Source organism: Gorilla gorilla, chromosome 3 (assembly GCF_029281585.2).
Source record: "Gorilla gorilla gorilla isolate KB3781 chromosome 3, NHGRI_mGorGor1-v2.1_pri, whole genome shotgun sequence".
NCBI classification, from domain to species: Eukaryota; Metazoa; Chordata; class Mammalia; order Primates; family Hominidae; genus Gorilla; species Gorilla gorilla.
This window is the reverse complement of record NC_073227.2, coordinates 17,643,669-17,715,562: the sequence shown is the minus strand read 5'-3', so window position 1 is coordinate 17,715,562 and position 71,894 is coordinate 17,643,669. Positions and strand designations below refer to the sequence as shown.

At 42.6% G+C, this 71,894-nt stretch overlaps 4 protein-coding genes and 1 pseudogene across 4 annotated transcripts; 1 reads left to right on the top strand and 4 right to left on the bottom strand.

Moving 5' to 3' along the window:
- Nucleotides 1–15,145: 15,145 nt before the first annotated feature.
- Nucleotides 15,146–19,526, bottom strand: LOC101143900 (beta-defensin 108B). The gene is made up of 2 exons (XM_004051715.3): nt 19,439–19,526; nt 15,146–15,306 (listed from the first exon to the last, which is right to left on the bottom strand). The coding sequence occupies exons 1-2, from the start codon at nt 19,524–19,526 to the stop codon at nt 15,146–15,148; spliced, it is 249 nt and encodes an 82-aa protein (XP_004051763.3).
- A 10,147-nt stretch (nt 19,527–29,673) lies between these two features.
- Nucleotides 29,674–34,626, top strand: LOC134758237 (zinc finger protein 705A-like; annotated as a pseudogene).
- Nucleotides 34,627–53,652: 19,026 nt separating this feature from the next.
- On the bottom strand, nt 53,653–55,553 carry LOC129524399 (ubiquitin carboxyl-terminal hydrolase 17-like protein 22). Its single transcript, XM_055349795.2, has one exon. It carries the CDS (start codon nt 55,536–55,538, stop codon nt 53,946–53,948), a length of 1,593 nt encoding a protein of 530 aa, XP_055205770.2. The 5' UTR covers nt 55,539–55,553; the 3' UTR covers nt 53,653–53,945.
- Nucleotides 55,554–58,620: 3,067 nt separating this feature from the next.
- LOC129524400 (ubiquitin carboxyl-terminal hydrolase 17-like protein 22) lies at nt 58,621–60,276 on the bottom strand. Its single transcript, XM_055349796.2, has one exon. It carries the CDS (start codon nt 60,259–60,261, stop codon nt 58,669–58,671), a length of 1,593 nt encoding a protein of 530 aa, XP_055205771.2. The 5' UTR covers nt 60,262–60,276; the 3' UTR covers nt 58,621–58,668.
- A 2,876-nt stretch (nt 60,277–63,152) lies between these two features.
- On the bottom strand, nt 63,153–65,358 carry LOC134758236 (ubiquitin carboxyl-terminal hydrolase 17-like protein 22). The gene has a single exon (XM_063705097.1). It carries the CDS (start codon nt 64,992–64,994, stop codon nt 63,402–63,404), a length of 1,593 nt encoding a protein of 530 aa, XP_063561167.1. The 5' UTR covers nt 64,995–65,358; the 3' UTR covers nt 63,153–63,401.
- Between the last annotated feature and the right edge of the window lie 6,536 nt (nt 65,359–71,894).

Below are 71,894 nucleotides of genomic sequence, written 5' to 3'. Positions count from 1 at the left end.
ATGATATTGATTTTTCATACATTGATTTTGCATCCTGAAACTTTACTGAGTATCAGGTCTATGGCCTTTGGGCAGAGACTATGGAATTTTCTCATTATAGAGTCATATCATCTGTGAAGAGAGATAGTTTGACTTCCTCTCTTTCTAGTTGGATGCCTTTTATTTCTTTCTCTTACCTGATTGCTCTGGCTAAGATTTCCAGTCTTTCAACTAGTGGTTCTGGAGAGGGAGGTACAAACAGAAGTCATATAACCTTTTATTATGTAGCCAGAGAAGTCAGAAAGCATCGTCTGCACTGTATTTATTACTTAAGGCAGTTACAAAGGTTTGCCTCAGATCAAGCAGAGGGAACATAGACTTCACCTCTCAGTGGAGGAGTATCAATGTTACATTATGAAAAGATCTTGTGGGATGGAATATATATTTTTAGAAAACTACAATTTTTGGAAACGCATTTTTGAAAAATACAATGTGCCACTGTAGCTATAATTTTTTTTCAGTTTCAAAAATGTCAATTTTACGTGGTTCAATCCATTATGCTCTTGACTAAAATTGCCAGAATTTTACTGTCCCTCATTTTCAATATTGGGAATTGTTGTGACTAATAAGTAATAATAATAGTATAATGAATAAATTATATGTTACAAATAGTATAATAAAAAGGTTGTGGTATAGTGACATCAGCAAAAATGGAATAAAAATGTTCAAAATTTTATCTCTTTATAAAATATACTAAAAAACTGGCAACAACTGTCAAAATAAAGCTTTTTAGAACTCTGAAAACTAACCTAAGATTTTCAGCAATCTAGGGAGTGCTAATTCTAGCAAAATATCTGGTCTCAGTAAGAACATCGATTTCTGGTTTTTAACTTACCCTGTTTCCATTCTTCACAGAGAAGCAGCAGGCTTGAAAATAATGCCCAGATTCTTAATACCAATGCCAGAAGAAACAGAATGGACCTCATTCATGAAAAATTGATCTGCCTGTTGACTCCCTGGAATATATTCTCAAAAGCCTTGTTTTTTCACCTAATCTGGACCTCACGCAGTGGTAAAGCTGTTACTTGGTGTGGGGTGACGTTAGAAAACATTTACAGAAAAACATTATAAATACTGCTGCCTGAACACTGGGGAAAACAATAGACTAAACAAAAATCTTGAGAGAAAGTACTGGGAATGAGATGCTTTGGGGAATATGGGCTTTGAAAAGCTTCAACATATTTCTGAGAATTTGCAAAACTGTGTATGTCAAGGCTGTGTGCATGTTCAGTAAAAACCTGGGAAATTTCTACCTTCCCTGCACAAGCAGAAAGTGTAGGCCAAGGCAGAGTTGTAAACTGTCTGGCTGAGTGTTGAAAGCAGGGCCCAACACATACACAAAGCCCCTCTGCAATTTCCAAACACATATGGAAATCTTTGTCAAATTATTAGCTGACCTCTAAGCTAATGGAAAAAATATTTTAATCGACATAGGTGACAAAAAATAGAGATCACAAAGTTTATTCAGAAAAGATACTAAACTAACAAATAACTACAATGAGGAGTACAACGTACGGAGGAGGGAGAATCTTATTTCTAGAGTGGCCACATTATCATGTTTAAAATGTCTGGTATTCAAAAAAGTATGAGACATACAAAAAGAAAAAACTGAAGAAAGTATGGCACATGGAAAAGAAAAAATGCAGTTAATAAAAACTACCCCTGATGAGATCCAGACATTGGCCTTAATAGAAACAGACTTTAAGTCAACTATTTTAGATGTGTTCAAAGGGCTAAAGGAAACGACATCTAAGGAACTAAAGAGAAACATGAGAATGATATCTCACAAAAATAGAGAATATCAACGAGACAATTTTTTAAAAAAAACATGAGAATGATATCTCACAAAAATAGAGAATATCAATGAGACAATTTTTTTAGAAAAACATGAGAATGATATCTCACAAAATACAGACTATCAATTTTTTTTAAAAAAACATCTATTTTATAATGTTCTTTTAAAAAGAAATCAAATAGAAATTCTGGAGTTGAAAAATAAAATAATGGAAATAAAAAATGCTCTAGAGGGCTAAACAGCAGATTTGAGGAGATACAAAAAATTAGTGAACATGAAAATAGGTCAATTGAGATTATCCAGTTAGAGAAAATCTCAGTTAGAGAAAAGAATGAAGAATAATCAATGGAGCCTAATAGACCTGTGGAACACCCTCAAGACATCAACATATGCATAATGGAAGTTCCAAAAAGAAAAGAGAGAGAGAAAGGTACAGAAAATATATTTGAAGATATAATTGTCTAATACCAAATTTTAGGAAAAATTTAATCTACATGTACAATAAGCTCAATGTACTCTAGATGGATAAACCCAAAGAGACCACCCAAAGACATGTCATAACCAAATGGCTCAAATCCAAAGCCAAAGAGTAAATCTTGAAAACAGTAGGAGAGAAGAGACTTATCATTTATAGTAGTTCCTTCTTATCCATGAGGGATACATTTCAAAACTCCTAGTGAATGCCTGAAGCCATGGATAGTATTGAATCATACACATATTATGTTTTTTGATACATACTTACAATAACATTTAATCAAAGTTTAAAATTTGATAATTTTAATATATAAATTAGGGGGAGTACTCTTGCATTTTGGGGCCATTATTAAGTAAAATTAGGGTTACTTGAATACAGGACTGTGATAGTGTGACAGTCAATCTGATAACCAGGGCAGGTGCTAATTGACTAATGGGTCAGTGGCATGTACAGGATGAATATTCCGGACAAAGGAATGGTTCACATCCCAAGTGGGATGAAGCCAGATAGCATGAGATTTCATCATGCTACTCGTATAGCATGCAACTGAAAATTGTTTATTTCTGAAATTTTCCATTTAATATTTTCAGGTGAAAGTTGACCATAGGTAACTGAAGCCATGGAAAGTAAAGTTGCAGATAAGGGAAGATCAGTTATTAGTGATTCACAGTAAATTTACAGCTGACCTCTTTTAAGAACGCAGTGGGATGATAAAAAATTCTATGAGGAGTTATTTGGGCTGAAATGAAAGAATATTATATAGTAATTTCAAACACATAAAGGAGTAAAAATGCTGGTGTGTGTGTGTATCTTTAATAAAGGTAACTTTAGTATATATAAGCAATATCCTCTTTTCTTCTGATTTAAAAAAAACTGCACATCACATTGCAGCATTACTCACAATACCCAAGCTATTGAAAAAACCTAAGTGTTTATGAACAGATGGATAAAGGAATTATATACATAATAAAATATCACTCAGTTTTGTAAAGATGTTTCTTTCATTTGCATCAACATGGATGAACCTATAAGACATTATGCTAATAATAAATCAGGCACAGAAAGAAAAATACTGCATTATCTCATTTATAGGTAGACCCTAAACAAAAAAACCCCACAAAAGCCCTAAGAAATAGAAAGGTTAGAAAGAGGTGGGAGGTGTGTGGAAGATGGAAGATGAAAGCCAAAGGGTACAAGTTTCAGCTACATAAAATAAATAACCCTAGAGATCTCATGTACAACACAAGAGCTGTAGTTAATAATGTATCATACTCCAGAAATTTGCCCAGAGTAGATTTTAGATACTTTTACCACAAAAAAGTAACTATGTGAGATGATGGATATGTTAATTTGCTTGATTATGGCAATCATTGCCCTAAGTATATATGTATATTTATATATACACAAACATAATATTGTATATCTTAAATACAATAAAAAGAAAGTCAATGCATAAAGCAATAAATATAAACCTATGTTGGTGATCATACAGTGTATAAAGATGAGATGTGATTTAGGTTGGGCCCAGTTGCTCACCTGTAATCCCAGCACTTTGGGAGGCCCGTAATCCCAGCACTTTGGGAGGCCGAGGCGGGCGGATCACCTGAGGTCAGGAGTTCCAGAGCAGCCTGACCAACATGGAGAAATCCCGTGTGTACCAAAAATAGAAAATTAGCTGGGCATGGTGGCCGATGCCTGTAACCCCAGCAAAAAAAAGCAGGGGTTGCAATTCTAGTCCCTGACAAAACAGAGTTTAAACCAATAAAGATAAACAAAGACAAAGAAGAGCATTACATAATGATAAAGGGATCAATTCAACAAGAAGAACTAACTATCCTAAATATATATGCACCCAATACAGGAACACCTAGATTCATAAAATAAATTCTTAGACACCTACAAAGAGGCTTAGACTCCTGCAAAATAATAATGGGAGACTTTAACACCCCACTGTCAATATTAAATCAACAAGACAGAAAATTTACAAAGATATGCAGGACTTGAACTCAGCTCTGGATCAAGTGGACTTAATAGACAACTACAGAACTCTCCAACCCAAATCAACATAATATATATTCTAATCAGTGCCACATGACACATATTCTAAAATCGACTGCATAGTTGGAAGTAAAACACTCGTCAGAAAATGCAAAAGAACTGAAAATATAACAAACGGTCTCTCAGACCACAGTGCAATCAAATTAGAACTCAGGATGAAGAAACTCACTCAAAACCACACAACTACATGGAAATTGAATAACCTGCTCCTGAATGACTCCTGCGTAAATAATGAAATTAAGGCAGAAATCAAGAAGTTATTTGAAACCAATGAGAACAAAGACAACGTACCAGAATCTCTACGACACAGCTAAAGCAGTGTTAAGAGGGAAATTTATAGCACTAAATGCCCACATCAGAAAGCTAGAAAGATTTCAAAAATGACACCCTAACATCACAATTAGAAGAGCTAGAGAAGCAACAGCAAACAAATCCAAAAGCTAGCAGAAGGCAAGAAATAACTAAGATCAGAGCAGAACTGAAGGAGATAGAGATACAAAAAACACTTCAAGAAATCAATAAATCCACAATTTGATCTCTTGAAGAAATTGACAAAATAGAGCACTAGCTAGACTAATAAAGAAGAAAAGAGAGGAGAATCAAATAAACACAATAAAAATGATAAAGGGGATATCACCACTGACCCTATAGAAATACAAACTATCACTAGAGAATACTATAAATATCTCTATGCAAATAAACTAGAAAACCTAGAAGAAATGGATAAATTCCTGGACATATACACCCTCTCAAGACTAAACCAGGAAGAAGGTGAATCCCTGAATAGACCAATAAGAAGCTGTGAAATTGAGACAGTAATTAATAGTCTACCACCCAATAAAAGTCCAGGACCAGACTGATTCAGAGCTGAATTCTACCAGAGATGTAAAACCAGCACAAGACAAGGATGCCCTCTCTCACCGCTCCTATTCAACATAGTATTGGAATTTCTGGCCAGGGCACTCAGGCAAGAGAAAGAAATAAAAGTATTCAAATAGGAAGAGAGGAAGTCATATTGTCTCTGTTTGCAGACGATGTGATTCCCTATTTAATAAATGGTGATGGGAAAACTGGCTAGCCATATTCAGAAAATTAACACTGGACCCCTTCCTTACACCTCATACAAAATTTAACTCAAGAGATGGATTAAAGACTTAAATGTAAAACCCAAAACCATAAAATTCTAGGAGAAAACCTAGGCAGTACCATTCAGGACATAGGCATGGGCAAAGACTTCACGAAGAAAATGCCAAAAGCATTTGCAACAAAAGTCAAAATTGACAAATGAGATCTAATTAAGCTAAAGAGCTTCTGCACAGCAAAAGAAACTATCATCAGAGTGAACAGGAAACCTACAGAATGGGAGAAAATTTTTGCAATCCACCCATCTGACAAAGGTCTAATATCCAGAATCTACAAGGAGCTTAAACAAATTTACAAGAAAAAACAACCCCATTAAAAAGTGGGCAAAGAATATGAACAGACGCTTCTCAAAAGAAGACATTTATGCGGCCAGCAAACATATATATAAAAAAAGCTCAACATCACTGATTATTAAAGAAATGCAAATCAAAACCACAATGAGATACTATTTCACGCCAGTCAGAATGGTGATTATTAAAAAGTCAAGAAGCAATAGATGCTGGTGATGCTCTGGAGAAATAGGAATGCTTTTACACTGTTGGTGGGAATGTAAATCAGATCAACCGTTGTAGAAGACAGTGTGGCGATTCTTCAATGATCTAGAACTAGAAATACCATTTGTTCCAGCAATCCCATTAGTGGGCATATACCCAAAGGAATCATAAGCCATTCTACTGTAAGGACACAAGCACATGTATGTTTATTACAGCACTATTTACAATAGCAAAGACATGTAACCAACACAAATGCCTATCAGTGATAGACTGGTAAAGAAAATGTGGTAAATATACACAATGGAATACTATGCAGCCATAAAAAGGAATGACATTATGTCCTTTGCAGGGACATGGATGAAGCTAGAAGACATCATCCTCAGCAAACTAACACAGGAACAGAAAAACTAACACCACAAGTTCTCACTTATAAGTGGGATTTGAACAATGAGAACACACGGACACAGGAAGGGGAATAACACACACCAGGGCCAGTCGGGATGGGGAGGAGGGGAGGGAGAGCATTAGGATAAATAGCTCATGCATGTGGAGCTTAAAACCTAAATGAGGTGTTGGTAGGAGCAGCAAACCACCAGGGCACAGGTAAACCTTGCAACAAACCTACACGTTTTGGACTTGTATCCCAGAACTTAAAGCAGAATGAAAAAATAAAAAAAAAAAGTAGTACAAGAAACTACTTGTACTACTTGATGGTGGTCATCAAAACACCACCATCATTCTTCAGAGTTAGAAAAAACAATTCTAAAATTCATATGGAACCAAAAAAGAGCCCACATATCCAAAGCAAGACTAAGCAAAAAACAAATCTGGAGGCATCACACTATCTGATTTCAAACTGTACTATAAGATCATAGTCACCAAAAGAGTGTGGTACCAGGAAAACATATACACCGAAATATGTGCACTTAAATAACATAGCATCAAATTTATAAAACAAAAATTGAGCAACCTACAAGGAAAAATGAAAAAATTCCGAACTATAGAGGGAGATTATAACTTATTTTTCTTAGTCATTCAAAGAAAAAGAAGACTTTAAACATCAATAATACATTGGATGTTAATAAAAATTTACTATTTTTATGAAGTGAATAATTACAAAGAACTTCAACAACTACAGAATACAATTTTAATAGGACATATTGAATATGCACAAATATTGGCCATATAACGATTTGTTCTACATGCCAAATCTTAACAAAAGTCAAATAACTGACACTCTACAGAAAGTCTTCATTTATCACACTGATATGAAATTATAAGAAATGGTTCTAAAACCCAGTTAATTAAAGAAAAAAATCTTAGTGAATAAAATATATCGAAATTAAAATATTACTTATTAAAACTTTTTGGATTCCATTAGTACAATATTCAAGAGGAAATTCAGAGTCATAAATGCTGATATTAGAAAATAATAATGGTGAGTCTTTGGCAATACCATCATGAACACTCCTGATCTCATCTGATCTCAGAAGAAAATAATAATAGAAAACTGAAACATCTCAGTCTTTGCAGTATGAATTACAAAGAAAATAAAATGCACAAATAAAAATAACAGGAAAAAAGGAAGTACCTTTAAATATGCAAAACCATTAAAGAAACTTGACAAAATTAACTCAAGATGAAACAGAAAATAAGAATGTTTTCCTGAATTAATAAAGCAAATAATTCTGTAATCAATAAAGCAACTAATTCTGTAATCAATAACCTCCCAAAAAACAGGACACTTAACTTATATTTTCAACAACATTTCAGAAATTTAAAAAATTGTAATTATATCCAACCTCTTCTAAGAAAGCAAATAAAGAGGGAAACTCCAAAACATCATATTTATCAAAACAATTTTTTAAGATAATGTTCACATAACAAAATATTCACTATTTCAACCATTTTGATTTGTTTAATTTAATAGATGTTAGTATATTTACAATGTTGTGCAGCCATCACCACTATTTAATTCCAAAACCTTTCTATCACCCCAAAAAGAAACTCCTTGTCTAATCCCCAGAAACTACTAATTTGTTTTCTATCCCTATAGATTTGACTATTCTGGACATTACATAACTGGAATTATAAAATATATACCCATTTGTGTCTGCCTTCCATAACTTAGCATAATTTTTCAAGGTCATCCAAGTTGTAGGATATATAGCTATTTCATTCCTTCTATCAATAAATAATAGTGTATTATATAAATATACCATATTGAGTTTATATATTTATCAGCTGATGGGCATTTGTGTTATTTCAGCTTTTTTGCTATTATGAATAATGCTGCTATGAGAATTCACTGAGAATTTTTCAACTTTTAGGTACAAACTATTTTCTTAAGTATATACCTAAGAGTGGAATTGCTGGGTTATATGGTATCTCTATTTTTAATTATTTAAGAACTGCCAACCTGTTTTTCAAACTGCCTCCACCATTTTGGTGTTTTAAGGCTCTATTTTTTGTGCTGATGGGCCTCCTGCTGGGAGGTGGCGCTTTCCAGAAAGCATCCACTGTAGTAGTGTTGAGAGATGACAACATGCTAGCAGCCCTCGCTGGCTCTCAGCGCCTCCTTGGCCTCGGCGTCCACTCTGGTTGCACTCAAGGAGCAATTCAGCCCACCGCTGCACTGTGGGGGCCCCTCTCTGGGGCTGGTCAAGGCCGGAGCCGGCTCCCTCTGCTTGCATGGTGTGGAGGGAGAGGCCCTGGTGGGAGCTGGGGCTGTGTGTGGCCCTTGTGAGCTGGTGCAGGTTCAGGGTGGGTGCGGGCTCAGCGGGCCCCATACTTGGGGTGGCTGGCCGGTGCCTGCTGGGCTTGACCAGGGGATGAGCTCTCTCTAGGCTGCTGGAGTGCCAGGGCTGGGTGCTGCAAAGTCCTGTCTGGCGAGTGCCATCAAGAGGTGAAGCCAGCTGGGCTTCTGGGCCGGCTGGGGACTTGGAGAACTTTTCTGTCTAGCTAAAGGACTGTAAATGCACCAATCAGCACTCTGTGTCTAGCTAAAAGTTTGTAAACGCACCAATCAGTGCTCTGGGTCTAGCTAATCTGGTGGGGGACTTGAAGAACTTTTGTGTCCAGCTAAAGGATTTTAAATGCACCAATCAGCACTCTGTGTCTAGCTAAAGGTTTGTAAATGCACCAGTCAGCACTCTGTCAAAACGGACCAATCAGCTCTCTGTAAAATGGACCAATCAGCAGGATGTGGGTGGGGCCAGACAAGGGAATAAAAGCAGGCCACCGGAGCCCACAGCTCAACAGGGTTGGGTCCCCTTCCATGATGTGGGAATTTTGTTCTTTCGCTTTTTGCAGTATAGCTTGCTGCTGCTCACTCTTTGGGTCCGCACCACCTTTAAGAGCTGTAACACTCACTGCAAAGGTCTGCAACTTCACTTCTGAGGCCAGCCAGACCATGAACTCACTGGAAGGAATGAGCAACTCTGGACACACCATCTTTAAGAACTGTTAACACTCACCAGGAGGGTCTGCGGCTTCATTCTTAAACTCAGAGAGACCAAGAACCCACCAATTCTGGCCACTGTGGAGAGAGACCAGTAGTGGGCAGGGCTCCAGAACGCCAAAGATCATATGTTCTTTGTCTTCTGCTACCAGGGTGGATATGGAAGGACCATCAGGTGGGGGCAGGGCTAGGCGTGCCCGAGCTCAGACTCTCCTTGGGGGGGTCTTGCTTTGGCTGCTCTGGGTGATGGAGGTGAGATTCCCAGGTCGCTGGAGTTGTGTACCTAGAAGGATTATAGCTGCCTCTGCTGAGTCATGCAGGTTGTCAGAGAAGTGGGGGAAAGCTAGATTCCACGCACACTGAAAGGCTGGTCTCACTCCCACAATGCCCCTTGCAATAGCCCGGAGTCTGTTTCCAGGCCGAAGGCGAATCTGGCTTGAAAACTTACCTGAGGCTTTCTGCCTCCCGACTGACAAAGAAATGGGCTTCAGTTCTTACCCTGCCTGTGAAGCCTGCAAGCCGGATTCACACCCTCCCCTGAGTTCTGGCCAGGAGGCTTCTCGCCGCGTTCAATTTTTTATAAAGTTCAGCTAGAGAAGTCCTTCTCCCTGTGAAGTCTTACCCCCTGCTCCTCTGGCCACCCTCCTGATGGATGTCTGTGGTGCCAGGCAGGAATGGGCTACTTGGGGATCCAGCGGCCTTCCAGTGCCTTTGTGCTACTTCCTCTACTCCTGTATGTTGCTCAGCTCGGCTCTCTAACTTGACTCAGCTCCAGGTAAAGTCAGGAACTTCTCCCACAAACAGACTTTCAGCTTCTCCAGTGGGGGTGTGTGTTCAGGAGACGAGGGTCTCCCTTTCCCATTTCCGTGGTTAGGGGACTTCAAGTATTTGGGGTGTCTCCCAGGTCCTGCAAGAGCAGTCTGCTTCCTTCGGAGGGTCTGTGGGTCCTGTCAGGATTGCTGGTCTACTCTTGCAGTCCATCTGGGGCTAAAATTCACAATGCAAGCCTCCGCATGCTGCTCTGTCCAGAGCTGCCATCTAGTTCTGCCTCCTGTCTGTCATAATCCCTCATGACCCTTGAGCTTTTTTTTTCATATGATTGTTGGCAGCATGTATGTCTTCTTTTGAGAAGTGTCTGTTCATGTCTTTGCCTATTTTTAAAGGTTTTATTTTTTTGTAAATTTGTTTAAGTTCCTTGTAGATGCTGTATATTGGATCTTTGTCGAATGCATAGCTTGCAAAAATTTTCTCCCATTCTGCAGGTTGTCTTTTTACTCTGTTAATAGTTTCTTTTGCTGCCCAGAAGCTCTTCACTTTAATTACATGCCATTCGTCAATTTTTGCTTTTGTCACAATTGCTTTTGGTGTCATTGTTATAAAATCTTTGCCCGTGCCTATGTCCTGAATGGTATTGCCTAGGTTGTCTTCCAGGGTTTTTATAGTTTTGTGTTTCACATTTAAGTCTTTAATCCATTTAATCCTGTATATGAAGACCGATCTTTATGTTTAGAAATTCTTTCATCTTCTTAGTCTATAGTTGAGGTTCTGAAATTGTATTATTTATTTTATTTATTGAGTTATTCAATTTCAGCTGTTAAATTCCTTTTCACTCATTTCATGGATTTGCTTGATTGAAATCTGTTGCTGGAGAATTATTGTTTTTCCTTCAGAGATGCTATATTTCCTTGCTCTTTAATGTTTCTTATATCCTTACATTGATATTTGAATATCTGGTAAAACAGTTGCTTCTTCTAATTTTATAGATTGGCTTTGGTAGTAAAAGACTGACTTCTGTAGCTGTATCTATACTGTTGAATCAGTAAGACACTTTGCCTTTAGTTCTGGATTGGTTCAGTAGTTTAGACTTCTATGATTTCTTCAGCTATAGTCAGCATCACTGATGTCTGTGAGCTCCTCAGTGTCTTAGCCTTCATTGTTGATGGAGGCTGTGGTGAGATTTTGCTGGGGAAAGACAGGCCAGGCAATTTGGTCCTTGGGCACCAGTTGCGTTGGTCTTTGAACTTGTGGGTGATTTACGTGGGCACTAGTGGTTGAAGTTTCAGGCAGGCCATCCTTGGGCCTTCAGGTGGCTTTTTTTTTTTTTTTTTTGAGAAGGAGTTTTGCTCTTGTTGCCCAGGCTAGAGTGCAGTGGCGTGATCTCAGCTCACTGCAACCTCTGCCTCCCGGGTTCAAGCAATTCTCCTGCCTCAGCCTCCTGAGTAGCTGGGATTACAGGCATGTGCCTCCATGCCCGGCTAATTTTGTGGTTTTTGTTTTGTTTTGTTTTGTTTTGTTTTAGTAGAGATGGAGTTTCTCCATGTTGGTCAGGCTGGTCTCGAACTCCCAACCTCGGGATATCTGCCCCCCTCAGCTTTCCAAAGTGCTAGGATTACAGGCGTGAGTCAGGTGGCTTTCTCAAGTGCCAGCAGTGACAGTGGTGAGCTAGGCAGATAGGCATGCCCTCAAGACCCTGGGAGGCATGTGTAGCATCAGCAATTGCAGTATTCATAGCAGGTGAACCCTTGGGACCCCAGATGGCATGTACAGACACCAACAGCCATGGCAACATGATGGACAGTGTAGTCCTCAGGCTTTAACCTGGTGCAAATATGTGGGCACTGGTGGCAGCGGTGGTGGCAGGCTGGGAAGTCCTATCCTTACGCTCTCAGGAGACACACAGGCACTTGATGGTGATAGGCATGGTGGATTAATCCCCAGGCTCCCAGAAAATGTGCACTGGCACCACCAGGCTGGGTGGGCTCATACTCAGGTCACAAGAAGGCATGCACAGGTGCCAATGACAGAGACCAGTGTGGGTTGATCCCCAGCCTCCTGGACAACGAGCTTGGGTAGTGGTAGTGACAGCAATGAGTGGGATGGGCATGTGTTCTGGCCCTGGAATAGTGCCCAGGCAGGCGAGTCGCCAGATGCCTGAGGATGCCTGCAGGTGTGCAGTGGCCCTGCTCCTGGGGATCAGGATTGCTGTCAGTGTCAGTGGCCCTGGGAAGGTGACACTCCACTTGTGAAGAGTGCCTGCTTCAGTTCCCTTTGTTCTGGAGGCAGCCTCCCTAGTGAATGGCACTGCCAGTTTCCTGGAGTGTAGGACACTTTGTAGGCTAGAGTGATGGGGACCAGCCTACACTGGTGAGTTCAGCTGGTATTGTGACTCTGCAGGCCTCTGTATGGACATGAGGGAATGTCACTGAGGGTCCAGAGATGTGGAGATGCAGGGGCTGTTGGGCCCCAGGGCAGGATGTGGTCTGTTGGGGGCTGGGCTTTCAAAATGGCACTGTGCCACAGCTGCCTGTGTCTGGGGGTGGGTGCAAATGATCCAGTGCCAACTCCTTCTCTGGGACAATGACCATCACATAGACTCCAGGCAGCTCCCTATAGTAGTCTCAGGGCCTGTGAGGGCTGAGAGACCGTCCCTTGGCTAGGATTGCAGTGTGCACAGTGGGAATATGGACCACTGGGGCTCTCTTTTTCACCTTTTCACCACACTGGAGAGCCTGTCCTGGCTTTAAGCTGATTCTGGCTGGGCTGCTGCTTCATTTTCCTTTCCTTCCATACCTCAGAGATTCCTTGTCACTTTGCTGCGGAATTCTAGTGCCCTCTTTCATGCCCTCTTCAAGGTATGATTATCTACTTGCTGTTTTGGTCTTTCTTTGGGAGGACACAGTGCCTGGTACCTCTAGTCAGCCATCTTGAAGGCCACCTCCTAGCAATGAGAGGATAATATTCCATGTGATGGCTTTCATATACGTGTCCAAACTGCTTCTTTTCTAGGGAAGCACTTACTCTAAGAAATAAATGTTATATAGTGCAAAAACATATTAAAGGGTCAGTTGGGGATGTAGTTTCAAGGGTGGCACTGAGGAAAACTTGGCACTTCCACAGGGTTGAGTTGGTTGGAATACATCTCAGTCTCTGAGATTTTGAACCCAATGTTTTGAACTTTTTGAGATTTCAAGTAGCCCATGTGACATAACTTAACATTCTCTCTTGGCCAAATCAGGCATGGTGAAAAATAAAATCCAGCTAATATACTTTTAAATATCTTGATTCTATACTCTTTCAATAACCAAGGGGAGGCCCCCCACTACTTTACACAAAAAAGAAAACTCTATGAATGAGAATCTCTTCACACAAAGCAACTAAAGTTGTGTCTAAATGGAGCAAAATGGTGACAGGTGGTAAAAGCACTCAGTGGCTGTTGTAGGTAGAATAATGTTCCCTCTGTCTCCCGCCAAAGCTATCCACATTCTAACTCCTGGTTCCTGTGAATATGCCACCTTGTAAGGCAAAGGGGAATTGAGGTTTCATGTGAAATTAAGGCTGTTAATCAGCTGACCTTAAAATAGGGAGATTATCTTAGATCGTCCAGGTGGGCCCAATGTAATCATGAGTCCTAAAAAATGGAACAGTGGGGAGAAGATGAATTCAGAATGATGGAATATGAGGACTCAACGCTCCTTTGCTGGCTTTGCAAATGGATGAAGGAAGCTATTGTGCACAGGAGTAACCTGCCATTGCTGGGATAAAGGTGCAGGAAGAAAACTGCAGAGCTTCCAGAAGAAAGCTCAGCCCTGCTGACACCTTGATGTTGGCCCACTGAGATCCATCTGAAACCTGCAGCCTATAGAGCTGTCAGATAATGCATTTGCATTGCTTTAAGACACTAAGTTTGTTGTAATTTGTGATAGCAGCTGTAGGAAGCCAATGCAGTGTTTTAAAAGATGGAAGAAAACTCTGAATGATTATGCCCAGAAAAAGCTGGAGACTAAAGGAATTCCCTGAATCTTGGCCAGGCATACATGTACAGACCCAGGGAATTGCCTTTGAAAAGGGTGCTGAAGAAATTGCCTTTAATCTGAGTGCACTTCTTTTTATAATTTAGATTTCTGGTGAAGTCTGGTTGACGTGATTGTGCAATTTTCCCATGTGCTGCACCTTTATCAGGGAGAGACAGACCCCTGCAAGGCTGCATGGAATAGGATGGTGCATTTTCCCAGTAAAAAAGGGGAGTGGTCTTCCCACACTCAGGGTGAAGGGTTACAGTGCGAGACAAAAGCAATAGGTATGGTGAAAGTTCCCCCACCCTGCCGTAGGTCATTTTCAACTAAGAGCTCATCTAGATGGGATAGAAAGATACTGGAAACCAAACAGTAATCAAGTCATAACATGTATTATAAACATTTCTTTCTTTCTTTCTTTCTTTTTTTTTTTTTTTTGAGACAGTGTCTTGCTCTGTCGCCCAGGCTGGAGTGCAGTGTCAGGATCTCGGCTCATTGCAGCCTCCACCTCATGGGTTCAAGCGATTCTGCTTCAGCCTCCTGAGTAGCTGGGTTTACAGGTGCCTGCCACCATGCCTGGCTAAATTTTTGTATTTTTAAAAGAGACAGGGTTTCACCATGTTGGCCAGAATGGTCTTGATCTCCTGACCTCATGATCCACCCACCTTGGCCTCCCAAAGTGCTAGGATTACAGGCATGAGTCACCGCACCCAGCCAGTAATATAAACTTTTAAAAGAGGTTTTGTGCTGGTTGGTTTTGGTTTATTCTTTTTTGAGGATTCAGTAAAAATCCCTGTGAGAAAAATGGAGAGAGGGAAAGGGAGACAGGGAGACAGAGAGAGGGAGAGAGAAAAAAGAGAACATAAAACCTCCAGAAAACAACAGGCTTCAGTCCTTTTTGGGTGTAGTGCTCTCAATTCTTGGTTGATGCCCCAGAGGCAGGCAGCAGGGTCGGCTATTTAAACATCTCCCAAAATGGATTTCTGTTTCAAGGCAAAAGTCCTGACAGGAGCCATTTGGACGTTCACAGATCTTGAATTTGCCCCTGGCTACATGCAGAAGAGCGTTATTGTAACCATTCACCAGTCTTTCTTTACTTTGTGTTGAATTACATGGACGTAGGGGGCAGTGCCTGAAAATAATCTTGTGTGGATTTGTGTGTGTGTGTGTGTGTGTGTGATTTGATTTCTTAAACACTTAAAAATCTGCTGTCACACAAAAATTTGGATTTTTTGGTGTTCTTGAAAAATCTGAGAATATTGGGTGCACCTACATGACAAAACGCTGGAGGTGAGTAGCCCGCTCCCCTTTACAAGTTCTAGAGCATGCAAGTTTCAGTTTATTTCTTCCTTATTATCTTCTAACACTGATGGGAGATTTCAGCCTTTTAAAAAAAATTAATGTCTTGAACTATGGATTTTCCTGGAGCGAAAGAGAAGAAAATCTCTTTTGGTTCATCTCTTTTTATTTCTACACACACACACACACACACATACACACATACACTCTATATGATAGATTATAATAGATGTATCTTTCAAAAGTAGAACTGAAATATAGACCTAAAAGACAATATACTTTAATTGTTAGAGAGGATATTTTTCCTGTGGAAGGGAACTATATTCCTATGTGTTTAATACACAAATATATCTGTGCCAGTACTTGTTACACCCTGAGACTTCACTCACTACTTATATCTCTGGCACGGGTATTTGAGGTTGCAATTTTTCTCTAGAAACCATTGCATATATTAAGAGTGAAACATTCAAGGTCTTCTTAAAGGCTCAAAAACTATACTTGTTGAAAACATTGTATAGTATTTCATTTATGTCCTAAGATATCACTGCTCTGGGGATAGGCCACACACACTGAGGTATTTAGTTTGAAAAGTGTTTTAATTCTGAGCAGCCTTTGTATGTAACACAGAGCACCTTTTCCATGACAACTTCTTGGCAATAAGAGAGGTATAAAAACCAGCACTTTTTTTTTCTATTCTGGAACACAAAAGCCAATTCTAGAATAGCTTTCAATCAGTGCAGCAATTTTAATAAACATTCAATAAATGCCTATTTAACTGAACTGAAATCCAAATGCATTACGTTCCATTTAACTTTTCAGTGGTCACAAAGCATTTAGTGGCTTGATGTGAAGACCAAATATATGCAATATCATATTTATATCTATAATGCAAATTGAGAAATAAAGGTCATGCTTTTTTGAAGACAATGATAATTCTAAATGTTGACCATTTAGTAGAAACAAGCTGAAGTCTGAGTTTTTTGATCCCTGAGCTTTCCATCTCTTCCTTTTATCTGTAAGTAGTCAGCTACTACGTATAGTAGTACCCAAGCCCACTGGCCTTGTGCTAAAATTGGCTCTTTGCAGCTGGAAGAGTCATAAGAGATTAGTATAGTGTAGAGGATGAACCACTGACCTGTCTTGTGATATGTGATAAATCACTCTTGAACATCCCTCTGTGGTAGTACTTCTTGCATTCTACTACAGCTGGTGTTTTCTCATCTGACCTCTATTCTTGATAATGAATTTCTTGAGGGCAGGAATCATATCTTATTCTCCTCTGTATGTATATTCCACAATCTGATTAAAGTCTTGGCTTATAATAACTATTCAGTAAATGATTGTGGAATAATTGATTAAAATACAGCTATTTTCTAACTTGCAATATGTTTGTGCGGAAATTTGTTGTTACTCTCGGTTCACAGGTCTTTGAATCATGTGTACTATTTTACTATACCTGATTCTATTGAGCATTATATTTTCAAACCACTTTTCAAGAAACTTAATACAGAACTACCATTTGACCCAGTAATCTCACTACTGGGTGTATATCCAAAGGAAAATAAATCAGTCTTGTAAAATGACCTAAATTTGTATGTTCATCACAGTGGTGTTCACAGTAGCAAAGGTATGGTATCAAAGTAGGTGTTCATCAACAGTGGATTGAATAAAGAAAATGTAGTACATATATGTCAGGGAATACTATGCGGCCATAAAAAGAACAAAATTGTGTCCTTTTCAGCAACATGGATGCAGCTGGAGGACTTTATTCTAAGCAAATTAGCTCAGGAACAGGAAGCCAAATACCACATATTCTCAGTTATAAGTGGGAGCCGAGCAACGAGTGCACATGGACATAAAAATAGGAACAAGAGAGATTGGGTCTTACCAGGAGGGGAGGGAGAGGGAGTAAAGTCTGAAAAGCTACCCTTTGGGTACACCCTACCTCATGACAGAGTTATTCATACCCCAAACCTCAATATCACACAATATACCCATGTAACAGATCTGCACATGCACTCCCTGAATCTAAAATAAAGGTTGAAATCATTTTTAAAAATTGAAATTATAAAAGGCTTTTTAAAATTATGATGTACCATTGTTCATTTGTAAGAATTCAAGTAACATTAGGGATTTTAAAAATCTTTTGTTTTCACTTGTTCTTTGCTTGTAAACCTTGTGTATTGCATATTGTGGACACTATGTCTTTTCCAGCCATTTGCTTTAGGAACAAAAGCTAGAGTTACAATGAACATAGGCTGTCTTGTCTAGTCACTTACCTTAAAGATGAGGAAATAAGCTGATGGAAAGGAAGAAACTTGCCCAAGATTACCCAGTGATCGAGTGAGGCAGATGATAGGGACAGCACTAAGGCTTGGTATTCTGAGCCTCATTCTATTTTCCACTCTTGCCCTCTCTCTGTGTCCTCCTCTCCTCTCTAGCCTTCTACAAAAAGTTGGCAGTTCTGCTTCAATGTCTACCTAAGGACATCCAGAGGAGGTGCCACCTTTCATTAGGCTGCATTCTTTGGCACCATCCTGTGTTTTCTTCTCCAGTCTTGTTGCATCCCATTTTTGACTGTGAGTAATGCTTCTGCCTGTGCTGTTCTATCCAATTAGTTGCTTCTATTTTGATTGAGTGACAGTGAAAACAAACAAACAAAAAATTTGTTTATCCAAATTTGGAATTTTTAAGCCTTGATTAAAAGCATTGATTTTCTGGGGTTATATATGTAAGACACATATTTTAAAATATTTTTAACTGATTAAAAAATCAAACCCATGTATTTAGCCAGGGTGACTATTTAACAAGTACTAGTGAGACAGGACTTCAGTAATGCCACAGGGATAATAACCTTATGTCAGTCCCCGATGTTGTGTGCTACCGAGTTAATATAATTGGATATGGTATCACCTTTTTTCAGGCTTTAGAAAGTCAAACAAAGGAACAGCACAACAGAACTCTAGGGTGGGATGTATAGGGAAAGCCAGGATATTAAAGTGTTGACTCTGACATTTACCACACTGCTGAGAAAAGCACTTCAGTTTCCAGGGACTTATATTTTTTCTCTATAAAACAGCAAAAATGGAGGCAATAAGTTGCTTATTCATCCTTGAATACACATGTTCAGGAGTTCCAGAAAATTTTCGAATCTACTTTGGGTGTCTGGTAACCACCTTGGGCAAATCCAAGAAGTCCTATACACACTTCTCCAAAGCATGTCTGTGCAAGGGGCCTTATACCTGTGATTAATGTTTGCATGCTGAATGCAGTAGGCTATGCTCTGGTGTGGGGTCATCCCTGCTTCCTGTGTTTAAATTCTACATTACAAGACTAGATGCTGAGAAGGAAGAGGGAAAGCCAGGGATGGAGATGGAGCCTTAAGGGGAAAAGTCAAGCCCCAGGGACCAACAGTATTGGGGAGCAATAGGTTAAAGATTTTTTAGATTATAATAATATTAGCAAAGAGACTTCTTCCACCAATCCCTTCTTTCTGAGCCTACCACAGCTTTGGCATAGCTCTTATGCCAGTTCTTAGGATAACTAACTTTTGCCGAAAGAAACTAGAGGAGCTTTGGAGACAAAAATTTAGTAGAATAATTCCTGATTTTTAATTTTTGAGGTCTAGTAACTGCTAGTAAACTTGCCTAATTTGGAGATGGAATAAGAGGGTTTCAAAGACTTGAAACACCATTGACTTCATTTAACTGAGTTGCTATGGAGAATTAATGAATTAGATGGCTGCAGGCCTCTCAGCCAATGTGTCTTCCAGATTTACTATGAGGCCCCCTTTTCTGGTCATAGGTGATGGTGATTTCTCTTTGAGTATTGAATCCCTGTAAGGTGTTAGGCACTCTATTCTTACCAAGTTTATTTTGTTACCTGGTAGAACTTGACTCATAAAGAAGAAAATGGTGAAGAGGAGGACAGCAATCCTCACGGCTGAAGAAAGAAGAAAGTTTGTCTTCATTTCCAGGAGGCAGAGAAAACTTCCATCTGTGGCTGTCTAGCACCAGTGGAATGTCTCTGTTTGGATAACAAGAGTCTTTCTGTACCTCATTAGGGATATTCATAGATAGAGGTGTTCTATGCATGCAAAATTGCTTTTATGGGAAGACTGAGAGTCCTTATTTTATTAGACAGCCAGTTCATTAGAATGATGTGGGTGCACAGTTTTGGCCAGAAAACCTTGTTAAATGGGGACATAAGCTACAAACATTTTGGCAAAAGATGAAAGTTTATGAACAAACAACCATTTATATTGTTACAATAAATTAGACTGTGTTGAGAAACCAGTTGGTTTCATTAATGACCAGACATTTTGTTAGTGAACACTTCCCAGACTTTACTAGCCCTGCTAAGAATTAATCACCCCACTTGCTCCTGGTCTGAAAGTCCAAAGTGCTTTGTTTATGTTCCAGTACTTACTGCCTTGTATGTTAGATTAATGAATGTATATTTGCCTCATCCACTACTGTATGAACTTCTTGCTTGCTAGGACAAGGCTATATTCCTCAGAACTGAGGAGGGAGTTGAATCATGTGGCTCTTTATTCTCAAATCCTCTTCACCAAGTGGAACAAAACAACAGCGAAAGACCACTGCACATGGAGACAGGAGGTCTGGATTTGGGTCCTAGATCTCTAGATCTATTACTAACTGGAGGTATGGATATAGTCAGGAAAATTGTCTTCCTTAGAGGCTTCCTTGATAGCACCTATAAAGGTCGAGATCTGTCGGATCTAGATCAGGAGATTCTCAATCACTACTATGCAGAAAATCAACTGGGAGAGTTACTTTGCAATACAGATGCTTAGTTCCATCTCATGATATTTTTATTTATTTTAAAAAATCAGTCAAGTATTTTTCATTAAATAATGTAAACTTTCTTATCTGCATCTAACAAAACTCCCACCAGCATGCAAATACGTTGAATGATATTAACAGCAGAATCTTTAAATAAAGTAACCATACACAACTATGAGGCCACCTTTTTTTCATTGCTTATTATTTCATGCTATTTGTCACCATTGTCATCATAATCAGCCTCATCCTACATTGCTGAACACCCATCATGGACCATATGGCATAAACATTTTTCCTACTCATAAAGAAGCATATGTTCTCTATATGGATATAAAATTAATGTCTGAACAAAGTGGCTTAAACAAGGCAGAAGTTTGTTTCTCCCTCACTTAAATCTATAGTTCTACCTACCATGGCTAGTACAGATACCTGCCAAATTCAACAGGGACACAGGCCCCTTCCAGCTCTCTGTTCTGCTATACTTTAGAAGAGGCTCTAGTTTGGCTGCTAAATACCCACCTATCATTTTTGAATTCAGGCAGCAGGAAGGAAAAAAGCCAAGAGAGAAAAACAAGGGAACATCTACCCCTCCTTTTAAGTTTTTTAACCAACCCCCTCTTGTTTTTTTTTAACCGACTTTGTTGAGCTATGATTACATTTAAAAAGCTGTACATATTTAAGGTGTACATCTCAGTGAGCTTGGGGATAAATATACACCATGAACACATCACTACCATCAAGATTATAAATGTATCCTTCAACTCCCTAAGTCCCCCACTTTATTATTTTTTTTTTTGGTAAGAAATATTGGTAAGAATACAAAATCTACCCTTTTAGCAAATTTTAAGTATGCAATACAGTATTCTTAGCTGTAAGCACTATGCTGTAAACGAGACTTCCAGAACTTACGTACGTGGTATATCTGAAACTTTGTGCTGTAACCACATCTACCCATTTCCCCAGCACCACGGCCGCTGGCAACCACCATTCTACTCTCTGCTTTTGTGAGTTTGTCTATTTTAGATTTCAAATACAAGTGAAATCATATAGTAATTGTCATTCTGTGGTTGGCCTATTTCATATAACGTAATGCCCTCCAAGTCCATCCACGTTGTCACAAATGACAGGGTTTCGTTATTATGTAACACTGAACAATATTCCATTGCATATATGTATTAGCCATTTATCCTGATACTCTCCCTCCACCTCCCTCCCAACAGGCCCCAGTGTGTGTTGTTCCCCTCCTAATATCCATGTGTTCTCACCGTTCTGCTCCCACTTGTAAGTTAGAACGTGCAGTGTCTGGTTTTCTGTTCGTGGGTTAGTTTGCTGAGAATAGTGGCTTCCAGCTCCATTCATGTTCCTGCAAAGAACATGATCTCATTCATTTTTATGGCTGCATAGTATTCCATGGTGTATACATACCACATTTTCTTTATCCAGTCTGTCACTGATGGACATTTGGGTTGATTCCATGTCTTTGCTATTGTGAATAGTGCCTCAATGAACATATATGTGCATGTATCTTTATAATAGAATGATTTATATTCCTTTGGGTATATACCCAGTAATGGGATTGCTGGGTCAAGTGGTATTTCTGGTTGTAGGTCTTTGAGGAATCACCATACTGTCTTTGACAATAGTTGAACTAATTTACATTCCCACCAACAGTGTAAAAGTGTTCTTATATCTCAACAGCCTCAGCAGCAGGTAGTTTTATTTTAAGAATTTTTGAGAAACCTTCATACTATTATCTGAAATGGACATAGTAATTTGTATTTCCACCACAAGTATACAAGGGTTATCTTTTCTCCGCATCCTCACTAATACTTGTTATACATCTTTTTGATAATAGCTATTATAAGAGGTATCAGGTGATATTTCACGGTGGTTTTTATTTGCATTCCCCTGATGATCAGAGATGGTAAGAATTTTTTCATATATTTGTTGGCCATTTGTATCTGTTCTTCTGGGAAATGCCTATTCAGATCTTTGTCCTTTTTTCTTTTTTTTTTTTTTGAGATGGAGTCTTGCTCTGTCACCCAGTCTGGAGTGCAGTGGCATGATCTCGGCTCACTACAATCTCCACCTCCCAGGTTCACGCCATTCTCCTGCCTCAGCCTCCCAAGTAGCTGGGACTACAGGCACCCACCACCATGCTCAGCTAATTTTTTGTAATTTTTTTTTTTTTTTTTTTTTAGTGGAGACAGGGTTTCACCATGTTAGCCAGATCTTTGTCCATTTAAAAAAAACATCCAACTTTTATTTTAGATTCAGGGTATGCATGTGCAGGTTTTTATATTGGCACATTGCGTGATGCTGAGGCTTGGAGTATGAATGATCTTGTAACACAGATAGAAAACATAATACCCAATAGATAGTTTTTCAGGCCTTTGTCCCCACCTTCCCTTCCCCCTGTAGCAGTCCCCAGTGTCTGTTGTTCCGATCTTTACATCCATGTGCAACCAATGCTTTTTTCTCACTTATAACTAAGAACATACGGTATTTGGTTTTCTCTTCCTGCATTATTTTAGAATAATGGCCTCCAGCTGCATCCATGTTGGTGCGAAGGACGTAATTTTTTTATGGTTGCATAGTATTCCATGGTGTACATATACTGTATTTTCTCTATCCACTCTAACATTGATGGGCATCTAGGTTGATTCCATGTCTTTGCTATTGCAAATAATGCTATAATAAATATATGACTGCACATGTCTTTATGGTAGAACAATTTGTTTTCTTTTGGATACAAGGGTCAGTCCCCGTGGCTGCTGTCAAGGGCCAGTGTAGAGTGCCTGCAGCTTTTCCAGGCTCAGGGTGCAAGCTGTCAGTGGATCTACCATTCTAGGGTCTGGAGGATGGTGGCTGTCTTCTCAGAGCTCCACTAGGCAGTGCCCCAGTGTGGACTCTGTGGGGGCTCCAACCCCACATTTTGCATCTGCACTGCTGTAGTAGACATTCGCCATGAAATCTCCACCCAGCAGACTTCTACTGGACATACAGGCTTTTCCATACATCTTTAGAAATCCAGGCGAAGGCTTCTGATATGGTTTGTCTCTGTCCCCGCCCAAATCTCACCTCAAATTGTACTCCCATAATTCCCACATGTTGTGGGGGGACCCAGTGGTGATAACTGAATCATGGGGGCAGTTTCTCCCATGCTGTTCTCGTGGTAGTGAAGAAGTCTCACGAGTTCTGATGGTTTGATAAGGGGAAACCAGTTTTGCTTGGCTGTCATTCTCTCACTTGCCTGCTGTGATGTAAGACACGCCTTTTGCCTTCTGCCTCCCCCCAGCCATGTGGAACTGTAAGTCCAATTAAACCTCTTTCTTTTGTAAATTGCCCAGTCTCAGTTATATCTTTATCAGCAGTGTACTCCTGTACTTTGTGCACCTGCAGGTTTAATACCCCATTGAAATTGCCAAGGCTTATGGCTTGCACCCTCTAAAGCGGTGTCCCAAACTATGTCTGGGACCCTTTTAGCCATGGCTGGAGCTGGAGTGGCTGAGACCTAGAATGCTGTGAGCACTGTCCTGCGCTTGCGCTGGGCCCAGCCCACAAAACCATTCTTCCCTCCTAGGCCTCCAGGCCTTTGAGGGGAGGGGCTTCCACCCGCCAAGGTCTCTGAAATGTCTTTGAGGCCCTGTCTTCATTGTCTTCTATTAGCATCTGCTTTCCTTTTAGTTACCCAAATTTCTGCAGCCTGCTTGAATTTCAGACAATACCAGTGGTCTTACAAGTACTACATGACCCCTATAACACTTCCTGACTTCATTTCTGCAATATATTTTATTTTTTTACATCATCATGAACATTGAAACTTTTTATATCTATTCACCTTCCATTTGTTTTCAAGTCCAGTTTACCTCCAAAGAATTTTAGAATATAGAGTCTCCATAAGACTCTAGTTTGTCTGGTTTCTTGCTGTATCCCTTGACTGTGAATGCTTTCTAGTACATATAATACACTCAAAAGTACTTATGAATAAAAAAGGAATTAATGTTCATATTTTTCCTTCAAAATAGCCTTAGCTCTTTGGTTTCCAACTTTATGTGAGGGTTTTTAGTAGTAGTCTGAAAAATCCAATCAAATTGAACAGGGAGTGTCTCCAGAATGAAGTTTTTGATTCGATTCAGTGTCTGTGCAATCAGGGCATGTCTCTTGGAATGTAGTGGTGATTAGGTTTATTAATTATTTTTTTCATATATAAGGGGAAGCCAATCAGAGGATGCATTTTCCCAGAGAAGGAGCATCTGAAGAGTTTAAGACCTTGGGGAAAGATAGTCTTGCTGCTTGCTTGTGGGACTTGCCTTGGAAGGTAGTTAAGTTCACTGCATCCTCCAACTTTTTATTTCTGGTGAGTTCTCTAAGCACTGAGATGTGAACTGGCCTCATTCCCTTACAATGATACTGTTACAAGTAGAAGAGATTCCAGTTACTGGCAGCATATCTGCATAGGTCCATAAGCAACTTTATTTCTTGCCTCCTCAGAAGAAAGAATTCGACTGAAGGGCATACAGTGGAAAAAGAGACTGAGCGGTAAGTTTCAGAACAGGAGTGGAAGTTTATTTAAAAAGGCTTTAGAACAGGAAAGAGAGGAAAATTCTCTTGGAAGAGACCCGAGCAGATGCCTGAAGATCCAAGAAAGAAAAGAGAAGAGGCTTTAACCTTGATCCTGCGATGGTTTTGCCTCTTTCCCATGATTCTTCCTTTAGGGAGAGTTTCCGGCATGCGCAGTGCTTTCCTTACCCTTTGAAATTGAGCATGCACGGTGTGTTTAGGGAGTTATATGCATGTCCATCTGAAGCTTTCTTTCCTTTTCCGGTGGAGTGTGCCCCCGGAAGATTATGCTTTGCCATTTTTGTCTCTTAACATGCATGCCCGAGAAGTTACTTCTTCCTGGGGTCTGCATTTAATTCACATTTTTGATGTTAACAGGTGTAGACCATCAGGAAATGGCCTCTCTCTGGTGCTGCCTAATTATCATTTTTAGAGAGGCAATGTGATAACTGACAGGCCGTCACCTGACATTTCTAGTGGGTAGGGGAAGAGCCCTCTCCTGCCCTGCTCATGCTCTTCTACCTGTAACAAGACAAGCCTTGTATATCATTACACATTTGTCCCATCAGGGCAGCATCTCATTATTAAATTTTATTGTGTGAATTGTCACATCACATTCTCATATTCTGTGTTCACTATTTGTGTGCCTTTTCCATTTCTGTTTTTACCATATCTCATTATTTTAAGTGCCTCCTCCAAGATTCTAGATCTGCATTGGCCAATATAGTAACTACTAGTCACATGTGACTATAAACTGTAAATTAATTATAATTAAATAACTAAATGGCATATCCTTAGTAGTAATAGCCAAAGTCGTGGCCAAACTAGAAATTCTGTAACTACATATGTGTGGTGGTTACTGCATTGGACATTGCAGATATAGAGAATTTCTTTCATCACAGAAAATCGTGTTAGGCATGTTGGCTACCACTTATTTTTAAATTCTATTTGTGTGGTTTATAGTTAAATTATATTCTGCTTCTCTATATTCATTTCCTTTCACAGATTTTCTCAAGCAATTTTTAAATTTCATTCATTTACCTTATTAAGGTAAGTACTTAGATTAGTTTTTTAAAATAATGTACAGCAAATAATTTTTCCATGGATATTGTTTTAGCTTTATTGTATTGGTACTTTTATGTACTATATTCAGGTATTATTATTTTTCATAACTTACCTTAAAAATTGTACCAAGTTTATTTAAAATAGATTTCTCCCTTGATTTTCAGATGTTAGATTCTGTCTTCTATTGTTGTTTTTTAATTTTATTTTATTTTATTGTATGTAAATATGTTGCATATTCCTTTTTTTAAAATGTGAGATTTTTCCTCTCTCCTGTTACACAAACTTTGTATGCAGTGTTCATTATGCACTTTAAAAATAAATATTTTGTTTCAGGGCATGGTGCTTTCACACATAAAACCTTAGAATAATTTTAAATTCCATTCCACTTTCACCATTCCTGAACTGCTTTGAATATATTGGATGTTGGAAGCCATGAGAGGCTTGCAATCCTGTCAAGATAATAGGATTTTCCATTTATAGTGTAATCTGGTATTTATTCGTTTTGGTTTCATACTTTAAAAAAATTTATTCTCTTTTACTCTGTGGTGATCTTTGCATTTCTATTTGTTCATTGCTAGAATGTCAGCTGCTGTTTCCCTAGCACCTGAGATGTCATTCAACATTGTATAGCACTGGTGTTGAGAATTGAGAGAATCTACTAAATAATAGCACTTTTTGAGACTGCAGTTCTGAATTAAAGGAAGGGAAAGGACAGGCAAAAGAATATAGACATCAGCTATTTTCACTGAAGATCTTTTGGAGAACATGGTTTTGTTGTCCAGGAACTTGAGACCTAATAATGCATTCCTAATACTTCGCTAAGGTGTGTCTAAATAGTCGTGAAAGGGCTAGGAAGTCACAAGTCGGCCTCTTAATTTTTACGGATGCCCTTAAAATATTAAGGTAATATTGAGGATGCAGAATGGCTCCTTCCTCATGACTTTTTAAGAGATCTGGGCCGGGCACGGTGGCTCACGCCTGTAATCCCAACACTCTGAGAGGCGGAGGCTGGAGGATCACCTGAGGTCAGGAGTTTTAGACCAGCTCGACCAAAATGGAGAAACCCCGTCTCGACTGAAAATACAAAATTAGCCGAGCACGATGGCGCATGCCTGTCATCCCAGTTACTCAGGAGGCTGAGGCTGGAGAATTGCTTGAACCCGGGAGGTGGAGGTTGCGGTGAGCCGAGATCACGCCACTGCACTCCAGCCTGGGCAACAAGAGTGAAACTCCGCCAAAAAAAAAAAAAAAGGGAGAGAGAGAGAGAGACATCTGGAGGGAGATACTAAGCTGTGCAGGCTCTCATCTTGAAGTCACCAAATACATAAGTTGTTATTCCTGCTCAGTGAAAAGTTTGTCAATACATTTTTTTCCATGAATTAATGAAAATTTTAGACCCATAACATAAGTTTTTAAAAGTTTCTCCTAAAGATTGCTTGTGTATGTGTGTGTTTAAAATATATTGAATCTCTACATCTTGAAATAGTTTTTATAGATTCCACACCAGAGTCCTTTATGAAATAAGTATGCTTTAACTTTCTTATAATATTTGTCCTTTTTCGTCCCTGGCACAGTCTGTATTTGACCAGTTAAATGACTTTTCGTTCATGTTTGGGTTATAATTACACACAAATATTCTCTAAAGCCCAAATCTTATTTTGATATTGGAGGAAGAGTTTACGTGGTAATAATATTAAGGGTTACAGCTGGTTTCACTGAAGCTTTGTCGGCATTCTCTAATATCTTATTTTTTTGAGGGAATATCTGTTCTGCTTGAATTATAGACTACATAATACATGTACTGTCAGGTACATTCATGGAAGGGACAGGCAGATGGAGTCATATGTTACTGGAATCTTGATGAACAGATGTAGAAAATAGTCCAAGGAATAAGAAAAAATTTGATAATGAAAAGTGCTTGTTGAAGTCTGTAAATGTGCATTAAATGTGGCGGTAAAAATAGTCACAATGATGTTTGGGAGCTGGGGTCTAAATGCTGGAGTCCCCAGAATCATAGAGAACCTTGGTTAGGGGAGTAATTTTGTCAAAAAGCAAGAAAAGGCAGCGACAGGCAGAATATAATTAAAAGTATTGCCGAGTCATTTTCTAATTTTGTAATTTTGTCGTATTTTTCAAACTGTTGATCCTTTATTAAATTGGTAAATAAACTGTAATCAGCAGGGGTATTATGAGGGTTAAATAAGGAAATATATGTACATCTGTAAGCACAATGTCACAATTAATGCAAAGTTACCCTTTTTATTTTTCCTGGACTTCATGTACAAATGTGTCAGTAAATTTTTTGTTTATGACACATAACTATCATTTGTACATAAAATATATTTAACTATTTTTATATTTTTAGCAGGGAAATAATACATGCATGTTTCCCCCTGTCTCAAACACATGCATTCATATAAACATATGCACCTATATACCTACATATCCATGTATGAATATATACATGGACATCAGTATTTCTCAGCAAATATGTATCATGATAATCAGAGATATTGCAACTAACAAAGACTAATATAAACCATGATTGCAAGAATTTTAGATACCACGTTAGTAAAATATCAGATTAAGCTGCTAAATTTCTCCCACCCCTAAGTCATTTTGTATTTTCTGAGCATCCTAGAGGATTGTGACTGTATACACAGGAAAGAAACACCATGACTCAGGGTACTCCTGCTAATTTCTGATGCAGGAGATTTTAAGGGCTAGATTAGCAGGATGGGAGTGTTGGCCCTCTAAGGGAAATAAATCCCTGAATTGATTATCCCCATCCTAAAACAGATTTTTTTTTTGAGACAGAGTCTCGCTCTGTCACCCTCGCTGGAGTGCAGTGGTGGGATCTCGGCTCACTGTAATCTCCGCCTCCCGGGTTCAAGAGATTCTCCTGCTTCAGCCTCCTGAGTAGCTGGGATTACAGGCAAGCACCACCACACCCAGCTAATTTTTGTATTTTTAGTAGAGATGGGGTTTCACCATGTTGGCCAGGCTAGTCTTGAACCCTTGACCTCAGGTGATCCACCTGCCTTGGCCTCCCAAAGTGCTGGGATTACAGGCGTGAGCCACCGCACTCGACCCTAAAACAGATTCTTACTTGATTATTTCCAAGTTCCAAGGGGAAATACAAAAGTCGGAGTTGAGTGAAAGTAAAAGTGGAGTAAGGCTTCAGGAGGCTGTGGTGGGTGTTGGAAAAACATTGCTAGGGCATAAAGCTGGGATAATAAAATCTGAGAAACCCCAGTGTTTATCTATAGGTGGAAATCATATTCCACATGTAGATGGAGTCAGGGATCCCTGTGTTTTAAAATCAGCGAGGGAATTGAATATCTGGACTTGTGCCAATTAACATACAAAATTCTGTGCTTTTGATGTTCTCATTCACAAGATATCTGTGTTCCTTCTTGGTTAGCAACCATAGTCATAGGCTTCCTAATTTTGACCACAGGAAAAGAGGAGAGGCCTCTGCGTGTCTGTGTCTGTTGATTAGGCTGTGGTGCAGGTGGTGTCACACTTCAGTGAAAGTCTGGCTTTTCATCACAGGTTGATCTGAATATTGTGCACAAGACTGGTGTCTCACATGTTCTTTCTCCAACCTCAGCTTTTCTTAGTGCCTAAAGTGTCTGCGAGTGGAAATCCAGAGAAAGACAGAGAGAAATTGAGTTCCTGACAATGCATTCACTAGTGAGTAGGGGATGCCTCTTTCTACTGAAATTATGCCCATATTGCTGGCAAATGGGCAGTTTTCTCCAATTTGCATGGGTGTTTCATTTTTATTCTTTTTTTGTTTGTTTTTATGATGTAAAGTCCACCCAGCCTGGGTGTTCCAAATGCAATCAGGAGGCTTTCAGGTATCTGGCCTCCAATTAAGTTTTCTCAGGACTCTAGGTTGGGTATCGTGTGTCAAAGACTCCTAAATTATCAATATAATTTCTAATATTACACTACTTTATTCCAGCCCCTATTAAGGCTATTTACAAAAAAAAGATATGAAAGGTTTCATTTATGTATTTCTTTTTCTTCTATCCATCCTATAATCTCATAGGGAAATAATTGACCCATTAACTGTACTGTTGGCTGAAATAGACTTAGGATTGTGATGAATGCAGGTGATAGAGATGAGTAAGAGCAGAACATCACAGCCCAACAATGAGTCTGATATTCTAGCAGCTGAGTTCAATAAATCCAGTGTGATAGGACTTGGGCAAGAGCTGTGCAGTGTTGAGGGAAAAGAAGAGTTTGATGAAATATATTTGAGCTTTTAAAAACTTTGTGAAAGGACAACTAAAGAAGTCATTATTATTCTTATCCCCATTCTTTTTACCTTTTGGTAATTAACCTTTTTGCCTTCTGGTAGCTGAAAGTAACATATAAGTAATATAATTATTTAATTATGGTTGCACACTCAGAAGAAGGAATATAGTAGATAGAGTACAATTTAGGGTTCTGTGGAAATGCTTTATAAGGGCTAGTTAGAAAAAAAACAATGAAGAGGCTTTTTTAATCTTTGAACAAGTGAAGTGACAAGGTAAATTTAAAAGAGAAACAATGATAACTGATGTTTGGATTGCCGAGAGAAAGTTGAGAACAGGAGGCTTCATATCACAGGAATCATCAGACTAAGATTTCCTCAGTATAGCAGCCTCAGCGGTCTTGTCTTGTGCTGCTAGACTGTCTTTAAGCCTTGTCATGAACACCTGAATTATATAACATTAGAGAGACTATATGTATGAATTGAATCCTATATTCTGCATAAAGCTTGTTCAGTTCTGAAGAATGCTGGAGTCTGGGTCATTACTTTCTAACTTTTTAATGAGTAAGGGACCAATGACTTATATTTAATAAATATTTGCTAGATAGGAAACACGTTTTCTATTAGTTCATTAGATTATTCAAAACACATCATAGGTCTTTTAACAGTTTGGTGAGAAACCTGTGGTTCATCTAGAGAAATAATTTATTTCATCACAGTCATGTTTAAAAAGTAGTAAATCATGGTTATTTGCCTTGTGACAAATCTGTAATTTACTTGAAATTCATGGTAAATTTCATTTTATTTATGAATGTTCAAGTGAAAATTTTATAATCAGTTATGTAGAGGTGATTAACACATTACTGAAAAATATCTGGGTTATATTATGCCACACCTCATGCGATATTTCTTTATAGTAAAGTTTAATGGATTCAGAGTGGGTATATCTCTGTGAGTGAATCTGAAAGGCAGATACCAGCTTAGCACTGAGAATGAACTGGCTGGAACCAAAACACTGATTATTCTGCATACTCAGCTCCTAGCTATGTCATCTCAGCCTTCACCTTCCAGACATTGAAAGGAATTTCTCTGTCTAAACTAAAATGTCTGTGATGTTTTAGAAGAAAGTGACTTTTGAAGATGTAGCTATTGACTTCACCCAGGAAGAGTGGGCCATGATGGACACATCCAAGAGAAAGCTGTACAGAGATGTGACGCTGGAAAATATCAGTCACCTGGTGTCCCTCGGTGAGTCCCTCAACATTCACGTACATATGTAGACATACATTCGCTCATTCATTCAATAAGTGTTAGAACAGCTTCCCCACATCTCACTCTAATCTCTTCTCTGCTTCTCTCACAGATCTCATCTGAAAAAAGTTTGAACTCTAAATCTATCTGAAATAAATATCTTTCTTTCTATTTTATTTTATTTAGTTTGTCACTCAATTAGAATGTACTCTTGACAAGGATTTCATGGTTTCTTTGGTACTCAGTCTCTAATACTCATAACAGACCTGGGAACTTGATGAATATTTTCAATGTATTACATTAAATATTTTCTAAATAACTCTTTTGCTTTAGTCTATGCCTAGGCTGAGACCAATTAGTGAAAACAATAGCAATATCTTTTCCATATAGAACTCCAATTATATTTGTAAAACGAATGATTTTTTTGTTGTGCGTGAGAATAATAATAAACACACTGTGCAGAGATTTAATTACTCTCTTTCTGAAAAGATTGTGTATTATGCGTTGTGTCTTGGAACTTAGGCATGGACTCAGCATTCATAGGTCCTGACTGTTTTGAATTTCCTTTTCCTGATGGACCTTTGGTTTGGATTTATTTTCTAGTCTCACGTTGGGTCAGAAAAATCCTGGGGAGTTTTCTGTGTTCTAGGTCTTGTGGCCTGAGCTGACTTTCACTGTTTTTATTCTTCCTTGATAGCCTGCCTTACACTTGGTGATAATGCACATTTATTGACAGTGAACTCAAAACACATGTATTCTTTCCACTAACAGGGTACCAGATAAGCAAATCCTATATATTTTTGCAGCTGGAGCAAGGAAAAGAGCTGTGGCGGGAAGGAAGAGAATTTCTTCAAGACCAGAATCCAGGTAAGCAACAGGGTCCTTTGCTCTAATAGGAGGAGGTGCTTTGTCAATGAATAATATCAGTTGAATATTAATTAGTGGTTTATTAAATGAGTGATAATTTCTAAAATGTAGGTTAGGCTACTGGAGCAGAATTCCTTAGATGTTATTATCATTTTGTTCATGTGTCAGATGCTACTCTTGTGTCCCCTTTTTTTTCTTTTCTTTTACCTTTGGGAAAAGGATAATTCATGTACTTGGCTGGGGTTAAACTTTCATATGCTGACTCTTTTCCTGATACCCCTGTGAAGACTATCCCTCTATTTACCTGCCTGATATCTCATCTCCATTTTAACTCTTTTCACATTTTAATTTTAAAAATGTTTTCTAATTGCTGACACTGTACAATCTATTTCTTCTATTCAAGTAGTTTCTTCATTTGACACACTTGCCACGTCTAAGTGTCAATTTTTGAAAAAAAGTAAATGGGCCTTGGGGTTTTTCAAACAATTTTATTACCATAATACCAATGTAACAATTTATTTTTCAATTATTTCAGACAGGGAAAGTGCCCTTAAGAAAACACACACGATATCCATGCATCCTATCATCAGAAAAGATGCATCCACCAGTATGACAATGGTAAGTTTTATAGCTGTGTACACCAGTCATCTAAGTTAAAGACATGGTAATGGGTTAAGTTAGTAATGAAGCACAATCACCTGAGTGTAATTAGGCTGGCATTAAGTGCTTTCTATGCAAAAAAAATTGGATGCTTTGAGTTTAGTGAATACATTGACCTGTGTTCTAAACCATAACATGAGATCTCTAAAATAGAACAAGTGCATATACATTGCTCATGCCCAGACATTGAAAGATATTTACATAATCACAATTATGCAATAACTCTGCAGTTGAGATGTTACAGAAGAGAACATATCTGTGTCTGCAGGAGATAATGTGTATGCAAATGTCAATCGAGAAAAATGACAAGACAAGTCTCAATCATTTTAGGAGATTTATTTGCCAAAGTTAAGGACATGCACCCAGGGGACAGGTGTATGCCTTTCTCCAAAGATGATTTTGAAGGCTCCAAATTTAAAGGGGAAGGGGTGTGATATTGAGAAGTACACAATTTTCATGTAAAAGGTGGGTAGAAAAAATAGTCATTCATGCATTTTTCTGGCTCAGTGAATCTGGATTTTTTTACATAAGATGACATAAATAAATGAGGCAGAGGAATAATGCAGGAAAGCTGCATTTTACATAAGACAACAAAGGCAAAATGGGGCAGGGAAACAATCATATATGCATTTGTGTCTGGTGAACTGGGGATGACTGCACCTGTAGAGACAAGTTATCAGTTTGCATTGCCATGGTGTAATTTTAACAGCTCATGAGGAATTTCCTCATGGGCAAAATATGGGGGAGGCGTGTAGCTTTTCATCTTGTAGCCATATTATTTAGGAACCAGAAGGGGGAGGCAGGTTTGTGTGACCCAGTTCCCAGCTTGATTTTCCCTTTGGTTAAATGAGTTTGGGGTCCCAAAATTTAATTTCCTTTCACACAAGAAACATTGGAAAGATTTCAACTGGGGTCTACCACTGAATGGTTGGTCTAGGATTCAAAGGTAGTGAAATGAATGTATAGATATATGTGGGTAAACCATTAAGAGCTTTAAATCTTTGCCCCAAAGGAGAACTCTCTCATTCTGGAGGATCCTTTTGAATGTAATAATTTGGGAGAAGGTTGCACTCACAGTTCCACAATAACTCAGTGTTTGTTAACTCATAGTGGAAAGAAACCCTGTGTCAGCAAACAGTGTGGAAAATCCCTTCATAATCTTTTGTCCCCTAAAGCACATAAACAAATTCATACTAAAGGTAAATCATATCAGTGTAATCTATGTGAAAAGGTCTATACTAATTATTTTCACCTTAGACGGCACAAGATGTCTCACACTGGAGAGAGGCCAAATGCATGTCATCTATGTAGAAAAGCCTTCACTCAGTGTTCCCACCTTAGAAGACATGAGAAAACTCACACGGGACAGAGACCATATAAGTCATCAATGTGGGAAAGCCTTTATTCAATCCTTTAACCTTCGAAGACATGAGAGAACTCACCTTGGAAAAAAGTGCTATGAATGTGATAAAAGTGGGAAAGCCTTTAGTCAAAGCTCTGGCTTTAGAGGAAACAAAATAATTCACACTGCAGAGAAACCACATGCTTGCCTTCTATGTGGGAAGGCCTTCAGTCTGTCTTCCGACCTTAGATGACATGAGAGAACAAGCACTGGAGAAAAGCCATATGAATGCCATTTATGTGGGAAAGCCTTCAGTCAATGTACTAATCTTAAATAGCATCAGAAAATTCACCCAGGAGAGAAAATTATAAACTTCTTCAGAACATATTCTGACTTTAGATGACACAGTGATAGGAATGACGAAGGTAAGGAATGTGGAAGAGACTTCAGCTGTAGTTGTAGCATCTAAACATGCCAAAGGACTCACATTTTGAAGAAATACTGTAAACAACATGGAAGATACTTCAGTTACCTTTATTCTTCAGTCCACATCAATAAATTGATATGGAAGAGAAATTGTATGACATGTATGTACCAAAGACTTGTTAGTGATCTGAGCATAAATGACATGAGGGAGCTGAAACTGTCAACATAATCAACTAAAAGTCTTCAGCAACAGCTTTAACTTAAAACATGTGGGACTTTCAGTTAGAGAATCTCTAACTCTGCATTCAGTGTGAAAATGTTTTTATTTGCAATTTATTGTCAAATAACATGAGAAAACTTTACTTGGATGAACCCTTTATTTGTATTTTCTGTGAATAAACATTCAGCCAAGCACCAGGCTTGATGTTCACAAGAAAACACAGTGATAAAATGCTGCTAAAGTGGAAAATAAGAGAGGAAAGCCTTCATAAGCTAAATAAGAAGGGAAAGTCTTTCCAAGGGCAATGAATTCTCTTGGAATACCAAACTCTTCTTACTGGAGAAGTTATGCAATGAAAAATCATGAGAAATCCTTTCTTCATAGAGCAACACTTGTGGCACATGTGAGATTTCACACTGGACAAAACATGGTTAGCATCTTGAAAGGAGAGAATTCTTTAGTGGTAATTCATTTCTTAGTTAACATTAAGTTTCTCACATTGAGGAGACATCAAACTTGAAAATCACTGTGGAGAAACCTGATAGATTTCTCATCAGAAAAGTGAGTCAAGAAGGTGGACCTCTAGAAAAAACTCTTAACACATACTTTAGCAAAATAATTCAGAAATTTGAGAAAATATCTATTCATAAAAATGTGGCATGTAAATTCATAATAACAAAGTGACTAGGGAATAAATTGAATGCAGGATTATATAAGAAATCTCATTAAACTTTTCCAAAAGATCAATACTTACAATTATTGAAAGAATACAATCTGTTTTTGAAAAAACTTAGTATGTTGGCGAAGCCTTTGTTTCATTTATACAGCCTTAACAAATCGATTTGCATCTGCACTCCCTGAGTGAGATTCTTGGTCGAGATTCTACCCCAACTTCTGAGTCTCCCCAGTCTTCAACAGCTCTTTCCTCACAGCTCACCTCCCTTTACTTCAACATCCACTAAAACCACTTGTTTCCATCCAACCCTCGAGCTGACACACCAGGGATCTTCAGTCCCACTTGCTAGATTTCTCAGTGTGTCATTGCATAGATTTAACAGGGAAATGGAGGCTGTATCAAAGACACCTAGTATATGTATTTGGTTGTCCGCAGCCCTTGCCTCTGTCTCTGAGCAGTTACCTGGGATCAGAGAATAAGGCAGCTCTTCTCTTCTATCCCTCAGAAGGCTCTTGAAATTGTGTCCCTGGAGCCTCTCTAACTGGAAATAGCAGTTCATCTCATAACACCCCACATTTTATTCAGGTAAGTCCTGAGTTATTACACAGAGACAGACACAGCTGTGCTCCTTTTACTGCAGTCCAGAAGATAAAACATCAGCATGATAAAACAGCCGAACCTGTCAGCCACCTTGCAAGCCTTTCCTATATTTGATTCAATGTACTTTTCCCGAAGCAAAATGAAAGTTCTCACAGAGGGGCCCTCCTCTGCCTTGTCCTCAGAATTGGAAAATGTATTGTCCGTGAAGGAGCCTCACCACTGAACCTAAAACTCAAGAGAAAATATTTCCTGAATATCAAGTGGGATGACTTGAAATTTTGCCAAACAGGCACAATCTTAATACGATCGGCCTTACTAAGGCTAAATGGCTTACCCATGGTAGAAATTGACACATCATTATATTAAAAAATCTCCACGAATGATTGATTTTACTCTGCAGCCAGGGTTTATGTCAAGTGTGAGGATGATGAGCAAGAAATTCAAGCCCTTGGCAAACTGGTTGGAGAGGAAAGGACTGTGTCCAGGCAGAGCTCATATCATTATTTATTGTTTAATCTATTTAATTAAATATGTAATTTACCCACAAACTGTGGCTGACATTATATGTACTCCTGAGCCACATTAAGTTGTACTATTTGTGCTGTGAAATTCTATGGGATTTGACAAATGCATGGTGGCAGATCTCCAGCCATTATTAAAGCATAACAGGATGCTTCTTATTCAAGCTCGTCTTCCCTCCACATAGAGGGAATCAATCGACTTTTGTATACTGATTTTTGAATTTGCTTCTTTATTTCCATCTTCTTTAATTAAAGCACAAGATATCGTACTCAATTTCCATTTGATCTTCCAAAAGAAAAGTACTGAATAATCTACACCTGAATTTCAGTGATTCAGACTCAGGTCCACTGCTAAGGCCAAACGTCCTGTGCTGCCACCGCATGGCCGGCAGAGGGCAATGAAACCCATCTTTCTGGCCATGCAGGGCGCATGCGCTGTCTGCCTCCCGCGGCGGGCCGGGTCTCCAGGGAGGACCTGAATTTTCTTCACCCATGGTCAGGGAGGCGCCATCGCCCTGGCTTTGGGGCTGGGGCCTCCGGGGAGATTCCGGTAGGGGCGTTGGAGAGGCCGCTCTTTTTGCAAGGCCCGAGACGGCGGGACCTGCGCAAGCCGCACTATTCCGCGCCCTCAGGGCGTCAGTATCCGCCTCAGGCCGGATACCCTCTCTGGGCCCGGGTGCCCCCGCTGGGCCCGGAGCATCCTCGGCGCTGCCCTCCCAGAGCCCCGCAGAGGCTGAGGTGGCACGGATGGGGGGGCCTGGCTCTGCGAGAAGCGGCGGCAGCGAGGGCTGGAGGACCCGGGCTATGGGGCTCTGGGGCTTCTGGCCTGGGTGGGACTGAGCCCATCCAGGGACTGGGACTCCGGGGTTCTGGTGTAGGTGGATCCGGGGCAGGCTCAGGACCAAGTCCCTCTCCTTCCACCAAGGAGCGCCCAGAGGCCGGCGGGAGCTCCAGGTTCACCTCCTCTTCCTCCAGGTGTTTACTTTTCCTTTATTTCTGTGAGGCCAGAAATTGTCGCCATCCTTCACATCGGTGAATCAGGACCCTAACACTCATTACCTCAGGTTTATTGTTATTGCCATTAACAGTGTTGGTGGCATTATCACTAAGATCGTCATTGTTATTATTATTGTCATTCGTGATTATTAGCAGGTGTGTTCATCATTTTGTCTCACTGTGCATATATATATATATATATATTTTTTGGGGGGGGGGATTGGTTTTGTATGACGTTGAATTGAGCTTCTTTAATCTTGACCAGTGTTGTCAGATTTCTGAAGAGAATTCCGGAGGACAACTCCTGCCTTTCAGCGCAGCCACAGAATTTCGTGGGCACAGGAGAGCACCTAGAATATTCCCCTTTCATTGCACAGCAGCTTTGGGAAATATTGGCGACCTGGCTCTGAGGTGAGGTAGAAAAGACTGGATACTGGGGCAAGTGTTATCACCTCCACTGGTGTTTTTATGAAGCTAAGCGCACTGTCTCCCACGTAGACTTAGAATAAAATCTGATGGCTCTAAAGGGCCATGGCTGCCCTTCCTGGGACTTCCTGGGAACCTTTAAACCTTCTGTGGTTCCTGGAGTAGGTAGGTTGCCAAGTCTGTGCCTCATATGGTAGCACCAGTCTTTTCTGGGCCAACAAGGGCACTTAGAATGTTTCCAGACGCTCAGGCATGCTGACTCTTTTCCTCCCTTCTGTTCAATGGCAATTCACTGGGTCCCTGGCTGACATAGAACATCCTGCAGAAGGTTGGGCTTGGGTGACTTCCTGGCCAGCCTTCCCAGGCAGTCATCTTTGAAAACCTTGAAGAGACTCACAGAGGCCATTCACTGGTATTTCATGACTTTAAGTGGGGTTTCTTGATCCTTGAGTTTACTTAGAATATTTGAATGGCTCTGAATGGCCAAGAAACCCTCCTTGGTCTTAGAAGCTGCCAAAAGCTATTACTGGGCCTCTGAAGAGACTTTTAAATTTTTCCAAGTACATTTGGGCATAGGAAACTTTTTCAGGTCTAGCTGAGCCAGCTCAGGTCGAGTCCTGAAACACTGGTGGGTACTGGGGGATCTCATCTTACGAAAGAGCAATTCGTGGCAAAGCTGGGTCTCCAGGACAGCTGTGTGTGTATATGTCTGTAGATCATGCCTTGTAGTCATCTTTGGTAACTGAACACCATTTGTGAATGGATAAACTATATTCATTGCTGTACAATAATGAAAAATCCATATGAACAATGGCAGTAATAAAAATATTGATGGATATTAACAGGAATAATGATCATCATGATACTAGTGCTAATGGTTTTAATACTGATAATAAACTAACCCTATGGACTTGGGACATATAAGTTTCCCATAAGTGGATAATAGGCATAAATATTTGGCTGTGTAGGGTTATTTCAAGTCCCAAAAAGCAAGGATGAACATCTAGAACAAGAAGAAAAACAATCTGGAGGTTAGTATGTGCACACCTGGGGACTCCTGCGTTAACTTCTGCTGTTTCAGCCTAAGAGGGAATGTTAATATAACCCTGGTCCTGGAACACCATGCTGACCAACACCTACCAGCTTTCAGTAGATAAGACAGCTGGCTGATGGGGCAGGGATCCAGAGAAGGCATGGGTCCACACCTGCACATGTTGCCCAGTGGCAGAGTTCATGACAAGCAATAAGCTCCAGGACAATGTCATTCCCAGCCACCTGGCTGTCATCTGCTCTTTCATGGCCCCTCTCTACCGGTACCTCTAGGCACTGGCATGTCCTCAAGAGGCTGTAGGAGGGCATGATACTCAGTACTCTCCCACCTGCAGGAGGCAAAAACGATGGAAACAGCTAAATACCATGGCTTCTGGATTTTTTTTGGTGGGCATGGCATATTTTGCATTTGCTTTAATAATGGTGGAACCCAGTCAGTGGCTTGTAATACAGATCTAGATGACTCTGGACACCTGTAGAGATTTTGACAATTTCCAGAAGGTCACAAGTTCTTGGAGGACTTTTTCATGAGTTCTTTGACTGAAAAGGTGGTTCAAAGAGCTTCTATACTGACTTAGAATATGTTGCAGAGGCCAGGTGCGGTGGCTTATGCCTGTAATCCCAGCACTTTGGGAGGCCAAGGCAGGCAGATCATGAGGTCAGGAGTTTGAGACCAGTCTGGCTAACATGGTGAAACCCCCTCTCTACTAAAAATACGAAAATTAGCTGGGCGTGGTGACACACACCTGTAACTCCAGCTACTCAGGAGGCTGAGGCAGGAGAATCGCTTGAACCTGGGAGTCGGAGGTTGCAGCGAGCCAAGATCGCGACACTGGACTCCAGCCTGAGCGATGGAGCGAGACTCTATCTCAAATAATAATAATAATAATAATAATAATAATAATAATAATAAAATAAAAATAAATAAATAAATAAAATAAAAAGGAAGAAAAAAGAAAATGTTGCAGACACTCTGGTGAACAAGTAGGCCCTCTCCTGCCATTCCAGGTAAAAGTTTCTTGGCCAGAAACCTGATTTAGCAATATCCCTTCATCTTAGGTGGGTAACAGAAAGCCATTCATGACCTATCCAAGCATGGAGAGGAGATTTGACTTAGAAAACCCTTAGGCGGACTAGTTGGTGAAAGAAAGTGCATTCTAGGGCTCACAAGCCTACACATAGAGTTGCTATCACATAAAGCATATGTATGAATTCTTTCTTAGCCCATGGCAAGATGAGGGTGCACTTCATCAGTCTCCTATGCTGGTATGAATAGGTACTTGCCTGAAAAATAAAAGAATAATTCAGGAAGCCCATTCTTCTACAGGACACCAGGCAGTACAGTAGGAGTCCTGGGGTTGCTGTGGTATTTATGTTTTAAGGTTGTCTTTTAATCATCTTCGGCAAATTCAACAGTCTTCAGGAACATAAAAAAATTATTGAACATTGCATAAAAATGACCACAAATATATCCATGATAAAGAACCCTACCAATATAATAATAACATTAATAACAATCATAATGGTGATGATATAAATGTCAATTTAATGAAGATAGTAATAAAAAAGCATATATTTAAGAACATATTCCTGTAAGCCTGTGACAGTGTTCCCATACGAGCCCTCATGTTATTGATTAGATGGAGAAGCTTAGGGCTACATCTTGAAATATATTCTGTGATGGCAAAGAAGAGTGGCAGTGGGGAGAATAATTCTGAGCCACATGAGAGCATGGGCAAAAGTGGAGATACCTGTGCCATGTGGAAATACATTACAAATGGACTATGGTAAAGGGTCTGGCCAGAGTCCTGCCTGACACAGGTCGTACAAAAGCCTTCAGTAGTTCACCCCAAGAAATAGCTGGTCCAGGCTGTAGATGAGAGGCACTGGGCAGACAGATCCACACCAACCTCCTGAGTCTCAGAAGTCTGGTGTGCATCAAACATTAAGCCCCTAGCCTACTGAGACTTCACCTCCCAGCTGGTCTTCTACCATCTGATTCTTGAGCACCATCACGTTAGTGTCATCTCCATACTGGAATTGCCAAGAATGTCTGATGGAGGGTTTCACCCTGGGTACTTGGTACCGGCAATGTATGAAATACCAGAAGGGAGGCTCGAGGGCTTCCATAGAAGACATGTTCTAAAGTTACTCAGGTGATCAAATGGTCATCTCAGAGATTTTCAGTAGAACTGCAGCATTTTGTCAATACCTGAGTGAATGCAGAAAATATCCAGAGGCACGGGCATTCTAGGAAGCTCCCTGTGTAAATCAAATACAAGGAATATCTACTTCTGGGCTCAAAAGCTAACTTAGAGGAAAAAAAAAGTGAGATGCTGGCAGAAGGCAAATAACTCCACTTCAGTTCCCAAGAGAAAAATGGTTCTGTAATCTCTGAGTTTATTTAGAAAAATTTTGGAGCCTCAGGAAGACCCAGTATATCATTCCTGATGTTTCCAGGACAGATTGGACTGCTTAGGTCTTTGGGAATATTCTAAGTCCTCTCAGGTTTCCATGGGAGACTGTAACTCTACTCCTAGAGCTCACACCACCCCTGAGCAAGCTCATTGTTTTCTAAATATTCCAAGGAAGCAAATCCAGGGTATGCCTGTATTGGTGAGTTTCACTTTGGACTGGCAGGAGAAGACTGAGAATGATACATCCTGAGTTCACTTGGTAAAGGTAGGGGAGCCAAGAAGTCCAGATCTGGAGAGCACCTGAAACACCAGATGGCAGAAGGACAGTAAGGAGGTAAAGTCAGCTATGGAGTTGGAGCTTCATGTTTACTGCATGTAGGATTCTGAGTTCCAGGACTGATGGGCTGGTGGGGATCAGAGACATGTCTTCCTTGTAGGGAGCCAGGCCAAACCAGCCATCTGGTTGCACTACTTAAAGCTTTTTTGTGCCCAGTGGTGGGCAGGACACAAATCACAGTCCCTTCACCTCTGGCTGGTAGTTCTTGATGAGAGAGTTTTGCACACAAATGTTCATATTAGTCCATGGTCTCCTGCGGCTTGCTTTTCTTTCACCTCCTGTTTTTGATGTTTGCCATCATGGAACACATTTCATAGAGAAATTCTTTGACTCTGACTCCAAATTACACAAGGAGGACTCAATTTGTGAAGTTTTCATATATTTAGGGGAAGCTCCACATGAATTTTTGTATTCTTCTGTTTATATTGTCACCAGTATTAAAATTCGTACTATTTAGGTCATTGCAATCATTATCATGAGTATTAATTATTTTTCATTTATCATTTATTTTTATTGGTTAATTTTTGTGGCAGCTGTTATATAACAATCATTAGAGTTTCCCTATTCATGAAAGATGTCCAAGTTAATGGAGATAACTAGGAGTGTTACTTTACAGGTATGTAAATACAGATAATCTTGGCTGGACTGTGGCTATATTGTCTGGTGTCCCTTTGAGGGTGAAGCCTCTTGTATTATTCTAAGTGACCTCTGGAGAAAGCAACTGTCTCATAATTGCAGGGACGACTTGAGAAGGCATCCTGAGCCTATGCAGAAATGCAGAAACACTTCCATGATCTAAACAACCTATGTGAAGGCCTGAAAGCCAAAGCAAGATCCTCTTATTACAAAGCTGTCCAACAAAAAGTTTTCCAAGTAACACTGGAGGTCCATCAGTCACTCTTCCAGGTCTGGAAATGCCAGAAATGTCCTCCTTGGTCCTTCTGAGAGCCAAGATCTTTTCAAAATCACCTCTGGAGCCACAGAACCACTCCATCCTACTTGAAATTGCAGGATGACTCTTCTTTTGACCAGAGTCTCAAAAATATATTCGTTGATAGTTTTGATTCCTGGGAGCCGCCATTGCTTGCAAAAGATGTGCCAGAGACTAGACATTTTCTGTCTCCTCACTTGTCCGGGGAAGACTGAAGTTTTACTGAAACACAGAGATGGGAATCTGACCCTCTGAGCAGCCTCAGGATTTTCTAAGTCTTCCAAGCAGAGTGGAAATACTGGTGAGGACCCATTGCACCCCCTGATGGTCTGGAATCACATAGGATGATGCTTTCAAACAACTCTAGGTGGAGATACATTTTCTGAGATATTCCAAGGAGGAGGGACACAATTGGATCAGATGTTAGAAGGAGAGCTGAGCATTAAGTGCCTATGTAGTGTTTGCAGCTTGGTGTCCCATGCAGAAGGGGAATCTGGGCCCTGGTGTTAGAATTCAGTGTAATTCTGGGTTCCTGCTTTCCTTCCAGGAAATCCCACTTCCAACAGGATGTCTGGATGAACTACTGAAAGCTGCTGAGTGTCCTGCAGCAGGTGAGCTGTGGCCAGAGCCCAAGGATGAAGGGGGCTCCCTCGCTCTGTGACTGTGAAGAGGAAGCCTGATGTGTAGCAGGCTCTGGCCCTAGAAGTATGGAAAAAATGGGGTAGGGAGGGAGGGGACCTCAGGAGAAGACTGAGGTCTACAGAATCCCAGGGTCAAGGGGATGGTACGGTGTCCTGGCACTGTCCTTGATGTTCCAAGAGGGGTGAGAATCCATCTCCTGAGTAAAAACTCACATGGGGTGAGGAGGTGAGACCAAGACAGCGACCAGCCTTACAGCAATTTTAACCAGAAATGGACACAGACCCTGGACCCCATCACAGGAGTGCAGGCCTAGGACTGTCTCCAGGTGATGCATAGCTCCCTTGTCAGGTTAGCGGGTGCAGGGATTGTGACGTCTGCAGGGGTGTGGAAGGCTGGGCAACAGGAGCAGCTTACTGGGCTGGACCAGAAATACTGAACTTCTTTTCCATCAGTGAAATGGGCTTCTGGTTCAGAAAAAACTGCGAGTTCTAGAGGGGCAGGGCCTAGGAGGAGGTCAGGTCCTGAGCCTTCCTCGTTTGACCCGCTCCCACCCCCTGTGTTTCTGGGTCTGTCCTCACTTCCACCCAGCGGATCCTGAGTCTCTTCCTTTGAGTCCCTGTGAGTGTGGTGTGTGCAGTGGGGCCGGGCTGCTTCATCCACTGCACGTTAAATGTTTCCAATACTTTCCGGCCAAAGCTTAGAGTTGTCAGACCACTGACTTTGAATGTTGACCTGGTTCCTTGTGGAACAGAGTAATAGCTATTGAAGTTTAAAGTCACTTTCCTGCGTGGATGGTGAAGAGGCAGGCGGTTCAGGCATAACTGCCCTCAGGCCTGGAGGGCTGTGGAGGTCACCCTGGGTGGTGGGAGGATCCGGAACCTCTGTGGCTCTAGACTTTCAACTATTTCATTTTTTCTTTTGTAGTTTTTGTTTGTTGCTTGCTTTTTTACAATGGGAACTAGAATGTAAGATGCCAAACTCAGCCTGTGGGGAACATGGATTTTCACAACAGCAACCACAGAGCGTGGTTTCCATTTCTATTCCCTGTTCATGTGGGAGGCAGAGAAGGAAATCAGGTGCTCAGTTCCAGGGACATCACAGGACTAGGACATGTGCAGTGAGGGTGGAAGGCAGAGGCATTGCTTTAGGAGAAGAAAATTACTGCATGCACACACGTATGTATGTATATGGATGTATGTACACAAACATGCATATTTATAGATTCTGTTCTCCGTCTATATAATTTTCTTTATTTCACACTTGATATGATTTCTAAATTAAATACCTTTGAGACAAACGTGAATTGTGAAGGGATTTAAAAATGTCAGTGAAAAATGGAATTAACAATAAAATATAAATATAAACTTTATTTCTCAATATAAGCTCTACTGAGGTCCAGACACTCCATTAAGGGATGATCCCAGCCATTCAGTCTATTGCTAAAGAACTGAGGGTAACGGGAATTTAACCGTGTCAATGCAGTCTTCTATTATTAACTAAAGAAAAATGGGTGCCCTTTACAGTTATTTTAAGATTAGGGAAAAAAAGGTCAGAAGAAACCAAATCAGGACTGTAATGTTGATGCCTAATAATTTCCCATGAAAACTCTTGCAAAATTACACATATTTGATGAGAGGAAGGAACAGAAGTGTCGTTGTGGTGCAGAGGGACTCTCTAGTGAAGCTTTACGCGGTGCTTTTCTGCAAAAGTATTTGCTAATTTTCTCTAAGAACTCTCCCAGTAAGCAGATGTTATGGTGCTTTGATCTTACAGAAAGTCAACCAGCAAAATGCTTTGAGCATCCCCAAAACCTCCATGGCTTTTGCTTTTGAGAAGTTTGCTTTTGCTTTGACTGGACCACTTCTACCTCTTGGTAGCCATTGCTTGAATTGTGCTTTGTCTTCAGGATCTTATTGATAAAGCCAGTTTCACTCCCTGTTATAATTCTTCAAAATAATGCTTCAGGATCTTGATTCCGCTTGCTCAAAATAGTCACTAATAGCTCTGCTTTTGTCCACTGCTGATCTAGGCACAAGGGTATTTGGGACTCATCAAATGTAAAGTTTCTCAACTTTCACGTTATAGTCAGTATTGTGAAAGCTGAACCAATTGAGATATCTGTGGTGTTGGCTATAATATCTCTTGTTAATTGTCAATCCTCCTCAATTAGGGCATAGAAACGATTTTTTTCTCAAAAATTGGTATGGATGTCCCTCCTCTGTGGACTTCATCTTCAACATTGTATTATCTCTTCTTAGAGTAAGGTATCCATTTGTAAATGACTGATTCTTCAGGTCATTTTTCCCATAGACTTTTCATAAAGAATAATTTATTTCACCATTTTTTGTACCCCAGCTTCACCGTAAATTTGATGTTTGTTCTTGCTTCTGGTTTGACAGAATTCATGTTGCTGCCATAGAGGGGCTCTTTTCAAACTGATGTCTTAAATCTTGTTCAGATATGTTAAAACAGGGCCAGACACAGTGGCTCATGCCTGTAATCTCCGCATTTTGGAAGGTTAGAGCAAATAAAGATTTTTAAAACTTTATTTTAATTAATTTTAAGTTCTGGGATACATGTGCAGGATGTGCAGGTTTGTTACATAGGTAAATGTGTGCCATGGTGATTTGCTCTACCTATCAACCCATCACCTAGGTATTCAGCCCACATGCATTAGCTATTTATCCTGATGCACTCCCTCCCCACTCACCCCCAGACAGGCTCCAGTGTGTGTTGTTCCCCTCCCTGTGTCTATGTTCTCTCATTGTTCATCTCCCACTTATAAGTGAGAACATGTGTATCTGGTTTTCTGTTCCTGCATTAGTTTGCTGAGAATAATGACTTCCAGCTTCATCCATGTCCCTGCAAAGGACATGATCTCTTTCCTTTTTATGGCTGCATAGTATTCCATGGTGTATATGTATCACAGTTTCTGTATCCAGTCTATCATGATGGGCATTTGGGTTGATTCTATGTCTTTGCTATTGTGAATAGTGCTGCAATGAACATACGCATGCATGTACCTTTATAATACAAGAATCTATATTCCTTTGGGTATATACCCAGTAATGGGATTGCTGGTTCAAATGGTATTTCTGATTCTAGGTCTTTGAAAAATCACCACAGTCTTCAACAGTGGTTGAACTAACATACATTTGCACCAACAGTGTAAAAGTGTTCCTATTTCCCCACAGTCTCACCAGCATGTGTTGTTTTTTGACTTTTTAATAATCACCATTTTAACTAGCAGGAGATGGTATCTCACTGTGGTTTTGATTTGTATTTCTCTAATGATCAGTAATGTTGGGCTTTTTTTTCATGTTTGTTGGCTGCATAAATGTCTTCTTTTGAGAAGTGTCTGTTCATGTCCTTTGCCCACTTTTGAAATTTTGAAATTTTTATTTTTTTAAGACAGAGTCTTGCTCTGTCACTCAGGGTGGAGTTCAGTGGCACAATCTCGGGTCACTGCAACCTCTGCCTCCCAGATTCAGGCGATTCTTCTCTCTCAGGCTCCTGAGTAGTTGGGATTACAGGCCCGCACCACTACATCTGGCCAATTTATTGTATTTTCAGTAGAGATGTGGTTTCACCAGCTTGGCCAGGCTGATCTTGAACTCCTGGCCTCAAGTTATCTGCCCACTTCACCCTCCCAAACTGCTGGGATTACAGGCATGAGCCACGGTACCCAGCTTTTGCCCACTTTTATATGGGGTTGGATTTTTTACAGTTTTGGGTTTTACATTTAAGTCTTTAATCCACTTTCAGTTCATTTTTGTATAAGGTATAAGGAACGGGTACAATTTCATTTTTCTGCATATGTCTAGCCAGTTTTTCAAGCACCATTTATTATTAAATAGGGAATCCTTTCCCCATTGCTTGTTTTCATCAAAAATAAAATGGTTGTAGATGTGCAGTCTTATTTCTGATATATCTATTCCATTCCATTGGTCTATGTGTCTGTTTTGTACCACTACCATACTGTTGGGTTACTGTAGCCTTGTAATATAGTTTGAAGTCAGGTAGCATGATGCCTCTTTGTTATTTTAGCTTAGGATTGTCCTGGGTATATGGGCTGTTTTTTCATTCCATATGAATTTTGAAGTAGTTTTTTCTAATTTTGTAAAGAATGTCCGTGGTAGTTTATGGGAATAGCATTGAATCTATGAATTACTTTGGGAAGTATGGCATTTTCATGATATTGATTCTTATTACCCATGAGCATGGAATGTTTTTCCATTTGTTTGTGTCCTCTCTTATTTCCTTGAGTAGTGGTTTGCAATTCTCCTTGAAGAGGTCCTTCACTTGCCTTGTTAGCTGTATTCCTAGGTATTTTATACTCTTTGCAGCAATTGTAAATGGGAACTCATTTGTGATTTGGTTCTCTTCTTGTCTGTTGTAGGTGTATAAGAATGCTTGTGATTTTTGCACACTGATTTTGTATCTTGAGACTTTACTGAAGTTGCTTATAAGCTTAAGCATCTTTTGGGCTGAGATGATGGGATTTTATAGATATAGGATCATGTCATCTGCAAACAAAGACAGCTCAATTTCCTCTTTTACTATTTGAATATGCTTTATTTCTTTCTCTTGCCTGATTGCCTTGGCCAGAACTTCCAGTAATATATTGAGTAGGAGTGGTGAGAAAGGGCATCCTTGCCTTGTGCCAAATTTCAAATGGAATACTTCCAGCTTTTGCCTAATCAATATGATATTGGCTGTGGGTTTGTCATAAATGGCTCTTATTATTTTGAGATATGTTCCATCAATACCTAGTTTCATGAGGTTTTTAACATAAAGGAATGTTGAATTTTATCAAAGATCTTTTCTGAGTCTACTGAAATAATCATGGGGTTTTTGTCTTTAGCTCTGTTTACATGGTGAATTACATTTATTGATTTGTGTATGCTGAACCAGCCTTGCACCAAAGGGATGAAGCTGACTTGATCATGGTGGATAATCTTTTTGATATGTTGCTGGATTTGGTTTGCCACTATTAGATCGAGAATTTTTGCATCAAAGTTTATCAGAAATATTAAACTAAAGTCTAGTAAATATATTGAAAATAATAACAGACTGATTAAAAGACTAAATAATATGAATCCTAAGTGTTCTCACAGCTGATTTATAGAGTAAAAGCATTGTCAAACCAAATGAGACTGGCCAGAAACTGTATAGAGTCTGAGATGTTGTCTGAACTTCCAGTTACTCATTGTGAGGTGGAACTGCAGTAACTATATTTGGTGCAAAATTTCATGTTGATGGAAGCTGAGATGTCCTGCAGTCTAAGAGGGACAGAATTCTGGTATACCTCCCTTTGGCCTATGAGGAATGAAGATTTAGGCTCTGAGGGTTTTGTCAAAATTTATAAGATGTAAGAAATGGGGACATTTTTAGGCCATGAGGCAAGGCCTAGAGGTGTAAAGAAACAGCTTCTGACCCAGGGCTCATGAAGTCAGCATAGTGTCAGAGGCCATGGTGGAGTGAGCATAGTATGGTCTTTGGAACCATTCCTTCCCCTTATTTCTTCACAGGCCAGGTATGCACAACAAGGGGGTATCTCGGGGCTCATGAGCAGAGTTCTGAAGAGACAAAGGGGCAATCCTGAGGAAGAGACTTGACAGGGAGGAAGGAGCCACCATTTTCACTCCTGAGAAAATTCCTTCTCCCCAGTAAACCACAGGAATTTCCTATGTTTCAGTGAGAGTTTTACTGAGAGAAGAGAAAAGAGAGAGAAAGGGACTGATGTGTTATCTGTTTCCACCACGGGAAGTGATTCTGAAATGTTGGGGGACAGGAGAATAACCTTAAGAATCATGAGCAATCCAGATGCCATGGTTACACATAAGAGACTGGAAGTTCTTATCTCTGGAGGGTAGGCACTAGGCATTGATATTGGTTAAAGCTCACTCACTGATTACAAAGTGAGACAAATAAATAATCCGCTGCAAGATTTATTCATGAAATTGTATTTCACACACAATTCACTTGTCTTAAGCGCAAAGAGCTCTAGGTTCCCTATCTATGGACACACTGTAACGGGGTCTTCCAAATTCATTCTTCTGGATATAAAAGAGGACATCCGCCAGTTGACTCAGGGGAGAAGTGACACCAGAGGCAGTGACCTCGGCATCATCCATTGTATACCACCGGCCTTCTTGAGTTTGACATAAGGGAACTAATGTCCGCTGTGACAACTCCACCCAGAGTGGACCAGCACAGCATAGAGGACATAGACAAAAGGGCCTGTGATCTGCTGAGACATGTATGGCTGCATGTCAACGCATTCAGGATATTGCACAATCTTGGCAAGTTTGTTGCCTGTGACATCGGAGAATCTCTACAACACAAGGATGAGGACCTTGGCAGAAGTGTGCAAAGTTAAGGTCTTGGAGGCAGGCGCCTTCTGGAGACAAAGACTACAATGATAGGCATCCTCTCCATTGGGTTCTTCGGGTTTCACCAGCTGTTCCAAAGCTGGCTTGACACTCTGAGCTGCCTGGATATCCAGGGCGATGTCCAGGTAAGGGTCAAAGGTGTCTGAAATTGCGAGGGAGTGGAGACACTTGATGTGAGATCTCCAGTAACCTCAAAATATTTGGTGGATGAGAGTGGTGTCCTTGGAGTGATGATCTACCTGCTTGTGCCTGGGAAGGCATGCCTTCTTCATGGCATCCACAGTGAATATCAGAAATTCGTGGGCATCTTCCTGCTTGCCTCTGTGGAAGACCGCAGCCAATGCCTGTGAGGGCTGGATGACATGGCCAGGACGGTAGAGGGCCCGTGTGACGTGAGCTTGCATAGTACAGAGCATGCAGCCCTTGTGACGATGACACGTTTGAGAGTGCTCCCGGGACAGCATGCAGTTGGCAAGGGGTGGTGTGTATGTCAGGCACTGCAGGGAAGCGTTCACGTAGCAGGTATTTCCCATATGCTGGAGCCCAGCCCCCACCGCAGCAGGTCTCCTGCTACTCAGAGGAAGCTTCTCTCTGGGAGCAAGCTGTCTTGCCACAGGAGCCAAATCATCACAGAGGTCGACACGGGTCTCAGATGAGAGTGGTGACTTCTCAGAGAGAGAAGTCCGCTGGATTTCAGCAAAAGCGGCATCTGGCCGAGAAGATGTGAGTTTCGAAAAGTGGTTGAACTGCCACTCACCTCCCAAGTAGAGTGAGTCGTCCTCCATGTCGCCTGGAAAAAGGATCACAAGGTTTTTCTGCTGGGACCGCAGGTTGCAGAAAGACGCTATCTCTTCAGAGAGAGTCTTCAAATGACGAGCTCTCTGGCCGCATCAGCCCTTATATAACTCACCCCCACAAACCGCGAACAACCCACCCACCCATCACGTGCACGATAAACCAATCAAATATCAGCACTCAATTAAGGAATGAGTCACAGGGTGTGTCCCCTTGCATCGGCGGGAATTCCACAGACAGCCCACATCATGACTTCTAGAACACCTGAATCAAATTACTCCTCAGGCTGATAGACACATGTAATATGAGTGTAACCGGGTTGGGACAGTGGCCGCGCAGTTGCCTTATTTTAGGTAAAACAATGTCAGGGAAGAAATCTTTACCTATGAAACCGTGTGTGTGTGTGTGTGTGTATGTGTGTGTGTATGTGTGTGTGCGCGTGTGTGTGCGTGTGTGTGTGTTTGTGCCGGGATGTACTTCCAAGTATGTGCTTTTGGCAGATACCAGCGTCCTCTCAGCGACGGAAGGACAGGAAGTCGGAAGTGCGCTTTCTGACCTGAGAAGAGTCAATGAAGTATAGTAATTAGCAGAGTGTATTTGTTTCCTTAATAAGAAAGGAGAGATCCGTGGAATCAATCAGACCTTCCAGCGATCACCTTTCCACGTTCAGCCTATTGATTCTATATCCGAGTGAAATTACCTGCCAGTGGAGAACAAGAGAAGTCTTTGCATGAAATGCTCTTGTGGAAGCTAGATTGCCAAATAATACAGCATCAAGTGGTAGAAACGTGCACTGAAGTTTGAAGAGTTACTCAGTGCTCAATGTAGAGTGTGAAGGACTTTGGGGAAATCATGCAATCACCGAGAGACTGATTGATGACATTCCGCAAATTTATGTTGGCCAGAAAAGAGACATAGATGGTCATGACATTGTGTAGGGAGTGGTTTCGGCCGTGCGACGGCAGTTTAAGAAAACATGAAACTAAAAACTTGAGAAATCAGAACGTATCCCAACTATAACCTTTGGTTTCCTAAAGAATAGAGGAAAATAAATCATCGTATCTCACAGCATGGGTGATAATATTTTCATACGTATGTGATAATGGATCAACATTTGATAGAGATGAAATGAAAAGTTCTAAATCTGACAAAAGCAAACACCGAAAATTGCACTGTAGAAAAGCCCTGGTGACGGGAGTGAGGCCCTGTCTCAAGAAGAAAACATCGGAGAGATTTAAAAGCAGGGAGTGAAACCGAGGATAGCATAACATTGTTAATACTGGCCCTTGTTTCAGTGGGAAAAGGCAAAAATAAGCCGTGTGTCTCCTGGATTCTCGCATCAATTGTTCAGGATCTGAGATGTCGCCTCCATTTCCAGTTACGCGTTGTATGGTGGAATTGCAGTTAGCACATTTGGTGCCAAAATTTTAATGCTGACGAAAATGGACATGTTCCCTGAACTAAGAGGGACATAATTTGGGTGTGTCTCCAGGCTCTCTGGCTTACCAGGATTGAAGACCCTGGCTCTAGGGACTTTCCCAAAGTGTCTTAGACAGTAAGCAACAGGGCAGAATTGAGGCCCGGCGCCAAAGCCTCGAGGTGTAAAGAGACAGCCGTGGCCTCAGGGCCCATGAAATTAGGATGCTTTTAAGGAGGATGGTGGAATGAGAGGACTGTGACCTTTGGCCCCGTTTCTTTCCCTTGTCTTTTCATAAGCCAGGTGTGCTCCAGCAGAAGGCTTTCTGTGCCTGACGTAAAGTGTCCTGGGTGAAGAAAGGGCACTGCTTAGAAAGGTGCTCCACAGGGAGAAAGGAGCCACCATATTCAGGAGAATGATCTCCAGAAGCATGAGCAATCCAGATGCCGTGGCTTCACACCAGACGTTGGAGGGTCTGATTCCTGGAGCCGGGACCTGGGCATCGCTGTCCTTTAATGCTCATAACTGATTTTGAGGGGAGCCTAATCGAGAACCTGTCTGCGAGTCATGCTCATCACACTGTAGTTTTCACACACGTCACACAGAGACCCTGTTCGAATTCACATTTGGGTGCTTGAGCAGGGTTGTGCCCAAGATTCTGTGGCTCTACGGAGCCCTGAGTTGTGCCCTGGACAGCTTTCCTCAGGGGTTGGTCAACTTTGATCACTGCACCTACCAAGAAAGGGACCATGAAATCTATTCAGCAAATACAGAAAAGGAAGGGGCCATTTCCCACAATAATTTCCACAGAAACACCACGTCGGATAAATAAGTCTGATTGCAGGACAGGGACTGTGCTTCAGAGATGCAGCTTTCGCAGCTGGACGAATGACCCGGAATCTCCCCAAATGCCATTTGTAAACACACCAAATGAGATTTATTTCAGGCCTTTCTGAATGTATTTTAGTTGAATACACACACTCCGGTGTTTGATTTCCTTTAGTATCAATACGACTTAGTTCCAAATGGCTTCCGTGCCAGTGGGAAAATTTTCCGTTTCGACTCGTTGGAAGTGGACACCGTGAAACAGGCAAGTCGGTCTGTCTGCTTCCGGCGTTATGTGGGTTCCAGCAAGAGCACAAGTCCCAGGGCACCCGAGGTCCATTCAGAAACCAAAATAAAGTGGGTGAGCCAGGGTAAGAAAGAAGAGCACCGTTCCCATCTTCCAATTGAATTCCAGTTTCCACTATTCAAGGTGGCGAGAATGATCCACGGATGTCCCACATGAGAAAAATTTCACCTTCTCTTGCCGACCACCAACTGATGAATGAAACACACCCCAAGAGAAAATAGTAAACCCTGTCCCCTGCAATAACCTCACACGCAAACCTACACGTCAGGAGGTAATGTTCAGAAATACACACTGAATGTCATCTACCACGAACGCAAACACACAGACAGTCCCTCCAGAGGTTCGGAAGACTCACGACCCCGAAACTTGATGTTTCCCATGTGTGGGCTCATCCTGAGACGCAGCCATCACTATGCAGTTGTCCCTGTTGTAGAGACAGAAACTTGGGCTCCTCATTACTTTACGTAGGATTGACGGTGTTCGTGTTTGTGTGGGTGTGTGTGTGTTTCTGTGCGCGCTTGTGTGTGTGTGTGTGTGTGTGTGTGTGTGTGTGTGTGCACCCCTACGTGTGGGTCGGCACTTCCACTGAGATCACTGGCACACAAGCAGAGCCCTCTTGCTGTGTTTGTTCTTCCCTTTGGATCTCCTGGTCCTCCCTTGCAGAGAAGCGAGTGTGCCAGTGTTCATGGACTCCTGATCTGTCGGGGTCGTGGAAGAGGGGTTCAGCAGGGAGCTTTGCTGTTCAGGATGATGGTTTTTCATCCCACACTTGTATTTTGATTGATGAATCACAAGTACGTTGGGAGGCAGGGTACCTTCGACTTTTCTGACGTTGAACTCAGGCTTCGTTTTGTTTTGCTCTTGGAGGAATTTCCAGTGGTCTAAGGTGCTTTCCTGAGTGGCTCTTTCCACCAAGTGCTCGTCCAACTCGGGTACCTGGAGGCAGGGGTGGTCTCTCTTGAGCTCTCCTTGCGTTGCTCGCCTGTCTGTGTCTTCAGCGCCAAGGGCTCTTGTTTCCCTGCCTCTTGACACACTCTCACTGTGTCTTTCCCATTCACTCTTCTGGATGTAAAAGAGGACATAGGCCTGTTGACTCAGGACAGAGGTGATGCCAGAGGCAGTGACCTCGGCATCATCCATTTTATACCACTGGCCTTCTTGAGCTTTGACATAAGACAAGTAATGTCCGCTGTGACAACTCCACCCAGCGTGGACCAGCACAGCATAGAGGACATAGACAAGAGGTCCTGTGTTCTGCTGAGACATGTATGGCTGCATGTCAAGGCACTCAGGATATTGCACATTCTTGGCAAGTTTGTTGCCTGTGACATCGGAGAATCTCTTCAATACAAGAATGAGGACCTTGGCAGAAGTGTGTAAAGTTAACGTCTTGGAGGCAGGCGCCTTCTGGAGACAAAGACCACACTGATAGGCATTCTCTCCATTGAGTTCTTCGGGCTTCACCAACTGTTCCAAAGCTTGCTTGACACTCTGAGCTGCCTGGATATCCAGGGCGATGTCCAGGTAAGGGTCAAAGGTGTCTGAAATGCCGTGGCAGTGGAGACACTTGATTTGAGATCTCCAGTAGCCTCCAAATATTTGGTGGATGAGGGTGGTGTCGTTGGAGTGATGATCTACCTGCTTGTGCCCGGGAAGGCATGCCTTTTTCATGGCATCCACAGCGAACATGAGAAATTCGTGGGCATCTTCTTGCTTGCCTCTATGGAAGCCCGCAGCCAATGCCTGTGAGGGCTGGATGACATGGCCAGGACGGTAGAGGGCCCGTGTGACGTGAGCTTGCATAGTACAGAGCATGCAGCCCTTGTGACGATGACACGTTTGAGAGTGCTCCCGGGACAGCATGTAGTTGGCAAGGGGTGGTGTGTATGTCAGGCACTGCAGGGAAGCGTTCACGTAGCAGGTATTTCCCATATTCTGGAGCCCAGCCCCCACCGCAGCAGGTCTCCTGCTACTCAGAGGAAGCTTCTCTCTGGGAGCAAGCTGTCTTGCCACAGGAGCCAAATCATCACAGAGGTCGACACGGGTCTCAGATGAGAGTGGTGACTTCTCAGAGAGAGAAGTCCGCTGGATTTCAGCAAAAGCGGCATCTGGCCGAGAAGATGTGAGTTTCGAAAAGTGGTTGAACTGCCACTCACCTCCCAAGTAGAGTGAGTCGTCCTCCATGTCGCCTGGAACAAGGATCACAAGGTTTTTCTGCTGGGACCGCAGGTTGCAGAAAGACGCTATCTCTTCCGAGAGAGTCTTCAAATGACGAGCTCTCTGGCCGCATCAGCCCTTATATAACTCACCCCCACCAACCGCCAACACCCCACCCACCCATCAGGTGCGCGATAAACCAATCAAATATCAGCACTCAATTAAGGAATGAGTCACAGGGTGTGTCCCCTTGCATCGGCGGGAATTCCACAGACAGCCCACATCATGACTTCTAGAACACCTGAATCAAATTACTCCTCAGGCTGATAGACACATGTAATATGAATGTAACCGGGTTGGGACAGTGGCCGCGCAGTTGCCTTATTTTCGGTAAAACAATGTCAGGGAAGAAATCTTTACCTATGAAACCGTGTGTGTGTGTGTGTGTGTATGTGTGTGTGCACGTGTGTGTGTGTTTGTGCCGGGATGTACTTCCAAGTATGTGCTTTTGGCAGATACCAGCGTCCTCTCAGCGACGGAAGGACAGGAAGTCGGAAGTGCGCTTTCTGACCTGAGAAGAGTCAATGAAGTATAGTAATTAGCAGAGTGTATTTGTTTCCTTAATAAGAAAGGAGAGATCCGTGGAATCAATCAGACCTTCCAGCGATCACCTTTCCACGTTCAGCCTATTGATTCTATATCCGAGTGAAATTACCTGCCAGTGGAGAACAAGAGAAGTCTTTGCATGAAATGCTCTTGTGGAAGCTAGATTGCCAAATAATAAAGCATCAAGTGGTAGAAACGTGCACTGAAGTTTGAAGAGATACTCAGTGCTCAATGTAGAGTGTGAAGGACTTTGGGGAAATCATGCAATCACCGAGAGACTGATTGATGACATTCCGCAAATTTATGTTGGCCAGAAAAGAGACATAGATGGTCATGACATTGTGTAGGGAGTGGTTTCGGCCGTGCGACGGCAGTTTAAGAAAACATGAAACTAAAAACTTGAGAAATCAGAAGGTATCCCAACTATAACCTTTGGTTTCCTAAAGAATAGAGGAAAATAAATCATCGTATCTCACAGCATGGGTGATAATATTTTCATACGTATGTGATAATGGATCAACATTTGATAGAGATGAAATGAAAAGTTCTAAATCTGACAAAAGCAAACACCGAAAATTGCACTGTAGAAAAGCCCTGGTGACGGGAGTGAGGCCCTGTCTCAAGAAGAAAACATCGGAGAGATTTAAAAGCAGGGAGTGAAACCGAGGATAGCATAACATTGTTAATACTGGCCCTTGTTTCAGTGGGAAAAGGCAAAAATAAGCCGTGTGTCTCCTGGATTCTCGCATCAATTGTTCAGGATCTGAGATGTCGCCTCCATTTCCAGTTACGCGTTGTATGGTGGAATTGCAGTTAGCACATTTGGTGCCAAAATTTTAATGCTGACGAAAATGGACATGTTCCCTGAACTAAGAGGGACATAATTTGGGTGTGTCTCCAGGCTCTCTGGCTTACCAGGATTGAAGACCCTGGCTCTAGGGACTTTCCCAAAGTGTCTTAGACAGTAAGCAACAGGGCAGAATTGAGGCCCGGCGCCAAAGCCTCGAGGTGTAAAGAGACAGCCGTGGCCTCAGGGCCCATGAAATTAGGATGCTTTTAAGGAGGATGGTGGAATGAGAGGACTGTGACCTTTGGCCCCGTTTCTTTCCCTTGTCTTTTCATAAGCCAGGTGTGCTCCAGCAGAAGGCTTTCTGTGCCTGACGTAAAGTGTCCTGGGTGAAGAAAGGGCACTGCTTAGAAAGGTGCTCCACAGGGAGAAAGGAGCCACCATATTCAGGAGAATGATCTCCAGAAGCATGAGCAATCCAGATGCCGTGGCTTCACACCAGACGCTGGAGGGTCTGATTCCTGGGGCCGGGACCTGGGCATCGCTGTCCTTTAATGCTCATAACTGATTTTGAGGGGAGCCTAATCGAGAACCTGTCTGCGAGTCATGCTCATCACACTGTAGTTTTCACACACGTCACACAGAGACCCTGTTCGAATTCACATTTGGGTGCTTGAGCAGGGTTGTGCCCAAGATTCTGTGGCTCTACGGAGCCCTGAGTTGTGCCCTGGACAGCTTTCCTCAGGGGTTGGTCAACTTTGATCACTGCACCTACCAAGAAAGGGACCATGAAATCTATTCAGCAAATACAGAAAAGGAAGGGGCCATTTCCCACAATAATTTCCACAGAAACACCACGTCGGATAAATAAGTCTGATTGCAGGACAGGGACTGTGCTTCAGAGATGCAGCTTTCGCAGCTGGACGAATGACCCGGAATCTCCCCAAATGCCATTTGTAAACACACCAAATGAGATTTATTTCAGGCCTTTCTGAATGTATTTTAGTTGAATACACACACTCCGGTGTTTGATTTCCTTTAGTATCAATACGACTTAGTTCCAAATGGCTTCCGTGCCAGTGGGAAAATTTTCCGTTTCGACTCGTTGGAAGTGGACACCGTGAAACAGGCAAGTCGGTCTGTCTGCTTCCGGCGTTATGTGGGTTCCAGCAAGAGCACAAGTCCCAGGGCACCCGAGGTCCATTCAGAAACCAAAATAAAATGGGTGAGCCAGGGTAAGAAAGAAGAGCACCGTTCCCATCTTCCAACTGAATTCCAGTTTCCACTATTCAAGGTGGCGAGAATGATCCACGGATGTCCCACATGAGAAAAATTTCACCTTCTCTTGCCGACCACCAACTGATGAATGAAACACACCCCAAGAGAAAATAGTAAACCCTGTCCCCTGCAATAACCTCACACGCAAACCTACACGTCAGGAGGTCATGTTCAGAAATACACACTGAATGTCATCTACCACGAACGCAAACACACAGACAGTCCCTCCAGAGGTTCGGAAGACTCACGACCCCGAAACTTGATGTTTCCCATGTGTGGGCTCATCCTGAGACGCAGCCATCACTATGCAGTTGTCCCTGTTGTAGAGACAGAAACTTGGGCTCCTCATTACTTTACGTAGGATTGACGGTGTTCGTGTTTGTGTGGGTGTGTGTGTGTTTCTGTGCGCACTTGTGTGTGTGTGTGTGTGTGTGTGTGTGTGTGTGTGTGTGCACCCCTACGTGTGGGTCGGCACTTCCACTGAGATCACTGGCACACAAGCAGAGCCCTCTTGCTGTGTTTGTTCTTCCCTTTGGATCTCCTGGTCCTCCCTTGCAGAGAAGCGAGTGTGCCAGTGTTCATGGACTCCTGATCTGTCGGGGTCGTGGAAGAGGGGTTCAGCAGGGAGCTTTGCTGTTCAGGATGATGGTTTTTCATCCCACACTTGTATTTTGATTGATGAATCACAAGTACGTTGGGAGGCAGGGTACCTTCGACTTTTCTGACGTTGAACTCAGGCTTCGTTTTGTTTTGCTCTTGGAGGAATTTCCAGTGGTCTAAGGTGCTTTCCTGAGTGGCTCTTTCCACCAAGTGCTCGTCCAACTCGGGTACCTGGAGGCAGGGGTGGTCTCTCTTGAGCTCTCCTTGCGTTGCTCGCCTGTCTGTGTCTTCAGCGCCAAGGGCTCTTGTTTCCCTGCCTCTTGACACACTCTCACTGTGTCTTTCCCATTCACTCTTCTGGATGTAAAAGAGGACATAGGCCTGTTGACTCAGGACAGAGGTGATGCCAGAGGCAGTGACCTCGGCATCATCCATTTTATACCACTGGCCTTCTTGAGCTTTGACATAAGACAAGTAATGTCCGCTGTGACAACTCCACCCAGCGTGGACCAGCACAGCATAGAGGACATAGACAAGAGGTCCTGTGTTCTGCTGAGACATGTATGGCTGCATGTCAAGGCACTCAGGATATTGCACATTCTTGGCAAGTTTGTTGCCTGTGACATCGGAGAATCTCTTCAATACAAGAATGAGGACCTTGGCAGAAGTGTGTAAAGTTAACGTCTTGGAGGCAGGCGCCTTCTGGAGACAAAGACCACACTGATAGGCATTCTCTCCATTGAGTTCTTCCGGCTTCACCAACTGTTCCAAAGCTTGCTTGACACTCTGAGCTGCCTGGATATCCAGGGCGATGTCCAGGTAAGGGTCAAAGGTGTCTGAAATGCCGTGGCAGTGGAGACACTTGATTTGAGATCTCCAGTAGCCTCCAAATATTTGGTGGATGAGGGTGGTGTCGTTGGAGTGATGATCTACCTGCTTGTGCCCGGGAAGGCATGCCTTTTTCATGGCATCCACAGCGAACATGAGAAATTCGTGGGCATCTTCTTGCTTGCCTCTATGGAAGCCCGCAGCCAATGCCTGTGAGGGCTGGATGACATGGCCAGGACGGTAGAGGGCCCGTGTGACGTGAGCTTGCATAGTACAGAGCATGCAGCCCTTGTGACGATGACACGTTTGAGAGTGCTCCCGGGACAGCATGTAGTTGGCAAGGGGTGGTGTGTATGTCAGGCACTGCAGGGAAGCGTTCACGTAGCAGGTATTTCCCATATTCTGGAGCCCAGCCCCCACCGCAGCAGGTCTCCTGCTACTCAGAGGAAGCTTCTCTCTGGGAGCAAGCTGTCTTGCCACAGGAGCCAAATCATCACAGAGGTCGACACGGGTCTCAGATGAGAGTGGTGACTTCTCAGAGAGAGAAGTCCGCTGGATTTCAGCAAAAGCGGCATCTGGCCGAGAAGATGTGAGTTTCGAAAAGTGGTTGAACTGCCACTCACCTCCCAAGTAGAGTGAGTCGTCCTCCATGTCGCCTGGAACAAGGATCACAAGGTTTTTCTGCTGGGACCGCAGGTTGCAGAAAGACGCTATCTCTTCCGAGAGAGTCTTCAAATGACGAGCTCTCTGGCCGCATCAGCCCTTATATAACTCACCCCCACCAACCGCCAACACCCCACCCACCCATCAGGTGCGCGATAAACCAATCAAATATCAGCACTCAATTAAGGAATGAGTCACAGGGTGTGTCCCCTTGCATCGGCGGGAATTCCACAGACAGCCCACATCATGACTTCTAGAACACCTGAATCAAATTACTCCTCAGGCTGATAGACACATGTAATATGAATGTAACCGGGTTGGGACAGTGGCCGCGCAGTTGCCTTATTTTCGGTAAAACAATGTCAGGGAAGAAATCTTTACCTATGAAACCGTGTGTGTGTGTGTGTGTATGTGTGTGTGTATGTGTGTGTACACGTGTGTGTGCGTGTGTGTGTGTTTGTGCCGGGATGTACTTCCAAGTATGTGCTTTTGGCAGATACCATCGTCCTCTCAGCGACGGAAGGACAGGAAGTCGGAAGTGCGCTTTCTGACCTGAGAAGAGTCAATGAAGTATAGTAATTAGCAGAGTGTATTTGTTTCCTTAATAAGAAAGGAGAGATCCGTGGAATCAATCAGACCTTCCAGCGATCACCTTTCCACGTTCAGCCTATTGATTCTATATCCGAGTGAAATTACCTGCCAGTGGAGAACAAGAGAAGTCTTTGCATGAAATGCTCTTGTGGAAGCTAGATTGCCAAATAATAAAGCATCAAGTGGTAGAAACGTGCACTGAAGTTTGAAGAGATACTCAGTGCTCAATGTAGAGTGTGAAGGACTTTGGGGAAATCATGCAATCACCGAGAGACTGATTGATGACATTCCGCAAATTTATGTTGGCCAGAAAAGAGACATAGATGGTCATGACATTGTGTAGGGAGTGGTTTCGGCCGTGCGACGGCAGTTTAAGAAAACATGAAACTAAAAACTTGAGAAATCAGAAGGTATCCCAACTATAACCTTTGGTTTCCTAAAGAATAGAGGAAAATAAATCATCGTATCTCACAGCATGGGTGATAATATTTTCATACGTATGTGATAATGGATCAACATTTGATAGAGATGAAATGAAAAGTTCTAAATCTGACAAAAGCAAACACCGAAAATTGCACTGTAGAAAAGCCCTGGTGACGGGAGTGAGGCCCTGTCTCAAGAAGAAAACATCGGAGAGATTTAAAAGCAGGGAGTGAAACCGAGGATAGCATAACATTGTTAATACTGGCCCTTGTTTCAGTGGGAAAAGGCAAAAATAAGCCGTGTGTCTCCTGGATTCTCGCATCAATTGTTCAGGATCTGAGATGTCGCCTCCATTTCCAGTTACGCGTTGTATGGTGGAATTGCAGTTAGCACATTTGGTGCCAAAATTTTAATGCTGACGAAAATGGACATGTTCCCTGAACTAAGAGGGACATAATTTGGGTGTGTCTCCAGGCTCTCTGGCTTACCAGGATTGAAGACCCTGGCTCTAGGGACTTTCCCAAAGTGTCTTAGACAGTAAGCAACAGGGCAGAATTGAGGCCCGGCGCCAAAGCCTCGAGGTGTAAAGAAACAGCCGTGGCCTCAGGGCCCATGAAATTAGGATGCTTTTAAGGAGGATGGTGGAATGAGAGGACTGTGACCTTTGGCCCCGTTTCTTTCCCTTGTCTTTTCATAAGCCAGGTGTGCTCCAGCAGAAGGCTTTCTGTGCCTGATGTAAAGTGTCCCGGGTGAAGAAAGGGCACTGCTTAGAAAGGTGCTCCACAGGGAGAAAGGAGCCACCATATTCAGGAGAATGATCTCCAGAAGCATGAGCAATCCAGATGCCGTGGCTTCACACCAGACGCTGGAGGGTCTGATTCCTGGAGCCGGGACCTGGGCATCGCTGTCCTTTAATGCTCATAACTGATTTTGAGGGGAGCCTAATCGAGAACCTGTCTGCGAGTCATGCTCATCACACTGTAGTTTTCACACACGTCACACAGAGACCCTGTTCGAATTCACATTTGGGTGCTTGAGCAGGGTTGTGCCCAAGATTCTGTGGCTCTACGGAGCCCTGAGTTGTGCCCTGGACAGCTTTCCTCAGGGGTTGGTCAACTTTGATCACTGCACCTACCAAGAAAGGGACCATGAAATCTATTCAGCAAATACAGAAAAGGAAGGGGCCATTTCCCACAATAATTTCCACAGAAACACCACGTCGGATAAATAAGTCTGATTGCAGGACAGGGACTGTGCTTCAGAGATGCAGCTTTCGCAGCTGGACGAATGACCCGGAATCTCCCCAAATGCCATTTGTAAACACACCAAATGAGATTTATTTCAGGCCTTTCTGAATGTATTTTAGTTGAATACACACACTCCGGTGTTTGATTTCCTTTAGTATCAATACGACTTAGTTCCAAATGACTTCGGTGCCAGTGGGAAAATTTTCCGTTTCGACTCATTGGAAGTGGACACCGTGAAACAGGCAAGTCGGTCTGTCTGCTTCCGGCGTAATGTGGGTTCCAGCAAGAGCACAAGTCCCAGGGCACCCGAGGTCCATTCAGAAACCAAAATAAAATGGGTGAGCCAGGGTAAGAAAGAAGAGCACCGTTCCCATCTTCCAATTGAATTCCAGTTTCCACTATTCAAGGTGGCGAGAATGATCCACGCATGTCCCACATGAGAAAAATTTCACCTTCTCTTGCCGACCACCAACTGACGAATGAAACACACCCCAAGAGAAAATAGTAAACCCTGTCCCCTGCAATAACCTCACACGCAAACCTACACGTCAGGAGGTCATGTTCAGAAATACACACTGAATGTCATCTACCACGAACGCAAACACACACACAGTCCCTCCAGAGGTTCGGAAGACTCACGACCCCGAAACTTGATGTTTCCCATGTGTGGGCTCATCCTGAGACGCAGCCATCACTATGCAGTTGTCCCTGTTGTAGAGACAGAAACTTGGGCTCCTCATTACTTTACGTAGGATTGACGGTGTTCGTGTTTGTGTGGGTGTGTGTGTGTTTCTATGCGCGCTTGTGTGTGTGTGTGTGTGTGTGTGTGTGTGCACCCCTACGTGTGGGTCGGCACTTCCACTGAGATCACTGGCACACAAGCAGAGCCCTCTTGCTGTGTTTGTTCTTCCCTTTGGATCTCCTGGTCCTCCCTTGCAGAGAAGCGAGTGTGCCAGTGTTCATGGACTCCTGATCTGTCGGGGTCGTGGAAGAGGGGTTCAGCAGGGAGCTTTGCTGTTCAGGATGATGGTTTTTCATCCCACACTTGTATTTTGATTGATGAATCACAAGTACGTTGGGAGGCAGGGTACCTTCGACTTTTCTGACGTTGAACTCAGGCTTCGTTTTGTTTTGCTCTTGGAGGAATTTCCAGTGGTCTAAGGTGCTTTCCTGAGTGGCTCTTTCCACCAAGTGCTCGTCCAACTCGGGTACCTGGAGGCAGGGGTGGTCTCTCTTGAGCTCTCCTTGCGTTGCTCGCCTGTCTGTGTCTTCAGCGCCAAGGGCTCTTGTTTCCCTGCCTCTTGACACACTCTCACTGTGTCTTTCCCATTCACTCTTCTGGATGTAAAAGAGGACATAGGCCTGTTGACTCAGGACAGAGGTGATGCCAGAGGCAGTGACCTCGGCATCATCCATTTTATACCACTGGCCTTCTTGAGCTTTGACATAAGACAAGTAATGTCCGCTGTGACAACTCCACCCAGCGTGGACCAGCACAGCATAGAGGACATAGACAAGAGGTCCTGTGTTCTGCTGAGACATGTATGGCTGCATGTCAAGGCACTCAGGATATTGCACATTCTTGGCAAGTTTGTTGCCTGTGACATCGGAGAATCTCTTCAATACAAGAATGAGGACCTTGGCAGAAGTGTGTAAAGTTAACGTCTTGGAGGCAGGCGCCTTCTGGAGACAAAGACCACACTGATAGGCATTCTCTCCATTGAGTTCTTCGGGCTTCACCAACTGTTCCAAAGCTTGCTTGACACTCTGAGCTGCCTGGATATCCAGGGCGATGTCCAGGTAAGGGTCAAAGGTGTCTGAAATGCCGTGGCAGTGGAGACACTTGATTTGAGATCTCCAGTAGCCTCCAAATATTTGGTGGATGAGGGTGGTGTCGTTGGAGTGATGATCTACCTGCTTGTGCCCGGGAAGGCATGCCTTTTTCATGGCATCCACAGCGAACATGAGAAATTCGTGGGCATCTTCTTGCTTGCCTCTATGGAAGCCCGCAGCCAATGCCTGTGAGGGCTGGATGACATGGCCAGGACGGTAGAGGGCCCGTGTGACGTGAGCTTGCATAGTACAGAGCATGCAGCCCTTGTGACGATGACACGTTTGAGAGTGCTCCCGGGACAGCATGTAGTTGGCAAGGGGTGGTGTGTATGTCAGGCACTGCAGGGAAGCGTTCACGTAGCAGGTATTTCCCATATTCTGGAGCCCAGCCCCCACCGCAGCAGGTCTCCTGCTACTCAGAGGAAGCTTCTCTCTGGGAGCAAGCTGTCTTGCCACAGGAGCCAAATCATCACAGAGGTCGACACGGGTCTCAGATGAGAGTGGTGACTTCTCAGAGAGAGAAGTCCGCTGGATTTCAGCAAAAGCGGCATCTGGCCGAGAAGATGTGAGTTTCGAAAAGTGGTTGAACTGCCACTCACCTCCCAAGTAGAGTGAGTCGTCCTCCATGTCGCCTGGAACAAGGATCACAAGGTTTTTCTGCTGGGACCGCAGGTTGCAGAAAGACGCTATCTCTTCCGAGAGAGTCTTCAAATGACGAGCTCTCTGGCCGCATCAGCCCTTATATAACTCACCCCCACCAACCGCCAACACCCCACCCACCCATCAGGTGCGCGATAAACCAATCAAATATCAGCACTCAATTAAGGAATGAGTCACAGGGTGTGTCCCCTTGCATCGGCGGGAATTCCACAGACAGCCCACATCATGACTTCTAGAACACCTGAATCAAATTACTCCTCAGGCTGATAGACACATGTAATATGAGTGTAACCGGGTTGGGACAGTGGCCGCGCAGTTGCATTATTTTAGGTAAAACAATGTCAGGGAAGAAATCTTTACCTATGAAACCGTGTGTGTGTGTGTGTGTGTGTGTGTGTGTGTGTGTATGTGTGTGTGTATGTGTGTGTGCGCGTGTGTGTGCGTGTGTGTGTGTTTGTGCCGGGATGTAGTTCCAAGTATGTGCTTTTGGCAGATACCATCGTCCTCTCAGCGACGGAAGGACACGAAGTCGGAAGTGCGCTTTCTGACCTGAGAAGAGTCAATGAAGTATAGTAATTAGCAGAGTGTATTTGTTTCCTTAATAAGAAAGGAGAGATCCGTGGAATCAATCAGACCTTCCAGCGATCACCTTTCCACGTTCAGCCTATTGATTCTATATCCGAGTGAAATTACCTGCCAGTGGAGAACAAGAGAAGTCTTTGCATGAAATGCTCTTGTGGAAGCTAGATTGCCAAATAATAAAGCATCAAGTGGTAGAAACGTGCACTGAAGTTTGAAGAGATACTCAGTGCTCAATGTAGAGTGTGAAGGACTTTGGGGAAATCATGCAATCACCGAGAGACTGATTGATGACATTCCGCAAATTTATGTTGGCCAGAAAAGAGACATAGATGGTCATGACATTGTGTAGGTAGTGGTTTCGGCCGTGCGACGGCCGTTTAAGAAAACATGAAACCAAAAACTTGAGAAATCAGAAGGTATCCCAACTATAACCTTTGGTTTCCTAAAGAATAGAGGAAAATAAATCATCGTATCTCACAGCATGGGTGATAATATTTTCATACGTATGTGATAATGGATCAACATTTGATAGAGATGAAATGAAAAGTTCTAAATCTGACAAAAGCAAACACCGAAAATTGCACTGTAGAAAAGCCCTGGTGACGGGAGTGAGGCCCTGTCTCAAGAAGAAAACATCGGAGAGATTTAAAAGCAGGGAGTGAAACCGAGGATAGCATAACATTGTTAATACTGGCCCTTGTTTCAGTGGGAAAAGGCAAAAATAAGCCGTGTGTCTCCTGGATTCTCGCATCAATTGTTCAGGATCTGAGATGTCGCCTCCATTTCCAGTTACGCGTTGTATGGTGGAATTGCAGTTAGCACATTTGGTGCCAAAATTTTAATGCTGACGAAAATGGACATGTTCCCTGAACTAAGAGGGACATAATTTGGGTGTGTCTCCAGGCTCTCTGGCTTACCAGGATTGAAGACCCTGGCTCTAGGGACTTTCCCAAAGTGTCTTAGACAGTAAGCAACAGGGCAGAATTGAGGCCCGGCGCCAAAGCCTCGAGGTGTAAAGAGACAGCCGTGGCCTCAGGGCCCATGAAATTAGGATGCTTTTAAGGAGGATGGTGGAATGAGAGGACTGTGACCTTTGGCCCCGTTTCTTTCCCTTGTCTTTTCATAAGCCAGGTGTGCTCCAGCAGAAGGCTTTCTGTGCCTGATGTAAAGTGTCCTGGGTGAAGAAAGGGCACTGCTTAGAAAGGTGCTCCACAGGGAGAAAGGAGCCACCATATTCAGGAGAATGATCTCCAGAAGCATGAGCAATCCAGATGCCGTGGCTTCACACCAGACCCTGGAGGGTCTGATTCCTGGAGCCGGGACCTGGGCATCGCTGTCCTTTAATGCTCATAACTGATTTTGAGGGGAGCCTAATCGAGAACCTGTCTGCGAGTCATGCTCATCACACTGTAGTTTTCACACACGTCACACAGAGACCCTGTTCGAATTCACATTTGGGTGCTTGAGCAGGGTTGTGCCCAAGATTCTGTGGCTCTACGGAGCCCTGAGTTGTGCCCTGGACAGCTTTCCTCAGGGGTTGGTCAACTTTGATCACTGCACCTACCAAGAAAGGGACCATGAAATCTATTCAGCAAATACAGAAAAGGAAGGGGCCATTTCCCACAATAATTTCCACAGAAACACCACGTCGGATAAATAAGTCTGATTGCAGGACAGGGACTGTGCTTCAGAGATGCAGCTTTCGCAGCTGGACGAATGACCCGGAATCTCCCCAAATGCCATTTGTAAACACACCAAATGAGATTTATTTCAAGCCTTTCTGAATGTATTTTAGTTGAATACACACACTCCGGTGTTTGATTTCCTTTAGTATCAATACGACTTAGTTCCAAATGACTTCCGTGCCAGTGGGAAAATTTTCCGTTTCGACTCATTGGAAGTGGACACCGTGAAACAGGCAAGTCGGTCTGTCTGCTTCCGGCGTTATGTGGGTTCCAGCAAGAGCACAAGTCCCAGGGCACCCGAGGTCCATTCAGAAACCAAAATAAAATGGGTGAGCCAGGGTAAGAAAGAAGAGCACCGTTCCCATCTTCCAATTGAATTCCAGTTTCCACTATTCAAGGTGGCGAGAATGATCCACGCATGTCCCACATGAGAAAAATTTCACCTTCTCTTGCCGACCACCAACTGACGAATGAAACACACCCCAAGAGAAAATAGTAAACCCTGTCCCCTGCAATAACCTCACACGCAAACCTACACGTCAGGAGGTCATGTTCAGAAATACACACTGAATGTCATCTACCACGAACGCAAACACACAGACAGTCCCTCCAGAGGTTCGGAAGACTCACGACCCCAAAACTTGATGTTTCCCATGTGTGGGCTCATCCTGAGACGCAGCCATCACTATGCAGTTGTCCCTGTTGTAGAGACAGAAACTTGGGCTCCTCATTACTTTACGTAGGATTGACGGTGTTCGTGTTTGTGTGGGTGTGTGTGTGTTTCTATGCGCGCTTGTGTGTGTGTGTGTGTGTGTGTGTGTGTGCACCCCTACGTGTGGGTCGGCACTTCCACTGAGATCACTGGCACACAAGCAGAGCCCTCTTGCTGTGTTTGTTCTTCCCTTTGGATCTCCTGGTCCTCCCTTGCAGAGAAGCGAGTGTGCCAGTGTTCATGGACTCCTGATCTGTCGGGGTCGTGGAAGAGGGGTTCAGCAGGGAGCTTTGCTGTTCAGGATGATGGTTTTTCATCCCACACTTGTATTTTGATTGATGAATCACAAGTACGTTGGGAGGCAGGGTACCTTCGACTTTTCTGACGTTGAACTCAGGCTTCGTTTTGTTTTGCTCTTGGAGGAATTTCCAGTGGTCTAAGGTGCTTTCCTGAGTGGCTCTTTCCACCAAGTGCTCGTCCAACTCGGGTACCTGGAGGCAGGGGTGGTCTCTCTTGAGCTCTCCTTGCGTTGCTCGCCTGTCTGTGTCTTCAGCGCCAAGGGCTCTTGTTTCCCTGCCTCTTGACACACTCTCACTGTGTCTTTCCCATTCACTCTTCTGGATGTAAAAGAGGACATAGGCCTGTGACTCAGGACAGAGGTGATGCCAGAGGCAGTGACCTCGGCATCATCCATTTTATACCACTGGCCTTCTTGAGCTTTGACATAAGACAAGTAATGTCCGCTGTGACAACTCCACCCAGCGTGGACCAGCACAGCATAGAGGACATAGACAAGAGGTCCTGTGTTCTGCTGAGACATGTACGGCTGCATGTCAAGGCACTCAGGATATTGCACATTCTTGGCAAGTTTGTTGCCTGTGACATCGGAGAATCTCTTCAATACAAGAATGAGGACCTTGGCAGAAGTGTGTAAAGTTAACGTCTTGGAGGCAGGCGCCTTCTGGAGACAAAGACCACACTGATAGGCATTCTCTCCATTGAGTTCTTCGGGCTTCACCAACTGTTCCAAAGCTTGCTTGACACTCTGAGCTGCCTGGATATCCAGGGCGATGTCCAGGTAAGGGTCAAAGGTGTCTGAAATGCCGTGGCAGTGGGGACACTTGATTTGAGATCTCCAGTAGCCTCCAAATATTTGGTGGATGAGGGTGGTGTCGTTGGAGTGATGATCTACCTGCTTGTGCCCGGGAAGGCATGCCTTTTTCATGGCATCCACAGCGAACATGAGAAATTCGTGGGCATCTTCTTGCTTGCCTCTATGGAAGCCCGCAGCCAATGCCTGTGAGGGCTGGATGACATGGCCAGGACGGTAGAGGGCCCGTGTGACGTGAGCTTGCATAGTACAGAGCATGCAGCCCTTGTGACGATGACACGTTTGAGAGTGCTCCCGGGACAGCATGTAGTTGGCAAGGGGTGGTGTGTATGTCAGGCACTGCAGGGAAGCGTTCACGTAGCAGGTATTTCCCATATTCTGGAGCCCAGCCCCCACCGCAGCAGGTCTCCTGCTACTCAGAGGAAGCTTCTCTCTGGGAGCAAGCTGTCTTGCCACAGGAGCCAAATCATCACAGAGGTCGACACGGGTCTCAGATGAGAGTGGTGACTTCTCAGAGAGAGAAGTCCGCTGGATTTCAGCAAAAGCGGCATCTGGCCGAGAAGATGTGAGTTTCGAAAAGTGGTTGAACTGCCACTCACCTCCCAAGTAGAGTGAGTCGTCCTCCATGTCGCCTGGAACAAGGATCACAAGGTTTTTCTGCTGGGACCGCAGGTTGCAGAAAGACGCTATCTCTTCCGAGAGAGTCTTCAAATGACGAGCTCTCTGGCCGCATCAGCCCTTATATAACTCACCCCCACCAACCGCCAACACCCCACCCACCCATCAGGTGCGCGATAAACCAATCAAATATCAGCACTCAATTAAGGAATGAGTCACAGGGTGTGTCCCCTTGCATCGGCGGGAATTCCACAGACAGCCCACATCATGACTTCTAGAACACCTGAATCAAATTACTCCTCAGGCTGATAGACACATGTAATATGAGTGTAACCGGGTTGGGACAGTGGCCGCGCAGTTGCCTTATTTTAGGTAAAACAATGTCAGGGAAGAAATCTTTACCTATGAAACCGTGTGTGTGTGTGTGTGTGTGTGTGTGTGTATGTGTGTGTGTATGTGTGTGTGCGCGTGTGTGTGCGTGTGTGTGTGTTTGTGCCGGGATGTACTTCCAAGTATGTGCTTTTGGCAGATACCAGCGTCCTCTCAGCGACGGAAGGACAGGAAGTCGGAAGTGCGCTTTCTGACCTGAGAAGAGTCAATGAAGTATAGTAATTAGCAGAGTGTATTTGTTTCCTTAATAAGAAAGGAGAGATCCGTGGAATCAATCAGACCTTCCAGCGATCACCTTTCCACGTTCAGCCTATTGATTCTATATCCGAGTGAAATTACCTGCCAGTGGAGAACAAGAGAAGTCTTTGCATGAAATGCTCTTGTGGAAGCTAGATTGCCAAATAATAAAGCATCAAGTGGTAGAAACGTGCACTGAAGTTTGAAGAGATACTCAGTGCTCAATGTAGAGTGTGAAGGACTTTGGGGAAATCATGCAATCACCGAGAGACTGATTGATGACATTCCGCAAATTTATGTTGGCCAGAAAAGAGACATAGATGGTCATGACATTGTGTAGGGAGTGGTTTCGGCCGTGCGACGGCAGTTTAAGAAAACATGAAACTAAAAACTTGAGAAATCAGAAGGTATCCCAACTATAACCTTTGGTTTCCTAAAGAATAGAGGAAAATAAATCATCGTATCTCACAGCATGGGTGATAATATTTTCATACGTATGTGATAATGGATCAACATTTGATAGAGATGAAATGAAAAGTTCTAAATCTGACAAAAGCAAACACCGAAAATTGCACTGTAGAAAAGCCCTGGTGACGGGAGTGAGGCCCTGTCTCAAGAAGAAAACATCGGAGAGATTTAAAAGCAGGGAGTGAAACCGAGGATAGCATAACATTGTTAATACTGGCCCTTGTTTCAGTGGGAAAAGGCAAAAATAAGCCGTGTGTCTCCTGGATTCTCGCATCAATTGTTCAGGATCTGAGATGTCGCCTCCATTTCCAGTTACGCGTTGTATGGTGGAATTGCAGTTAGCACATTTGGTGCCAAAATTTTAATGCTGACGAAAATGGACATGTTCCCTGAACTAAGAGGGACATAATTTGGGTGTGTCTCCAGGCTCTCTGGCTTACCAGGATTGAAGACCCTGGCTCTAGGGACTTTCCCAAAGTGTCTTAGACAGTAAGCAACAGGGCAGAATTGAGGCCCGGCGCCAAAGCCTCGAGGTGTAAAGAGACAGCCGTGGCCTCAGGGCCCATGAAATTAGGATGCTTTTAAGGAGGATGGTGGAATGAGAGGACTGTGACCTTTGGCCCCGTTTCTTTCCCTTGTCTTTTCATAAGCCAGGTGTGCTCCAGCAGAAGGCTTTCTGTGCCTGACGTAAAGTGTCCTGGGTGAAGAAAGGGCACTGCTTAGAAAGGTGCTCCACAGGGAGAAAGGAGCCACCATATTCAGGAGAATGATCTCCAGAAGCATGAGCAATCCAGATGCCGTGGCTTCACACCAGACGCTGGAGGGTCTGATTCCTGGGGCCGGGACCTGGGCATCGCTGTCCTTTAATGCTCATAACTGATTTTGAGGGGAGCCTAATCGAGAACCTGTCTGCGAGTCATGCTCATCACACTGTAGTTTTCACACACGTCACACAGAGACCCTGTTCGAATTCACATTTGGGTGCTTGAGCAGGGTTGTGCCCAAGATTCTGTGGCTCTACGGAGCCCTGAGTTGTGCCCTGGACAGCTTTCCTCAGGGGTTGG

Bases quoted from the DNA above. Each gene is read 5' to 3' on its own strand.
- LOC129524399 (XM_055349795.2), bottom strand. From the start codon at position 55,538: ATGGAGGACGACTCACTCTACTTGGGAGGTGAGTGGCAGTTCAACCAC.
- LOC134758236 (XM_063705097.1), bottom strand. From the start codon at position 64,994: ATGGAGGACGACTCACTCTACTTGGGAGGTGAGTGGCAGTTCAACCAC.
- LOC101143900 (XM_004051715.3), bottom strand. From the start codon at position 19,526: ATGAAGACAAACTTTCTTCTTTCTTCAGCCGTGAGGATTGCTGTCCTC. The intron at 15,307-19,438 runs GTAACAAAATAA...TTCTGCATGTAG, and splicing joins TATGAGTCAAGTTCTACCAG to CCAGGGGCAAATTCAAGATC.
- LOC129524400 (XM_055349796.2), bottom strand. From the start codon at position 60,261: ATGGAGGACGACTCACTCTACTTGGGAGGTGAGTGGCAGTTCAACCAC.